The sequence below is a fragment of the Cygnus olor genome, chromosome 6 (assembly GCF_009769625.2).
Source record: "Cygnus olor isolate bCygOlo1 chromosome 6, bCygOlo1.pri.v2, whole genome shotgun sequence".
NCBI lineage: Eukaryota > Metazoa > Chordata > Aves > Anseriformes > Anatidae > Cygnus > Cygnus olor.
In genome coordinates, this window is record NC_049174.1 from 31,227,485 (window position 1) to 31,288,192 (window position 60,708).

The window sequence follows — 60,708 nt, forward strand, 5'->3', positions numbered from 1 at the left end:
GAACAAGGCAGCAATTTGTCTGTAGGAGGAAGGTTGCTCTTTTCTGCGCACCCCGTTTACAGCATCATTTATCATGGCTGAGAATCGCCTGGAGGCAGCAGAACAATGCTTTGCTGAAGTCACACGAGGCCAGCTGCCTTCTTACGGGCTCCTGTCCTGTTAGCAGCCCAGCCCTAAGACTTTCCCAGGGCAAAGGCCTCTAAAGTGATGCCAAATCAGTCAGCCCAAGTAGGCCTACAGGACTTTTTAAACTCTTGGCCACTGCCATAGCAAAGAGTGGTCTTTTTCAGGCTACCTCTGTGACAGTGCTTTGTTCAGAGACCTATTGTACTTGCAGATTGAAGACAGATCTATTTGGTAATAACAAAATAAGGAAGAAAAAGAAAAAAAAAGAAAAAAAAAAAAAAGAAAAAGAAACCCAAAGCTAAACCCTACAAACAAATTATTTCCTAGCAAAGAAACTTTCCTGATCCTATGAAATGTAGCTACACTTTGGCATCTTTTCCCAAACACGGCATGCAAAAGTTGTAATATTTTATGTTGTGATTATAGGACACTGTGGGCTGCAGCCATCTGCTAAGGGAGGGACATTCTGCTCCCTGAACATCCTGGCTGTAATCTGCACAGTATTTGAGTTTCTGAGTTACCACAAGCTCTGGTATGGTGTGGTTGCCCATCAGCACCAACAGCACATAAAACATGGGAGAGCTGACTCGGGACTGACAGCAAATTTTGGCACCTTCAGATTTTTCCCTAGGCAGTGGAAAATGTTCCAGCATGAAATAAACATGTAAAAAGATTTCCCCAAAGCACGTGCTGCCCCTGTGGCAAACAGAAAGCACAGAGATGTCTCATGCAGTCACACTATTTCCTTTTTTTCAGAGTTACAGTTGGGTTCAATTTTCTATTATGACCGAGGTTTTGGGTGGGATTTTTTTGAAGCATTGAAGACTTGGCCTAAATCCTCTCCTGTTGGGAACAATGAGCCCCCCTCTCCCCCACAGCTTTAATGGCAGAAGAGCGAAGCCAACACGGAGCGCTTCAGGAAATCCCTGCCCTCGCGCCGCATCCTTCACAGTGGGTCAAACCTTTCATCTGCGTGTGAAGTCTGAATGAGCAGCATTGCACAAGGAGCTGTGGTGGGGAGCTGAAGGCGCTCTGCCAAGGGCCGGCGCAACCGCTGCGACCTCTTGGTGTTAGCTGTGGCAGCTTGTGGACCGGCATAATTTTTGGGAACGTTGCTACCCTCCTGGGGGAGCCTGGACCCTACAGGTGGTCATTTGACCAATGTCCACAAAGCTCTACAAGAGTAGGCTTGTGGGACGGGTATCTCCAGGACATGGTTCATACTTCTGTCCCCTCATACAGCCGACACAGACCCTCACTTCTGAATTTCAGGGCTGTGGAGATGGGAAAAACCAAACTATTTTACAGTGAATTTTGGTCACCTCATTGCAAATTTTGATGTAAGGTAGTATGTTTGAAAATCAACACATTGCATTCATTAATGGAAATAGCCACAAATTGTTACCTATGACCTTCAGAAGGAGAGGAATCTACTGCTGGTTGGAAATAGCTGTCACTACCTGCTATCACTCAAATATTAATTTAGTTAATATTGTTAATAGCTGTTATCACTCAAAGACAAACTATATTTGGAGATAAGGCTGTGGTGAAAGGGATGTCTATTTGCCATGTCAGCCACACCTAGCAATTTTTTGTCAAAAAATGTCTGGGAGCCAGCTTGATCTCAGCCAGGTATCAAAGGCAATCTGTGCTGAAAGACCTGCAAAAATCACACATTTTTCTCCTTTGACTCACAAACAGGACAAAGATTGTAGATGGCAACTTGCATTCCCACTGCTTCCTCACCCATTGGCTACCTCCCAGGAAAAGTAAATATGGGCTTGATACCCTTGAGCCTATTCCTATAGCACCCCAGCTAGAGAACTAACCTTGTGTTGGGTGAAGAGTATTAATTTGCTGCTAATACTCACTTTTACATAATTATTCTTACTTATCTGGGATGTTTCTGGTGTGGTTCATCAATATTTTGCACAAAATCTCAGGCTGTGTTGCTGTAGGCCAAAAGGAATAAACAGATTTTTCTTCCACATTAGTTAAACAAGCACAGTAAATGGACTCTCCCATTTTACGCTGGTTGAGGATCTGTCACATCACCTTCAATGCCAAGATATCCAGGCACATCTTATCATCCTTCTATTGAGATGACTGCAGCAAAAGCATAAAAAGCTTTCTTCAGGCAGGCCTGTGAATATTGTGCTCATTTAAGATATAAGTAAAGAAGACCACCGCTGGATACATGTCCTCTGGTAGCAATCAATGCACAGCATACACTTTTGATGAGGTTAGATAACAAGCCTCACATGGAGAGAGGAGTACCATGCACACACACCCTTCTGAATATGTCAGCAATAAAATGAGAACTACAAAGGCAAGCAGTAGCTGCCCACTGTAGGATGTCTCATCCAGCTCAAGTTCAGCTGTGCAGTACAAGTCTAGCTCTCTGTAGTTTGATTTAAAAAAGGCTATTACAGAAATCCACCATCTAGTGCTCCAAAGGATCAGCACGAGGATATATCTTTGTTCACAGAGACCTTTTTATTTCTGAAAAAGGAGTTTCTTATATCAAAAATAGAGAATTCTTTCATGTTACTGTCAGCTCTGTAGCCCACCTAACATTGTATTATTACCACTGACAGAAAGACAGGTGTTAACAGCTGGAGAGAAAACAAATATAGAGAGCAGTGGCAAAATCTGAGGAGAACCAGATGTGTGAGCAACTTCGCCTTTGATATTTATTTTAATAGCGCTTCTCAAATGCATTTAATATTTATGTGGCTATCGTCTCAGCTTTCAGTGGCATACTGCAGCCAGCATAATGCACTGCTCACCTCTGCCACCACTTCTTTTTTTCTTTTCCTCCTTTCTTGCTGCCATAAAACAGCATCTGTTAACCTCTCAGGAAATGCCAGTTTATTCCTCTCCCCTCCCCCAGTATGAAATGGATAGAGTTTTTTAGCAGTGGGAGCTCAGTGTGATTAGTATGCTAATATAGGAGAGAGAAAAGGAAATGGAGATGAGAGATATGGTCCTTTAGCGAAGAAAAGCAGGAACAACTGAAAGGAGGATCTCTGCTAATCAATTAACCTACAATGGACCTAATGCCATAAGAAGCTATTGTGCATAAAGGGACGAAATTCTCTGTGACAGATGGCACTTGGGCGCATGATATTGCAGGGTTCCTGCTCCAGAGCTTGTTTACCTCCCATACAGGGGTAAGCAATAAAGCAATAAAATTGCTTATTTATTTTAAAGAGAGAAGTTGAAATGCTTATTTACCAAATCAATCAAGGTTTACTAAGGCAGAACAGCCACAGTCCTCATGGCCCTAAAATGCTGGATACTTCACTGATTTCAAATAGCAATTATCTATTGCAGTTTCTTGAACCTGCTCTGACTGCAAAGAGACATTTAATTTGCAAATTTTGATGAAAATTGTCATTTTTTTTAATTGCCTATTTCACCAATTTGAATTTTAAAACAAACGATTAACTAGAATCTCATTTTTTACTTGCCTTGGGCAAGCCAGGAAAATATTTGTCAAGACCCAAGTCTGTCTGCTTAACATTTGAGTTGAGAAATGCACAACTGCCTTCAAGTCAACATTAGCTATGACAGAAGCAAGACTATTATTTAACAGTAGCTGGAAATGTCAAAAACAAGCAGCGCCTGGCATTTTGACAAGGCAGCATTGAAAAGAAACCACTTTTTTTCACCACTCGGTTAACTGTAAAGCAAAACTGTACAATTATCGTGCGGCTCAGAGCGAGGCTCTGGAGGTGCCCTTTGAAGTGGCGGGGATGAAGTTCAGGTGGGTCCGTCCCCATCTCCTCCTGCCCACGGCAGCCTTTGCGACCCAACCACGGCCAGACCTCAGCATCAGTTTCTTCTCTCCCAGCAGCACGATGCCATCCTCCCGCCAACGCAGCCAGCGTCATCTAATGACTTGTGTCAGGCCCCGGGCTCATCGGCTCGATGAAGACATCCCGAGAGCTAAGGACGTATGTAAATGTTTGGAGGTGTACGTGTTAGATGTTGGCTGGCTGGCAGGGTGAAATGCAGGCGCTTTGAGAAGCAGGTAATGCGTCTGGGCGTCAGTCAGCGTGTTTTACATCAGAATTGACAAAAGAAAAAAAAGGGTTGGCAGATTTAATTGGAAGTAGTATTGTGATGAAGAGAAGCCTAATACTGAAGTAGTATGGGAAAACAGGTACCTAAACCACTTTCCTCCCCTGGGAAGATTAAGTTGGAAGTTACCATTTTAGTCAACTGTAAGATGTGAGTGTTTATGACAAACAGTATTGAGAACCATCTCAGGGAACAGTGCAACAGGTGCTAAGATGTTGTTCTTGAAAATTTTAGATAGCAGAACAAATAGGCCTTAATCATCTAAGTGATGCTAAAGTGATGAATATAGGTCAATCTTCATTGCAGACACCAGATTCTCAGTACTACTTATCTCTACTTATCTGAGTAGAAACGTTTTTAGCATTTTTTTCTTACCCGTTAAGTCCCTTTAGCATCAGAGAGCATCAGGTAGGGTATCAAGTCCCATAACTGTTCATCTGTACAAGCGTCAGTTGTCTCTTTGTTTCCTCCTGCAGTGAAGTCTCTGTGTGCACCTCACAGCAGCTGTGCAAGAGACATCAGGGGATGCGTACACGATCCCTTTTCCAGCTCGCATCTCTGATATTCTGACATGTAGCAGCCACACCACCCACTTCACCCCATCTCTCTGGGTTTCGTTAGTTACCACCACCTTAGAAATCACAGACTATCAAAGTCTGACAGTATTCCACCAAAAGCTGATTTAGATGAAATCCCACCAGAAAGCACATGTCCCCCGTGGCTTTGAAACTTCCCCAGTGAGATTGCGTGGGGTTTTCTGGCAGCAAATGGTTTCCTTCCTGATTGCACAGCTTCTCTGGTACCTTGCTTTTATGGCAGGACACACCAATACTGCACTGACAAGCACCCTTTGCACTGACAAGCGCATTGGTGCTGCTATAGGCAGGAGGAGACCGTGGAACTGCTCCTGCTTAAACTTCATCATTTTTATTTGCTTGGAGCCAGCTTTCCACGTGCCCCCTCTGCCCACTACCCTTTGCTGCTGCAGCAGTGCCACAGCCAAAGCCAAGTAAATCTGAGCAAATTCCCCAGCAATGCGTGCATACCTCTTTCTACCAGCTTCACGGTTTCTTACACTACACTTCTACATTTATTACGTACATAATACTACATTTCTATCATCTCTTGTACTACTTATCACTACAGTGGATACATCACTACATTGATTCACGTCCTTGAAACATCAGTCTTCAGGAGCTTCCAATTTATCTTCCTTAAGCCACTTCTCCCGTTGCATTTTTGCTTGTTACGCTGGTTTGAGGAAACTGGTTGGTACAAGGGGCCTGAAACCCCACAAAGCAGGATTATTTCACTCTCTGCAGTTTAATCAGAACAGGCACGGGTCCAAAACTAATCATCAGCTGAATTTCCTACAAGTGAAATACTGGACACAACACACAGGATTGTGGCAAGCCTTTATGACAACAAGCCCATCAGTGGCCAACATTTTGCATTTGCATCATTATTAATCTGATCTGCCAGATCTGATTTTTGTAAGTCTGTCCCCCTGAAGAGCAGATATAGCATATAAAAGGCACACAGTGTAAATCACAGAAAATGACACTTTTCATCAGCAGTGAAAGAAAAGAGGGACAGGCAGATTCTGCTGTGCGCTCGTACTTGCTGCACAATGCAAGACTTTTTTTTTTTTTTTTTTGACCTGTGGCACATTAAAGAAAGGAGCTCAAAACAATTTCATCCCTTTCAAACACAGTGGACCAAATTCCTGGCTAGCACGAAACACCACATACCCACTGAAATCGGTGGAGCTCCGCCAGTTCAGCTGAGAACTTGGCTTTGCTTGTCAGTTCATTCAGCAGTGATTGCACTTGACGTGCAGCGCAGAACAAGCATTTGTTTTTAAAAGAAAACAGTGGAGTCTTTCAGTGCTAACCCAGCCTATAAATAGTCCCGATTCCAAGAACGGGATTAACTGTCCTTAACTCAGACTTCTATGCATTAGTGCAAAGGGAGAGGAGGAGGAGGAAAAGAAAGCGTATTCTTCCGTCCTTGGCACAATGACGGCAGATCTCAGCACTCCAGACAAGAAATGACAGTCTGTAGAGCAAGGTAACTTTGCTTTTTGTTAGAACATATAATTGAATCTACGCCCTTAATGCCCTTACAGGGATTTTCAGACCCCCTGAGCTCCATGTAGTCCCATTCCCTTAGCTGTAATTCATCTTTACCAACCGAAGCGCCCAGGGCCACTTCACTGGTTTCTCACAGAGCCCGAAAGGACTGCGCCAATCTCAGCTAGACCTTCCTAAAAACATTTCTTATGCAGTGGCCGGTGGCACAGCCAGGCTCACGCTGGGGTTTGGGATTGTTTTCTAGACACTGAGCCAAAAACTGGCATAGCTGGGATAGAAGAAAACAGACAAGCCAAAACATGGCCCAGTGGCCGTGGCCAGCAACGCAATGCCTTTGGACAGCAGTTGAAGATCAGAACAAGTCAGTACAAATGCACTGCATCTGTAAAGCTCCCCTTCCCCTCTTGTTTTGAAACGCAGCATGGAAAATTGAAATGATCGCTTATTGTCCTTTTCTTTCCTGCAACATTATGCCAAGTGTCGGAGCTACCCCTTGCATAAGTTTTAGCCTGCAAGTTAAGCTGCAGCACTTTTCCTCCCAGCTTTTTCAGTTCATACATGTTTACCGTAATTGGATGAAGCAAATCTTGTTTGAGATTCGATTGAAAAAAAAAAAAATATATATATATAGGTGAAATTTAGGTTTATCACATAATGCAAGCCACACATTGAACTAATCAGAAGAAACAGAACTACGTTCATTGTGAATTCCAACATTTATAAATAGATTTATTTTCAATGAATATTTTGCCATACTTGCTTAAAAGGTACAATTTCAGGATTTCTATCAACAAATTCATAAAAAGCAGACCCTATGGCTATTCCCCTGAACTTTGCAATTGAGAATACCGGACAATGTGTGTGAATATCCCTGCATAACCACATTACATCAGGTTACTCCCCACACACAGGTTTTTAAGTGCAAAAGTCCAGGCAGACCTGCTGCCAGTACAGAAACTAATCCCATGCACGTGAATCCGGGAATGCTGCAGGTCGTGAGTCAGACACTGACATGCACGGCGTGCTGTACGCTGAGCTCCCAGGTCACTTACCTGGGGGAAAGCATAATAAAAGCCCTTTTCCATTATAATCTTTCCTGTATATTTAGTTTCCTACATGTTGTAGTGCTAGGCAGGGCAAAAAAGTATGACAGTGCAGAAGGAGCTGCGAAACCTTGGCACTTCAAGAAGGAAGAGCAAGAAAGGAAAGCCTCAAAAAAATGCAAAACTACCCTTAAACCTGGATTTTGGCTCCAGTCTGATTGAGAAATGCCCCCTACCTCTTCCTCGGAGCGGCTTTTAAGCATTCAAAGCCCAACCCCCTAGTATGCTGCCTGAAAAGCCCCGGTTTAGCCTTTAAGTTGAGGCTTTGTCATTTGACTGGGGGGAAAGTAATCAGGACGAGGCTTTGGACCACGCTGCTCAAAACATGACACCAGACACACCAAAAGTCCAGGCTTATTGTATGAAGCAATTAAGGCAGTGTTTACTATTCCCTGACAGTTAACATGTTGGACTGACCTTTCATTTACTGCTTAGTACTGAACATTAAGCCGCAAAATTACTTATGCTTTGCATTTAGTACTGGCATCAAAACTAACAGCATTAGATAGCTATTCCCCCTGCGAGACACACGCTCCCTCCACCAGCTGTGCCTGTACTTTTATAAGCATTGTTTTTCACATTTAACCTCAATTCCATAGGTTGCATTCATCCCTTAACATCACCATTAGGAATTACTGGTAACACTGCTCCAAAATGTAAAAAAAAAATACGCAAAATGTCCAGGGTGGTGCCGTTGGTAAAATGACATCCCTTCCTTACACGGTGGGAGAGATGAAAAGGCTGGCATGCCCACAGCTCCCCGCAGCAGATCCCAGCCAGATGGCAGAAGGGAAGTACAGGAGCTACGGAGGAAAACTTCGTTTACTCTCCTCCTAGCTACTCGCATCAGCCCCGTCATAAAAAGAGGCACAGGATGCCTTTCAGGAGAGCCTGGCAGCCGTGCGGCTGGAATATTCTTTCTGAAATGGGCAAGTTCTCATTCACAGCTGCAGGCTGAAGGCAGGCAGGGAGGACCTACATTTCCCATTCCCCAGGGCAGTGCTCTCACAGGGCAGGGAGAGGTAAACACGCCAGCAAAGCAGCTTTGCCAACGTGCTTCTGAATGAACGTAGTGCTCCAACTGTGTAAAATTAGTTATCTTTGCCTGCAATTTGGTCAGACACTTGGCATGCCCATGACTCTCTGCTTTTTGACAACAAACTTAGGTTTTTGGGTCACAGCTTGCCTCGTCCAACACAAACCTGGGGCTTTTCCATTTGCCTCTGTGTTCTCTCCAGCTTTCAGTCATAGTGCAGTCCTGCTCCGAGACAGCTGTGGGATGTACACCTCAAATACTGATGAACCTCCCTCCCCACCCTTCCATCAGATCTGCCCTGAGTTTTCTTCATCACACATTTTTAAACCTCTACTTGTCACATCTTTTTTGAGACAGTGATGGACACTGTCAATAGGCAGTCAGTGCAGTCAGAGCATTCAGCTCGTATCCAGACCAGAACATTAATAAATACAAATCTCATTATGGGATTTCCTGTCATCATTTTTTTTTCCCCATATTCTCAAGGACTATTTAAATCTAAATCTCTATACTTTGTATTGCAACTGAAGTTATCTAGTTTATTTTCCCCCAGCTCAAATACTTCCACTGCAGATTCAAAAGGGCACATTTTCAAAGGCAGCTCAGCATGCTAACTGTGATAAAATCACTGCTGATTTGATTGTGCCTTTTTTTTCTTTTTTTTTTTTTTTTTTTAACTATTTCCAGAGAGGTGTTTTGTGCAACCAATATGCCAGCTCAAAGTTATTATCAGACTGCTGATGGAAGACAATTCACTGTATTAAAAAAAAAAATCAATATTATTTCTTAAAAAAAAAAAAGAGAAGAAACCTTTCAAACAAGGTTGCAATTGTATTTAATGCACATTTTGCTTTTAACAGCAATTTGCCAGTTTAAACAGCATAGAGCTTACAATGCTTAATTAGTGAAGAGGTTATAGTGCTTATAAAGTTGTATCTAAAATATACCTTATTCATTCTCTATTGAACAACATTTTTAAGACAGTCTAATGGTATAATTACATGCTATACAGTAGCAGCATGTTCACACCACTACAGTTAAGGCCGTGTCAGCATTCTTGTGAACCTTTGTCAGGATTTGAACACATCAGCCACAAAATTACAATGCAGTTTGAAAAAAATGAGACATCCAAGATCTCATTCTTGTAAGAACTTCAGTCAAATAAGAATAAAAAAGTAAAACACATGTAATAAAGGACTCCACCCAAATTTATTTTGGATGATTGCTGCCTTTGCAAGACGTGCTCAAAATTTCCAAAAAGAAATTTAAAAGAAGTTAGTTGACAGCGCAGTCTAATCAGGTTTAGATGAATCTGAGTGCAAACTGCTGTAAAGTGGGTGCCACGAACGCACAATAACCACTTCTCACATACTGCACACATTTTCACATACACAAGGCTGCTTCTGTGTAAATATTTAGACTGGCAGGTAAAAGCAGTTCCACCACCAAGTGAATAATAAGAACTATTCATCTCGAGTTGTACACACTTACTGGTCACAATGAAAGTAAATTGTTTGCCAAGTCAGCACGCTGGCTACTGAGGTACCATGTTATTTCCTACAGTCAGGATAAGAAACACCAACATCTGAATTTTTATGCCATTCATGCCTTGATAATTCAAGAGGGACTCTTCATTCAGCCCACCAAGCTGAAACCATTTGTTGATGTAGAGAAGGCAGATCAGGCCAAATACTGTACAGAAAGCACAACAGTTTCTTTCGTGGGATGCCACAGCCTGCCTAAGGAAACTCACCCTTAGTTCATGCCCAAATGGTCTCCTGGCGTTACGAATTAAAAGCTTTATATTGCCACATGATTTGATTAAAAGAAATCTCTAGTCAGGGATCTACTTAAACATGGTCTACCTCAGTTTAGAAGACCATGGTAAAAAACATCTGCAAATGCTTTCTTGAAACATTACCAAATGAAAGTGTGCTTTAGGTGCTGAATTGCCATAGAACTGTAATAAGCTAATGAAACTGCGGAGCTGCAGAACCAAGCTCTTTACACATCACTCGCTTATTTATTGTTTTTACACTTTCCCATTCAAGAAATTTTCCATCTTGTGACCATCATTTTTGGAAGCACTCCATTGCATACTTTTCAGACTTAGATACAAGTATATAAGACTGAAAAAGAGTTGCCTATTTCAAGCTTCATGTACAATGCATGTACACATTAATAAAAACTTGTCTAAACATCTATTTGTTCTTTGGACCAACTCCAGTCTCCTTAGGTGACTGTAACATTTCTTATAAACCTTTCATGGAAGATTTAAAAAGTACTTCAAGACAAACAAACAAAGAGAATACAACAATTAACATCAGCACAGAAATAGAAAGAGGAAAACAAAGTAGAGTCATTCCACACCAAATTCACTGCTGGCACAGGCTGGCAGAGTCCTCTTCAAGTCTGCTTTCTGCCTTCTTGCACAGTTTCCTTTGTCTCGTGCTCTTAAAAGGGAGCTGCAAAGCCAACATAAGGGAATTCCATGTATGCCCATGAACATGGGTCACACCAAAATTCTCCTTCTTAAGAAGGGAACCGATTAATATATGGCCTATTTCAGTTCTGTCCTATCAGACTTTCTGTGCACAGGCACCTGTAAAACAAGGATAACAGGACTTCTCTACTTCAGAAAGTTGCGATGAGAAGAAATGCATTTATGAGTGCCTGGACCAAGGTCACAGAAATAAGGGCTACATCAGTACCTAAAATACAGCCTTGCCTTCTCCTGCCAATCCCTGCAAACACAACAGGGAGAAGACAAAAACAATCACGAGTAACATCGGTAATGGAGGTCTTTCTGACACTATATGGTAGTGGCTGATTTAGTTCAGCAGAATTAAATTTCATTAAAAAAAAACAAAAAAACCCACCTTTTTAAAAGGGATCAACACAAGTCAGCTTAAGGAATTGTACAAGAATGACCCGAATTGTATCCTGGTACTCAATACAAGATGTTTCAGAATTTGTCCACATCTAATGACTGTCCACATAAATCCATATCTAAGCATGTATATTGGTTGTACAAGGGGGGAAAACGGTGAAGCCTCAGTTTCCATTTTCCTCAGTTTCCATTTCTACGTTCTGAATACGAGAAACTGGGCATGGATCACAGACAAATGAAATGATACAGCAATAACCCACGCAATCCATACTAAGTTTCCTCACCTGCAATGAGGAATGATACAACATGTTAATAGGCAGAAATCAGTTACTTATTGCATCAAGGCTCACCTGTAATCCATGAATTTCTTAAAGGTATTACTAGCTATCATCATGTAAAGAGATCTTCATTCCTAACTTTGAATCCCTTGTCTTTCACTGAGCTATTAAGAACAAATTCCTTAAAACTTTCAAGATAAAGTGAAGCAGAAGTTTCAGCTACAGAAATGTAGTGCAAAAGGTTCAGTTTGGCACTGCAACATTATGGACAGACAACAATTTATGGTAAACTCGGTTTAGATTTGGAAAAAAAAAGAATCCTATATTTGAACCAATATTATCAAATGTATTGCATACTATTGTAACTTCACAGTAATCAAAAATCAGACATCAAGGTTTCTATAGAAGCAGCAATCACAGATTGCAGTAAAGTATACCACTGAAGGGAAAAAAATTGCATTTTGGCAATTTCATAGTCAAGTGTTCCTTATGCTCCTCCGACAGTCATTTGTCAGATATTTTCCTGTTTAAAAGGTGCATCTTGTTTCTCCTCAGTCCTCGTGAGACTTCTCTGCAATGACTTTGCATTCATACTGAAACACAGAAGTTGACAAAAACAACAACAGTAATTTACATAAATAATGAAAAAGAATATGAAGGAGAATTTTCTACAAAATGAGTGGTAAGATAGCTCATTTTACACTTCACCCAGATAAGTTTAGTCTCCCTAGGTTCTGTGCACATGCTGCTGGCTGGAATTTCTGCTTCTGTGAGCAGCAGACTTAGGGGATGGCTCGACTTCTCCCCATACCTGGTGTTCTTATTTAGCTCCTAGTCTTGAGATAACTAAAAGAATGCAACTGACTGTACTGAGCAAAACCATGGACTGACTAACAGTGCTAATGGCTCACTAACTAGATCAAAAAACAAAGATTACCAGTTACTACCTTACTCCACCTCCTCAATTCAAATAACTGATTGGTATCTCTGAAGGAAACGATGACATGGATTACATCTACTACTAGAAGGCAGTCAATCCTCCCCTCCAAACTTACCATTGCCAGCTGCCTGCCAATATTGCCCATAGTTATTCCACCAGCAAAAAATATACATGGCAACCAGGAACGAACATAAAGGAAATCTGGAGATGTGTATCTGGAAAAAATACATTTTTTTAGCTCAATCTTGTGCAATACGTAGAGACCTCCAAACACAGGAGACAAATCCACAGATTTAAATAACAGGACACTTCAACTCAAAAAGCTACTATTATAGAAACTTAATTGCTTACAGCAAGTAACAAATCAGGCTTCTTACTGATTATAATCCCATTTGTTAAACTAAAAAAAAAAAAAAAGTGCATTGTTGGTAACAGCAGCAATTTTATTGAAATAAACAACTCCCAACTAAAAAACTCACCTGCAAACACAAAGCTTTCGCAAATGTATTTTATGCTTCAAATTAAGTGCTGGCAGCTTTGGAAGTCGTGACAAATTCTGCCCCTTCAGGTATTCCGATTTTATTGTATAGCTTCAGGATACTATAATTTAGCCTTAAAGAATTAGAATACTTACTGATAAACTCCATTGTAGACCAGAAACTGTGACACCAATGTGGCCAGGAAAGCAATTCCTACTCCAAGACCAAAGCCACTTCGTGATCTATCAAATGTCCACCACAGTCCAATTGATAGGGCTGCTAATGTCAGAGACAACTGGATATTGTTGGCAAAATCCACTTTCTAGGTTAATTGTTAAGGAGAAGTTTGGAAATGTCAAATGCAAATGTAAAGTTTTCTTAATTTCTTTTATCATATTTTGGCACAACAGATAGCGCTTTATTTTTTTATTGTGAGACAAACTAACTGTATTCGCGACCATACTGCTATCAGGTATAAAGAAAAAAGTTATTTGTCACTTTTACTTCAGTTGCAATTATGTTTAATTTACACGCTAGTTTACATTCAGCAAAACATTAAAAAATAATGCTTTCTATAAAACAAAACGTAAATAATATTAATGTGAAAGTATTCAACACTTAAATTCAGTTTTCATCAAACCTGCAATAAAATTGTGAGTTGCTTGAGATATCGTTGCAGTATCTCACCTTCTTCAAAATGTTTTGGAAATACTAACTCATCCTCACTAGTCCTTTCCAAAATAGATTATTAAAAAGGAGACTGTCAAGTTTCATAAGCCTTAAAGAAAATTTATGGGATGACAACGTAAAACCACTGTCCTATTTTCTCACACAGGCCTGGAGAGAGACCTACAGGAAATTAGAAAAGTTCAACTAGCAAATAAATTAATTAATTACAGGATAAAAATCAATAGCATCAGAAAAAAATGTCAAACGAACAAAACCCACACCAAATATGGCAATGTGCAGAACGAGTAATAAACTGAAAAGAAAGCTGTCTGGAGAGCTGTCAAGGAAGAAACACAGACAGTACATTAATGATATTCTGGAATATGTGTAACAGCTGTTAGAAAACTGCAAGATGGTTTGCTGCAAATAATCTGACCCATGCAGAGAGAAGCTGTCAACTCTCTTGCATTCTTAAAAGCAGCAAAGTTGCATGTGCTTACATATCAGGTATGGTCCAAGGCTGGTGAGAACCACAGGACCACAGTAATTAATCTTTGACAAAAAAAGCAAGTTTTGTCTGGGACAGCGAGAGTGACTTTGAATCTCGACAACTCCAGCTCATCTGGACATACTGCATAGGATTGCTTGCAGGAAGAAAACCATAAAATAAAAACCGTTTAAGGGCCAAGTCACCTCAGAATTCAGCCAGCCCTTACATTGCTCACTTAACTTGTGCTCTTCTCTTGGAAATGAGGAGATTCAGTAGCACAAAATCAGAAACTTCTTAGCGCTCACCCCACAGATTTCTGGTAAGAGCTGGAGCTGACACTGAAAGAAATGAGAGTTCCAGAGATGATAAATTTTCTTTCTGACCATTTCATAAGAACCCCATTTTTACAGACAGAGGAGTCACTGGATATGACTACACAAAACCACTGGGACCATGCTGCCAGTAAGGTGCACCAATCCACATGACAAACGCCCTGTTGTGATCCAGCATGCCCCCAGCACTACCAGCTGCTTCAGAGGGGAGGAATGCCGGTTTCCAGCACACTTGTGCAAGGCTGCACATGAACAGCTACACAAATAGGAGGAAGATAATGTAGTGTAACACACTGAGTGACTTCTAATTGCTCTTAGTGAATGGCCATAGGAATGGTAACTACCATCGCAGCATCAAGGCCATGTTTGTAGAATGGGGTAACAACAGTAGCCTTGGAAAATGCTGTGTGAAGTCACTGGTATTACCTGGTCCCCACTTTTCCCCATTCTCTGCAAAGTGCATGTGCTTTCACACACACCCTGTAAGTATTTGTTGCTTCCTGGGCTGCATCAACAGAGGAGTGGAGAGCAGGGAGGGAAGGGATTGTCCTCCTCTGCTCTGCCCCTGTGAGGCCCCACCTGGAGTCCTGTGTCCAGCTCTGGGGCCCCCAGCACGAGAAAGATGTAGATCTGTTAGAGCAGGTCCTGAGGAGGTCCACAAAGTTGATCAGAGGGCTGGAACACCTCTCCTATGAAAAAAGGCTGAGAGAGCTGGGGATCTTCAGCCTGGAGAAGAGAAGGCTCCGGGGAGACGTCACTGCGGCCTTTCAGTACTTAAAAGGGGCTTACAAAAAGATGGAGAGCAACTCTGCTCAGTCAGATAATGACAGGACAACGGGGAATGGTTTTAAACTGAAAGAGGGGGAGATTTAGATTAGATGTTAGGAGGAAATTCTTCACTCAGAGGGTGGTGAGGCACTGGAACAGGCTGCCCAGAGAAGCTGTGGGTGCCTCATCCGTGGAGGTGCGTGTGTGGGGGTTGGAACTAGATGATCTTTACGGTCCCTTCCAACCCAAGCTGTTCTACGGTTCTATGATTTCCCCACACTTAATTTTTCAGAGATAATAAAGACTAAAAGACTAAGCCCAATACTGAGGCATTTCTAACGAAAAGCTTTTTCAGAACCAAAAAACGCGAGACTTAACCACCTCCAACAATCCTATCCCAGTTTAACAGTAAGACATATTCAGCATTTCCTTTGCAAACATGCTGCATGTTATATTTTTAACAACAATTCACCATGACTATGTAAGCTTTGTTTTACTGGAAACCTATTTGTTATCGCCAACTTCATCAGAATATAGGATACAGCGCTGGCATGATTTATTCCCACAAAGACTGCTACACATCGCATCACACTGGACCATTCTCTCTTAAATTTATGTGGCTCTCCCAGATGTCTGTCCATGCATGGGTACAGTAACCCAATCACAGCTGTGGAAACATGAAAGAAAAAAGGCCCAAAAGTTAAAGTACTGGCAATATTTAACTAAAACAAAGACTACCTAGACAATTATTGTAACAAAAACAAATATTTTAGGCATACATGGTACAAAACACACATTGCAACAAAACAGAATTTCAAACAATTTCATTATTTAAAAAGCCCTGTAGAATTGTTCAGCAGCACTGTCAACTACAGCAGCAGTGATATAGCAGAAGTAGTAAAACTGAGCTGATTTGAACTAAGGGCTGAGGCTTAAAGCACTCTGCACCCTACCAGAATCTGCACTCTCACAGCATAGTTCTAGAAGAGCAGTAATAGCTTGCAGGCTGGCACTTCTGAAAATCCCACGTATCAAACATGCACGTTAAAATAACTACAAAACAAACACACCACAGTAAGGGCAAACCGTTCTCTATAATGTCAATATTTTCTGTCTTCTTGTGTTGTTGTTACAAGCCGTCTTTGTTTGGATAATGTTTTTATTTTCTTCAGTGCTACTATAAAGGCTCGCACAGAAGAAGGAAAGCCAAGAACCTGCAGTAGCTGTTGAATACTAAAAGCAAACAGGACTTTCAACCCCAGGGAACTGCTATGCTCTTTGAACACTTCTTCATAAATTTATTCTGTACTGCAGTTGCAGTGAAAAAGACTGTTACCAACACAGCTGAGGATTAACACTGCTGCTTAAAGTTAAACTGGTGCTGCAGGAGGGAGGCAGAGGCTGAGTAATTGGCATGGACTGTAGTACCCTCAGTCTGGCATGCTGCTGGAGGTATGTTATGGCAAATGCTCTTTACTCAGACAGATAGGAACCTGATCTCCATGATTCAGGAAAATAAATCACCAGTAAGGCTAGAGAGGAAAAAAATCTTCCACGAACAATTTTCTTGCCAAAGGCATTGGGCCAAACTGATGACTAATAACAGGGATGGATGAGAGGACTTCTCTGAAAGCAACCTCGATTACCACCGGTTATAAATATGCAAAACACCTTTATTCTGTTCATAATAATAAACCATACTGCAAAGAAATGTTTGTGTCAGTTCCAGGAAGGCTGTACAAGTATAAATGGTAAGAAAATGGGTGAATTATCAGCATGTACCATAGAGATTGCCTGTCTGTATGCTAGCAGAGGGGATAAGGAAGGTACATGGAAAAGACTGATAATAAAAGAGAAAGAACTCAAACTTTAGCAGGTGTCACTCCTGCTGGGAAAAGCCAATTAAGTAATATCTTTAAATCAGGTGGTTTAAAAGCAAGTGGTGCAAATATCTAACAGATGACTGTGTTTTACAAACAATATCCAGTCTTTCCATCAAAACCACTGAGACATGAGAAGCCTTTTGACTTCCCTGTACACAGCTGCAGATGGTGTTCTCAAACAAACCAAGAGTGCCTAGGGTACAACCTGATGCAAACAGTTCACAGTTCAAACTTTACGGTGAACTTTACGTGTTGCTGCTGCAAGATGGGATTCTGTCGGTTTTAACCCCCAGAGAAACCCTGAATGACAAATAGAAAGTAGTACTGCTAAAACAGTGTGTGAACATGGTTTTAATAGAACACAAAGCGTACTATTGGTCCTTCAGTCTTTTCAACCATGTCACCCTTCTCACATTGTAAGCCTCACAGACATGGGACATCCATTTTCCAAGTAATAATTACAGACAGCTACATCCCAATGCTAAGAACCACAACACCCTAAATCATTCCTACACAGAAAGCCATAGAAAAACTGTTGACTAGCTGAACTCTGTCACAACTACGACAGCATTCAAACCAAACTTCTCCATACATAAAAGACCATTTCTTTACCAGATGTGTTTGTCTAGACAACCAATTTAAAGTTTAAAAGAAAAATGCAGAATACAATCCAAAAAACTAATCCACAATCACAGTAAGACAAGGGAAAGAGGAGTAAGACAACCAGCAGATAAAGTAGGTATGTAACTTCGGCCATAATATGCCAAATGCATTTCCACGGTAGAACAAAACTGATGGATTCAGAGAGCTATTTCAACAAGCTATCAAAAGGAAAGCAATTAGATAAGCAAAAAAGAAAAAAAAGACTTAAATATTATCAGCAGCACAACAGTAGTATCAACTCAAAAACTCATTCATTGACTTTCTTCATCTCCATGCCCATGGCTGGGGGTTGATGATCTTTAAGCTCCCTTTGAACCCAAACCATTCTATGGTGCTATGATTAATCCCCAGAAAAGTGAGCTTCTCAATCTTATTTAAACTATCTCTGAGAAGATGCTGCACTTACTGTGAAGGTTCATTAAATCAGAACTCCTCCAGACCTCGCTGCTAAGGATATTCCCTTAGTGAAGTGTAAAATCGACCCATGTGATCAACAATCTTCAAAGCCAAGTAGAAAGCCTAACTCCATCAGATTTGTACTTGATACTTGAAGATGAAAGAAATGGAAAAAGGGATATTTCTTACTACCTACAGTAGACATCTCACTTAAACTAGTTCCCAAATCACACAAAAAAGCTTCAACTCCCTACGTGGTTATGGGAGAAACGAAGCATGTACACATCATCCGACTTGATATATGAATCTAACTGAGGTGCTCTGTTCTGTAACGGGCTTCTACAACTGAAAACTGCGTATCTGGCCTTAACTCCCCGAGACACAGTCAGGTTTCTGAACTTTACACAGCTAAAGCAATACCTCAAACTGGACTGAGGAACAAATGGAAAGTTGGACCACAAACGGAGCATTACTGGGGTTGTTCACCGTGCTTAAAAACAAGCTGCAGTGTGCAGCAACATCTGACGCTTCCAGCCTGTTTCCATGGGCTGCCTGTAGAGCATATTCCTGTAACCAGCCCCAAAGTTACAAGTGGCACCACCTTCCCAGAAGAAAACGCAAAGGTTATACTCTGCTAACAATATTACAGTGTAGTGAGTTAGCAGAACAATAATTTTTGGACACATGCACGCTATTTGTGAATACCCAGTGAGATCTGGATAGCAATAGCTTAGAAAAGGCAATGTGACTGAAATTTTTATTTTCCACACCTTTCAAATGAAGATTTTTGCAACTATAACTACCTATCCAACCTCTCATCTCCATGCCAGGCATAAATACACAACTGAACTTACCTGACGCCGTGCCACAGCAAGGTGGCACCCACCAAGCTGAGGAGAAGATGCTTGTGATCACATCAGGGGGGAAGAGAGTAACGTTTCTCTGGATCTGAAGCAAGTTTAATACTAATGCAAGAAATACGCCAATAAAAAACAGCACTATACCACGAATTACCAAATTCATGCCACGACTGGTTACAGATGAAATGTATGGACCACACTTTTTTGGTAAGGTTGGCATTGCATCATTTTCCGCCATGACTTCTTATGCTCTCAGAGGCATCCGACAGACTGGCTGAGGAGGATTCACTCGTAGTCAGTATTTTGACTCTCCTCAATTAGGAGATACCCAAACCCTGAAAAATAACAAAACGATGGTGAAAAATTCAGATGTGAAAAACATTATACATAGTTCTCCTAAATAAATCAGAAATTGGGTTTTATATTTTTTTCTGAATTTTCTGAAGAGGCAATTTGTCTTTTGAGACCAGAACCAACCACAGCTGCAAAAACGCCTTACAAAGAAAACAAGTTTTACAAATAGCTTTATCTACTAGGAGACAAGGAAGAAAATGTGGGCTAGGACAGCTAGGAATGCAAAACCACAGCAATGAGAAAAATAAAACTGATATCAGATGGAAGAAAGGCTTGCTTCACAGTAACAGTAAATTTTGTCTTAATTCCCTCCTTTAAACAACTGGAGATTATGTAATTCAGAAGTAAGACAGCCCTTGGTTTCAAGTTAGCCACAGGGGTTCACAGATCTTTCTTCTTGAAGAGAAGCCAGAAAACATTTCTCAACTGGAAAGTGAAATCTGAGAAATATTTTTCAGGATGGAGACAAAATTTCAGCAATCCCAGAGTACACCAATTTGCGTAATCCCAGATAAAGAGCAAATAACTTGCTGAACCAGAAAAGTAACCCCGGTACAGAGAAAATGTTTACCAAAGGAACATTTTGTCAAAGCTACCATCCATTATTATAAACTATAATTGTGGACAGGCAGAAAAGAATCTGAGTGGGAAGGGAAAAAGGAGCTCTACCTGCACGTGCCCTGGATGGCTTCCTACATGAATAACTCTGCCATTCACGTAGTGCCTGCAGAGTTCCCATCCCAATCACTCTTTTTAAAAAACAAAACTGTCAGTCAAGAGTCTTGTTATACACGGATTCGGTGCCACATTCGTGTATAACAACAGTTTTGATCGGCAGCTTAGCCACCTGGAACTCAATAAAAAAGAAAAAGAAAAAGCCCTGACATTGTTTTTAAATTTGAAACTGCCAGCTGGTGGCAGCTTCTGTTAACTCTTACTTATGGCCACGGGGACGGAAGGGGAGCCAAAACAGCGGGTGCATCCTTCCCCTTCCGCTCAGGTTCAGCAGATCCAGAGAAGGCTCTCTGCAGACGTAAGGGCAGAGCGGAGGCACCTGCCTTCCCTTTTGCTGACCGAATGCCAAGAGACAAGTGAAATGCATCCAGGCTAGCTAAGACACTGTGGATACCTCCAGCAACAACACGATGCCATGCTGAGGTATCCTCCAGCACTGCAAAGAAGTTCCAAGAGGCAAAACAAAAGGATAAGATTAACAAAAAATGTTCTTATCACACCTAACTTCCCGCTGGCAGTTAGGGGAGGCAGCAGAGCCCTCCCAAGAACACAGGATCTCTTCTACGCAGCTGCTTTTGAGCAATATTTGTAATCAGGAACCCGTCTTGGGGAGGCGGAGGGCGAAGACAGCAACCATGGTGTGTCTGGCTTCTTACTCAGCACCCTGACTCACACCGAGCATTGAGATGTCTGCATCAACGCTGGCACTGCAACACTTCCCTCCAGCAAAAGGGAGGCGCTCCAGATTTTTCTTCCCTCCTCTGGATGGCATGGCAGTAGAGCTTGGATAATACATTTAGCCTCCAGGAAAGAAAGCAGGGAATCACAAATAAATCACAACTTGAGTTGAGAAACTCCTCTGCAGGCTGTGCCCACCTGGCGATGGCAGGAATATTCACAGTCTACAGGGGAGGTCTTAAACGGCACCAGAAACCGTAGGTCCCAACTACAAAAAAAGAACTCAGTGGGAATACTGTACCTAATGGGGGAGGGAGGGGTGTTAAACCATTAGGTCGCTTCTTAGTTTTAGTTTTCCCAGGAAAACACATTAAACTCTGGACTCTCTACTTACTTCATCATCCCAACAGCTCTTGGCACTTCCTTTCTTTTTTTTTTTTTTTTTTTTAATGTGACCAGAGCTGACATGAAAATTTCCAGATTTGGCTCTCCTTGTACAACAAAGTTCCTACTTTTGTGTGCCTATTTAGCTGAGTTCTTCTGGGGCACTCCACATTTGCTTTTTTTCCACCACCACAAAGCAGTTGCTCACATCCTGTGATCTGTTACTACATTCACGTCTTTCTTCTCTCCTGTTAGCAAACTCCTGTTTCTCAGTACCAGCTCCAAACCTTGCATGCCAGATGTTATCCCACATGTATCACTCTGACACTCGATGCCATTCAATTCTTCCTGCAGGATACCTTTGTCCTCTTTGACCCTGCAAACATTGCCCAACTTTGGGTCACCAGTAAACACCATTACTACAATTCTGTTTTGTGCACCAAGCTCATCAATTAAAATATTAAGCAAGACCAACCCGACTCCCAATCTTTGAATAAATCTATTAATAATTTCCCTGCAGCCATTATTTCCCCATGTTATACCATCTCTTGATATCTTCCTCTAACAAGACTCTGCTTCTTGTAATTCTTTGAATACAATAATCTCCAACTTAATTAAGAAGCATCAGCTGTCCCACTGGGCACTACGTAAAACGTTTTACAGACGTAAAAACCGACCAGATCTTACTCTTTTTTTTAAAAAACTACAAATGTTGGTGATCAAGTTAAAGTCCATTTTACTCTGGCATAAACCAGTTTCAGAAAATGAAAACCGTATTTACCTGATTTCGCACTGAATACACCCTTTGGCAAATACATGATACTTAATTGTTAAGGCTTATCAAAACATAACAAGACTTTTCTATGCTAGGGAATTGCTTGCTGCTTTTAGACAAGCCCTGCAGCTGCAAGTCATTCAAGGCACTGCAGATTCCAGCAATGTTTTTACTACAAGGCAAACAGCCTTACCAGCACAAGGACACTTTCAGTGGGTATATGTCAATGAATGTCTTTATAGCAAGCAATACCAGATCTCAAATTAGTATGACGCAGTGGTTTCTGTCCTGGTTTCCCACCCTACACAGGCTGTTCCCATTTATTTTATTACAGTTCCCAAATTCTATCTGCTGCCTGGCTGCTGGCATGCCAGAAAAATGGCAGAGCAGAGCAAGGTAGCCGACCAAAACTAACATCAGGACTCTTCAGTGTCTCTGACAGCCTGGGTTTAAGGTTCCCAGGCAAGACACGCTAACTGCATATCAAAGGTATTTACTACTGCTTCCTTTAATGAAAATGGACATTAAGATTTCCAAAGAAGACATCAACTCTTTCTCCTAGACTGGGAAGCTGGTGTACATGCAGATGATTGAGACAGCCTGCCTCCTTTCAAGCCCTGTATTTTATATGTACGGTTTCCCTTCAGATGGAATAGTTCACACATTGAACCAACACAACTTCTATGCCTTCGTCTTTTGGGAACGAACACTCAAAGCTGCGAAAACATACAGAAAGCTGCAGGCTTGGCACTGTTACAGAGTCACAACTTCACTTTCCCTCTTCAGTGGCACAAGGCCTCAGCCCGAGCTTTTTAACATACCAAATGTACCATGTGAGAGAACCAGATACGATTCGCAAGGCAACCACGCGATGCCTGGCCTTACGCAAAGAAGTTAACAAGCAAATTATCACTCCTGACATTTTCAAAACACTTAACTGTCTTTTAATTAGAAGATCCATCCCACCACTGCTCCCCAGCGCTCCCCAAGCTAATGAAGAGCTCTGCTGTGCGAATTTCACCAAACTTCTCACATAATAAGATGTATTATGAACAATGCTGCATGTGGGGGGGCAAGAAAGAAGAGATTTATTTCAGTAAGACCAAGAAGGAGCGGAACGCAACGGCAAAACGAAGGGAAACCACGGGCGGGGAACCCCACAACACCGAGCCCTGATCTCCCCACTTCGGCGGGCAGGAACTGGGCACCTCTGCGGCTCAGCAGCCGCCGGCCTGGGCACTGCCACCGCCGGGACACCGCCTGCGGCCACCTTGATGCCACCGAGGCTCGGTACGGGGCGACCGCGGACAGCGGGCCCTGCCCCGCCGGCGGCGCCCTCCGGGGGCAGGGACAGCGTCTCCCCGCGGCAGGTTCAGCCCTGCCCGGCGGCACCGAGCCCCGGAGAGCGGTGCCCGAGCCGCAGCCGGCAGGTCAGGGCAAGGCAAGGCAGGGCTGGCAGCCGGTACCAGCGGGGCCGTCCCTCCTGCCTGCCTGCGCGGCGCCGGAGCCCCGGGCACCCCGGCCGCGGCGGGGGCTCTGCGCCATCCCCGCCCCGAGGCCCCAAGCCGGGGCTCCGCACGACGCCTCGCCCGTCTGGCTCGGCTCGGCCTGACCCGGCTCGGCTCACCCCGGCCTGGCCCGGCCCAGCCGCCCCCCTCCGCCCGGCAGCCGCCGCCGCCCCTGGACTCACTCGGCCTCCGCCATCTTCTCCCTCCCGCGCCAGTCCCCGCCTCGCGCAGCCGCCGCAGCGCCCCGCCGGGCCGCTGGCAGGGGAGGGCCGCGGACGGTCGCGCCGGCTGCTCCGGGGGACGGGGACAGGGACGGGGAAAGGAACGGGGACAGGGACAGGCCTCTCCCTACGGAGCGCCCGGCCTCGCCCTGCCCGGCCCGCCAGGCGGAGGGGCAGCGAGCGTCCCTGAAGCACCAGCGCCCTGCCCTCGAAGCACGGAGTTTGGCTGCTAAAACGCCAACGAATTAAAGACCGTTTTCATGTCTAAGTGTGTAATTCTTGTATTCTTCACTCTCTGCTTGTTGTCTCTTCAGGCCTGACAGAGTGTGCACGGGTGCGTTAGGTTCAGCTGGACTTCAACAAAGCTGAGCTGCTGGCCATGCCGGCAGGATTGGGGGCTGAGATTTGGGGGGAAAAGGAGAGAAAAGGGGAAAGAAGGGGTCACAGCGCCCTGTCCGCCGGGCCACGATTCACAGAACACAGGGAAACAGCCGCCACTTCCTCTGCGAGTTTCAAAGAAAAAGGAGAAGTGAAAAGGTGAACGTTGTAAAATTAGAATTTACACATGCTGGCCAAAAGCAACATGTGTACTGAACAAATGAAGGAGTAACTAGTACAAAAATCAGTAGGATGCTGTTTAAACTGTACAACACAGCTCTGGAAATGGGGTTTGTTACCAAAATAAAAGGGTATAGGCAGCTAGGCTTTTTGTAACATGCTCATGCTTCCAGCTTAGGTGGTTTTAGCCATGTACAGAGTGCAATATCATTGGCAAATTTCAGTAACAGAAACGCAGAAGATGAAACACTTGTTTCTCAGCTAAAACTGCTCACCTGAGTCCAGCTGTCTCGAGCACCAGATTCTGCAGAGACTTTCACATGTGCTTAACTTTATTGATTAGGGCAAAAATGACACAGCTCCTTACTCCAGAAACCACATTTTCATCACCAATTTGTGGCCTTTCAGGAAGAAAGTACGATGCGAAGCAGAAAACAATTTGCTTTAACCTTTCTTTACAAGTAGTACAGGCATAACAGTATTTACTACAACAAGTAGTAAAGGCTGCTATACGCATTATTAAATTAATTTCTATGTCATATAAATATTCACTATATCATTGTGTTATTATTCCTCAGTGAACTTTTTCTATTCTCATTGCACTGATATTTAATACAATTTATTAAACAATGCTTGTGCATTGCATTTATCCAAACTTAGTATTTCAGTTCAAACACTTTGCTGAGCTATCCATATTCAAAGGCCCATTCGCAGCAATTCGCTGCAGTGCAGTTCCTTTTACAAGTCCCAGGATAATGACTGGATAGGATGAAATCTGTTACTCTATTTACTACAGCAGTATCTTTAGTGATAACTTTGGTTTCTTTGTGCTGATACGGATATATTATGAAAAACACTTTTACCAAACATATATAAACTCAAAGGAGAGTGTAATAGATGTATTAAGAATGGTAAAGAAAGAGATTTACAGCAACAGAAACCCATTGTGGTTTATATGAGCAATGCAAGAATTTTCAAATCATTCAGCTTTGGTTTTCTTCGCACAGAAACAAAATCTTGTTTTCTCAGTAACCCCTAGCGAGCTACTTGTTTGTGATTTAGATAGTTACTTTTCTGTACTTTAACTCCAAGTTTGGGATCCAGAAAGACAAACAAGGGCATTTTAATCAAATAAAATGGTCTTCCCCAATGTCAGATAAATTCCTTTGGACAGCCACATGCCCAAGGCAGAGCAAAGCAGACCAGAATTGTCAGTCCTTATGGGAAAGCCTGAAAACAGAAACTTTGTGTACATAAAGTGTGAGCATTAGAGGGGAAATGTGGCATAAGTGAATGGTGACTGCAAATGATTGCTGGATCTTTCTTTCTTTAGACACATATATAGTCAGGTGATGATTTGTCTGTCAATAAAGTCAGGTTACTTATAGTCACGTCTATAAAATTAGAATTCCTATAAAAAATAAGCTGATCATATCAGAAATACTAGCTATATTAGTATAAGGGTATTAAAACCAATATGTGAGAAAGTAAATAACCCGGGTTGGTATAAATCAGTGCCACTCCGAGAACCTTATTGGCATTGACAATTTACACCAGTTAAAGACTCAGTCCTTATAGCCATCTGGTTACATTGGAGGATACAATGTCTGATGGCACAAAAGTGGGATGAGCATGAGAGGAAAGCACAGGAAAAAGCCTGAGATGGAAATTGCCAAAATAAATACATCAACAAATAGTTTTGCAAACAAAGGAGATAAACATATGACCTGCAGAAAAATGTCATTTGTCCTGACTTTGACTGCAATTGCTATGAAACATCATAGGAAAAGTATCTTTTCTGTAAAGGAACACAGAGTTGTTTCATTATGCTTGCTGCAGAACAAGACAATACAGAACATTCTGGATTTAGTTTGGGGAAATAAATATTTCTGTGGATATGATACATCTGAGAATGAAAATCTCAGCAAAGCTTATACAAAGCAGAGGAGCCTAGAGCAGCCACTTACCTACAGAAAAAGTGGAATTGTTCTAGCATCCGCAAGAGCCACTTTTAAGAACTGGTGTTTGTCAAGGGCATGGTAGCTGCCTGACCCACTGGTTGTGTGAGCCAAGGCCAGCCTGCCTACCTGAGGGTGTGTGCACAGCAGGGCAATAAATGAAAGGAGACAAGACAATGGGTGAGTAGACCGAGAAAAAAAGTTAGAGAGACAATGGGAGAATAATAGGTAGAGCTCTACAAGTACAGCCTGCAGATCCTGAATATTTCTGGCAATCCTTTGAGCATTTTTCAAGAAGCCTGCATGGGAACTGCGCTGAAGGATGGCTGATGAGCAACTGCAGTTTCACAACATGCAAAACTTGTCCCCTCCTCATTCCAAGTTCCAGACAACTACATCAATACTGCTGTACTTGGGGCCTTTAGCTATCATTGGAAAAGGAGGAAAAAAAGAAAAAAAAGTAAATTACAGATTTGTTATTTACCAAAATATTCTTCAGGAATATAAATCTCCTTCAAAGCCTTCCTGGAAGTTCTCCATGCATACAGAAGGCTTCTGGAAGGCCTTCAGAAATGAAGGATTATAGAACTGGGCACATTTTCCAGCAATGCCTTTTAATTCACCAGCTGAGGCTGCTGTCTTGTCTCTTTTATTATCTGCAAAAGAAGGCGTAGTAGCCATCCTCGTTAGCACACAGCTGGGTCACAGGCGAAGATGAGAATGGCTGACAAGTCCTGCAACATATGGGAGGCTCGTTAGGCACAAAGGGACAGTGTACTGTGAATGAGTCTGGGGTCTTGGCATGAGCTGCAGATAAGTTCTATAAAATTGATTTTCCAATAGGGTTGGCATTTTAGAGAGGGAAGGAAAAAGAGACAGCAGCAATGTGAAACCGTCAGATCACATGCATTCTTACATATGAAAAAGGCTTGTGCTTATCTCAGGTTAGCAACAGGATGCACAATTCTAGGGCTGATATCAAAGGCATTTTTTGTTTGCTTTATTTATTTAGCCACTTGCAAAAGGTGCTGGGCTGTTAGCTCCAGAGGCTAAAGTCCTTTATTTATTTACTGAAAGGTGCTGCATGGATAAATGCAGCACGAGTTTCCCTATATCAGTGTGCCAGTGTGGCTCAGCCCTGATCTGGTTTCCACACTCATTCAGTACTTGCTAAAATAGTTACCTAGGGAGTAAACGCTGCCAGCCACGGCCGTGGTTTCTGTGATATGGAGCCCAGCCCAGTCAGAAGTTTACCAAGATAACCTCATTGCATCCCATGCCAAAGAGCCACAAACAGCTGTAGTACTGAAGGAGTATGGCATTTAAATAAAATACTGAAAATGCGAGGTAACTGTTATCATGTTAGAATACATCCAACTGTGAGATTTAGAAATTAAAGACCTCCTATCATATTATTCTAGTGCCATACAACATCTTGTTCAATAGACAGATTAAACAAAACTGAATAGCCAGGACACTGAACTTCATTAGGACATAGTTTTTTTTCAGAGAAGAATTCTGGTGGGAAGAAGAACAGTAAAGAAACTGAAGATACAGAGAATATATATGGATGCACTCCAGCTCTAGGTGTGTGCATATGTGTCAGAAGCGTGTCACTTGCTAAGAGTGAAAATAAGGTCAGTGCAGATGAATTAGTATATGGGAAAAGGGCAAGAAGGAAATTCATGTCAAATCAAGCTAAAAATAGATGGCTGAGTGGATGAGAAGAATGGCATAAGAAATGCAAACAGGAAAGCTGCAGTGTATGAGAATGAAAGCAGTCTTGCACAGGAAGTTAAAATGTTTTGTGAAAATATTTTAAATATACGTGGCATTGAAGGTAGAAAAAAATGTTTTCCCTATTAATATATTTAAGGTTTGGGGGTTCACAATTTCTCTGCAGCTGTGAATTACAGATCCTCTTCCTTTTTCTCTGTCCCTTTTCTCTCTTCTTTCTTTCTTTATTTTATTTTTTCCTCTCCCTCTCTTGTTCTGTTTGTGGCATCTCAGATCCACAAGGAAGCTAAAGACTCCAGAAACTGTATTTGGAAAGCTCCTACCAAATACCACAAGTCGTGCTATGTCATTAGCAAGAAATTGCAATGGCAACTGCATCGGGTAATACTGAACTTATTTCAATCTGCATTAGATTTGTAGAGATACAGACCTTACATTTATGTCTAAAAAAAAAAAAAAAAAAAGTGGCAACAACTCATTTTAACTTATTTTGAGATATGGCAATAGTATACACCCCTATTTTGCTATTCACTGTACAAATACATAAAGAGAACTGGTCTACCCTTGTGGACTTAAGGGACCTTAAGTAGGTTCCTCTGCAGCTGGTAGAGAGAAATAGCACATACTGAGTGACTCTTCCTGCTCATTTGGTGCATCTATTTTAAGTTAAAAAAATTATCTGCTGGAGAAGGCTGCTTCTTTCCTTCACCTGTTGCTGATGGAAATTATCATACAATCATGCCAAACTTCATATAGGCGTGTAACTTTTACGCCTCAGAATAAGGGGATAATGATGTTATCCTGTGTAATTTGTTCAACAGCACAGGTTATCTGGGTCAGCGCTGAGGAATGTTTGTATTGCAACCGCTCTCAGACATGGCTGCGTTGGACAGCAATCATTGCTGGCATTGACACTGCCGGGAAGGACACATTACAGAGCAGTTTGAAAAGTGTCTGTTTCTCTTAGTCAACAGAAATCTGTCCATTTACAGTGACAATTCAAATACTGAAAGATTTTTTGTTTCCAACAAATATTTCCATTTTGTGGCAATCCACCTTCCTCTGAAGTTGACCTTTCCCTCAGAAAGTACCCAGTGCAAGATGCAAAACCAAGCAAACCAAGAGCTCACTTAGAAACACCATTTTCTATTAAAAGTAGTTTTAATGAAATATATCCTGTCAGCCTTAGCTGCTTTTGACTGTAAGTGATACAGGTGGTTAAGCATAGGATTCAGGCTCTGTTCTAAAAACACGTGAAGTTGTCCAGGACACCCGCGTGGAGCTGGGATGTGCAGGGCCATCACCTTCCTGAGGTGCAGCTGCAGTTGGGGAGGCACGCTGAGGTGTCTGGAATCATAAAATCATAGAATCATTACAGAATAGGCCTCACTCAGGCTGTTAGTCTGAATCTCTGCAGAGCTACACGGTTTCATACAATCAAGCATCCCATCTGCTATTGTTATTAAAGGGCTCTCAGTCTGACAAAGGGGAGAGGCCCGTGCCGTAGCACGTTCAAGTCTCATCCCACACTCTTGACATCGCTTTGGCCCCTCCCGGTTACGTTACCACTGGAGCATCCAGAAATTCACAAGCGAGCAGCTCCGTGCCAGGATCTCCACCAAGTGCAGGGCATTGTGTACTTGGCTCACCCACCGCCTGCAGTGCCAGGTCCTGAGGCAAGAGGCAGGTTGTGCTCCAGACACCAGCAGCAAGGCACCTCCATGCTCTCCTGGGAGCTCTCCTAGCACATGACACGGAGCCTCACCAGCTTGGCCAGAAAAAAAAAAATATAATAATTAGGCAAGGAAACTGGGATAAGTGGAGCTGTAGCTAGCAAGCAACCCCATGTAACTCCCCTGAAGCTATAAAAAGACAAGAAAGATTAATAGTTGTATGACTCAGCATTACAGGGTTTTTTGAGTCACAGGATCAGAGGCAACACTAGGAAACCATGTGCTGGAGAAGGAAAGAGACAGAATAACGCAATACAAAGTAATGTAAATGGAATTTGTATTCCAGAGTTCTCTGGCCTGAAAAATGGAAACCCCTTTTTTTACCATTTTGGCTATAATCTTTGTGGAGAAAGAAAGAAAGAAAAAGAAAGAAAGAAAGAAAGAAAGAAAGAAAGAAAGAAAGAAAGAAAGAAAGAAAGAAAGAAAGAAAGAAAGGAAGGAAGAAAAAGAAAAAGAAAGAAAGAAAGAAAGAATTGTCTCTTCAATAGAGAACCACCAGTTATTGTCAGCAATGTTTTGTTAGGCTGTCCTATATTTCTGGGCTCTCTCTGTTCCTGCTTCAACTTGTCCTCTTCTGATGATCACTGGGAATTAGCCGTGTTGTTTAAGATCTGATGTTGCAACCAGAACATGAGGTATGAACCTTCTTAACTTGGATTTGAATGTGACAGCAAATGCATCTGATAAGAAAATGAGCTGTACTTTCTTCTGCATATTTTTTTAAAGTGGATGATGATCTAATGGTTTACTTTAAAGGTTGAATGAGCAAGGTTTAAGAAGGCTTAATGAGGAAGATTTTTTTACTTTGTTTTTGTAGAAATCTTACACACAAGGTGAACACGTAACTTGTCCTACATAGGACTTTACATGTGCTTAAAGAAACGTATATACTAAGCTACCTTGCTAATGCGGGTCACTGAACCATGACCAGCCTAAACCATATCTTGAAATTTGTCTTATTCCTTTACTACAAATTTTTGACTCAATTTATGCTGGCTTTGTAAATTTACCCCAGTGGAGAATTTGGCCTTCGCATTACAGAGACATAAATAAAATCTCAGGATTGTGTTTGTGTTTGGATTGTTCCTTGTGGTTTTTTTAGTCTCTTTTTTAAAAACAAACGAACAAACAAAAACTTTTGTTAAAAAAAGTTTAAAAAATGTCCTTTTGTTAAAAAATAATAATAATATATATATTTTTTTCTTTTCTTTTTGCTCTAGTGATTCATTTATGAAAAAAGTTGATGAGATTCAGGCTTCTAATGGTATTTCCATTAACCAAGAATTGAAGTACTCTTAACAGGCCAGGACTTGAGTAAAGATAAACACAGATACTCAAAGTGAACACAAATACTTTAAACACAGAAAAGAATTAGAACTTGTGTCCCATGCTACTTACCCAGAAGACCTTCTGATGTGGATTTATGGCTGTGGTCACAATACTTTCTTCTCTGTTTTTTCTCAAAAGAAAGATTTTTCAAGAACTAAATGAATTAAAATCATAGGGAGTGTTGAAATGAAAATATTGTCCATACATCTAGATGCAAATACATCTTATATAGTATCTGATAGTTCTTACAGAGGTCTGATCTAATTCCATCAGATTAGGTTATCTGATGTTTAGTTTGTCTTGAGTTTGGATCTCCAGGGTAGATTCTGGGCTCCAAATAACATAATTAGCTTGCAAAAGAGCACCAGCTTCTCAGCAGTTCACTGTCATTTTCTGAAATGTGTTTCCTGAGAGTCTTATGAAGATCTTTGACTCCCAATAAATTCAAAGCTGTGTGTCAGTTGCCAAATATATTGTAAAAAGATGGGAATTTCATGCATCAGTCTTTTTGAGAGTAATCTACTTCTACAATTTCTTGACTCTTATCTCAGTATTTCTAACATTTTTGGTCCAACAGAATAAAGATCATATTTTATTCTGGTTGCTAAATTTTGGCTATATATTATTAGACAGTTCAGTAGTAATTTGACATGCTTGTAACCAGAACATGGGCCAAAATGAGTAATGTTTTGTCATCAGAGAATTTCTGCTGCTTCAGAAGAAGTGATCTCACCTTCATAGTTAGCAATGATCTTATATCTTATGTCTTCAGACAAAACTTGGTCTCTTCTGGTCACGCTAAAGGAGTGGCACATTTACTATTTGCTCCTTAAGCAGAATCTCAGTTGCCCTGGCTTTCTCTTTTGCTGCATAATAAAGAAGGACTGCATTCAAATTTTATTTTTCCTCTTCATAAATAAGAAATCTCACTCTCATTTGGTGTAGAGACACTTCAGATGCTTTACTAACATTTTATTGTCTGCTTCAGTAACAAATATGCTGTCTATTCAGAAATACCGTGGCTTCCATTAGACCGTCCTATTCATTTGACTCAAGTGGACAATGAAACATGCTGAATGACAGTGTCACTGATGACTACAGAGCTTTAAAGAAAGAAACCATTCTGCCTTCTGCCTCTTCATTGGTTTTCCTATATCTGAGTCTACCCCCCACTATTGTATTTTAATGGAGGCATGGACCTTTTGATATGTTTCTATTAGTTTTTAGTGATTAGCTCAGTGTAAAGCCTTGTCAGATAAATCTGATTACATTATTTTTCCAAGGGGAAATGTGGGTGCCAAGATCTCAAGAATTAGAACCCCGCTGTTGGAAAATGTTGGTGAAATTTATTTTTGGTAAATTACTCTGCTGCGTTTGAAAAGCATTGGAAAACTGCGTGAGGTCTTTAAACAAAGATATTCTGCTCTTGGCATAGACGGAAGAGGTGACTGCGAATGAGCGTTGAGTGCTAAATCTGTGACTCAGATTAGGGGTATAAATTGGTGGGATGATGCAACTGGTATGGTAACAAAAGACATTGCTTCCTCTCAGATTGGAGTTTGCCATGTTGCAGCAGTCTGGTACAAAGGTACCATTACTTACAATCCCCTTTTTACTTACACAGTGCATAGGCCTCATATGCTGCACAGGGATGAGGTTTTATTTGAATTCATTTTTTTTTTTCTGTCCTCCCAGTCATGCAGAAGTTTAAGCAACTGTGATCCCTCTCTAGTAACTAGACTTGGCACTTCAGCAGCTCCTGCCTGGCTTACATCTGGTTTTCTGGAATCCATCAGGGGCCCCTTAACCTGAGGGATCTCTGGGGCTTCAGTTGCCTTTCAGATATTAGGTATCGATTTGTGATTTTCACGGAGATACAGGAAATATTTTTGTTTCTGAGATGCAAATATTTATTTTTTTTTCCCTCACTTATCACATATTTCTACTAAGAGGAAGGAATCAAATTCCAAGTGTATTGAAAATACTCCCTCCCTTTCTCAATACTTACTTTTTGTTCCTTACTAAGAGAGTCAGCATGTGGCTAGAGACTGTAGCTTGGATGCACTGGCCTCCTTTTCAGAAATTGGTTCATGAAGAGCTGGCCACAAGCAGTTTGTTAAGGAGGTTTTCATGTGAGTGTTTTTAAGATGGAAGACCTCGCACAACATTATTACAGAAACATAGAGTGCTCCAGTGAGCACATCCCTCACATTCTCAGTGACGTCTACCTTGTGTTCAGCTGCGCCGACCACAGCCTCTACCTCGAGCAGGTAAGATCTATGAGAGAGTAAGCTTTTTGGGAGAGGCAGCATCTTTCTGCTAAGTGTGAGTGCAAGACATAGCATAATCGTGACATCTAGAAGCAACATTTCAAGAACCCATCTGTGAATCTCTTAACTGTTGTAATAAGCCATTGCTTACCCAAATGACCCCTTTGAAAATGACATTTGCAATACAGACCACAATAAACAATGACAGAAATAGAAACAACAATGCATTTCTGTGGCTGCCTCCCTTTTCTCTTACACAGGAGACATTCAGGTACTACAAGATGGATACGGCATATAATACCGTAATGTAAATGTATTGTGTTTGGAAGTGGTAATAATGGCAGCACACACAAGGTAACTTAAGTGAACCATCCTGCAGAGTGATGGTAGCGTGTGCTCAGAATGTTACATCTCCACCTTCGAAAATTACACAGACTATTTACAACACCTCTTGGTCAAGTAGGGATTTATTTATGTTGCTACATGTCCAGCTAAATGTTAAATATGACGTCACACCATACTGCTCCATCTCTGCTTGAAGTTACGAGTGGCAAGACATACAGAACTTTCTTTTGTGACATTCCCATCTACTGATACGTGCGAATTGATAGAAATAACCTTTTGTAATACCCACAATTTTCTGTAGTTCTAATTTTTATTGTGCCTGCTGCCTGAAAGATGATAAGACTTATTCATAGAATTCACACTCCAGTGGTTTGATAAATATATAACGGTCTGAAAAGGAGTTTCTTGGTGCAGTGCATGTTATTCATCAGGTCTTAGTTTTCCTCAGGTTTGGTTCTAAGGTTTATTCTTTTATTATTTTTATTTTTTTATTTGACATTTTTGTCTGACTTTTCTGATCCTCTCCCTACCAGTATCTACAAGGAAAAATAGCACTTGGGACTACTAAAACTAAATACGGCGTGACAAAAAATATGTTTATATACCTTTATTATATTATCTCTTATTCTCTATCTGACAAATGAGGAGAAGAGAATATTGTAAAGTGATATTCTATAGCAGGCACAACGCTTATCAGTTATTTTCCTTTGACCTTCTGCCTTAGAAAATTAATTCACTTGAGCTGTTCGTACGCTAGAACATTAGGGAAAAAATAATGTTAGCACTAGTGAATATAATCTCTGCAGGAAAGCTGGGCAATTATTCAATGGTCTAATCTTATCTCTTGTTTCATTTTTATATGGCAAGCCTACATTTAAAGTATTAGATATACTGTGCTTCTGCTCAGTACCTTCAAACCACAGTAAATAAACGCCGCTAAGTGCCACCATGAGTGAAAGAGCTTATAATGAGAAGTGTGAGTAGACATGTGCACCATTCATCATCCTGCTCAGTCCGATATTGGGGCTCTTTTTATCAGCAGTATTCCTAGCAGTGTCATCACCTCTGGTATAAATCTTCTGTCAGTGTCTGTCGTCCCCGCGCCCTATTAAACTCATGCTCTCACATAATCACTGGACGACCTTTGGATGTCTTTCATTAACCTCTGACCTGAACCCTGCTGGCTTCTTGTTGGTAGGTAAATCTATAACATGACTTTTGCTTATGACCCAACCTTTATCCTTGCTTAATAGTCGTGCCTTTCAATTTTTTTGTTGTTGTTGTTCTGGAGCAAAAAGATAGTTATAATCTTAAACCACAGCTTGGGTTTCAAAGGTGGGAACACAATGTTCACCTCGGTGTCTGCTAATAGACTTTCTCTTATTTTCCACTGCTGCTTATTGACATTTATTAGTTGTCAATTGATGCAAGATGTTAGCCTTGAAAATAATATATATGTATGTATGTAGACATATCTGGCAGAGCTTTGTTTTCTCTCAGATATTTTCTTCTTGCCATGTTTCCCTAATCAGGGATTAGGGATTGATTAATTAAAATTAAATTGCACAGCTGTGCCACAGCGCAGCCTCAAATTCCTGATGCCAGCAATGATGGTAACTTTTTCACAGCAACAATAATAATAATAACAAAAATGTGGGATTTTGTTCTCGTGAAGATCAATATGGACTGGAACGGAGTTGCTCCAGAGCTCTGTGTTGGCAATGTCTTACTGCAGAGCCTTGGTCAAGATACTTGCTTTTTCTAAGACTCATTCACCTCAGTTGTAAAGTGGGTCTTGGTAAAACTCCACTCTGCAGAGTGAAACATGAAAAATGGCTTCTATTTACCTAGCTATCGCCTCTTGTGTGCTTGGGAATCACACTGATACTCTTATTAACCCTGCTCAGCTAGGTGTGTGTACAGAGTTAAGAGTGGGCTGAATTATATTTCCCTTCCTTCATCCCCACCTCCCCCTGTGAATGTGGCCCTAATTACAGTTAACTATAATTAGTTCCAATTAACTGAAATTCCTGCAAAGCCATTGATGAAACCGTTGTCAACAGGAGCAAATGGTTATGGTCTGGAAGCGGGGGGATCATGGAAATGGATATGGGAGCAGGGAGACCAGGGGATGTGATGCAGGTATTGCCTGGGAGGGGTGCTGTGGGGGACATAACAGGAAGGATCATTTCGAATAGGGGCTGTCTGCGAGGTGCTGCTGTCCTAATCCAGTCTTTTGGTTGACCATGGAACAGAAAGGACCACAGACAAAAAAATAATGTAAAAGTTGGAATGAAAGTATATAGGACAGCTTTTGCATTTTCTGCTAAAGTGCTGTAAATCGTCCTTCGGCAATGTTAAAATAAGAGATGACATTATCTTCTCCACAACTTTAAATATACCTTCCATAAGGTTGTTTGAGAAAACTCGTGGATGTATAATTAATTCAACTAATGTGTGTAATGGCAACAATGTTTCTTAACCATATAATGCACACACATTCACAAAATCTGTGTCTTGATGATTACGCCATCTAGAAAGCTAAAGCAAAATGCCAATAGCTTTTTCCTGAGTTTTTCTCTCTCCATTTCTTTTTACTGTTTTCAAGTATGGCAAGTAAATTATGCTTCTATTTTCTGCTACAGTCAGAGGCTGTCTCCTCACAGCTGGAGAGCCCATCTCCTCTCAGCTCGTGACCAAGCACTATCAAAATGGGGAAATTTTCAGGGAATTGGGAATGAACGGATAAGAAGTTTGTCTCTTCTTTAATTTACTGCATTTGATATTTGATATAGCATTTACTTGTTTTTGCTTGTGTTGTCCTCCATTCTCCTTTCTCTCTGGCTTCGTTTTCTTCTATGCTTGGATATGGACTTCCTTTAAGATAGTGTTTTGAACTCCTTGCTCATTTCTTCCAAGACGGAGAACTGGGGCACAGCGATTATTAGTTATTGCTGTTGGTTTGTATGGCTGGTTCCACCAAGCCGGTGCAAAGGAAAGTGTGCAGAATCCCCACCATGAAATGGCTGGTAAGTAGGTGTACAAAGTGAGATGAATAAAGTCACAAAAACATGGGAGTAGAACGGGACATAAAGGATTGGAAAAGGTTTTCAGGGTGGAATTTGGCTAAATGTAGTTGAGAACCTTGAGGAAAAAAGTGGATTTTGAGAAAAAAACCTATAGAGTGAAAACTCTGTCCCTTTGGTGGCTTAGTCCCACAGACCTGAGTAGGCTTTTGATCTGGCTGGGGAGGAGCAGAAGTTTTTTGATGATGACAACTGAGAGAACTTGGGATAGCAGCAAGGAAACACAAATGGGTGGTTAATTGTGTGACCTACGGGGAGCACTGCAAGACATTAATGGGTATAAAGAGGCCATATTTCCATAAATGACCATTAGTCTTCTGCAAATGTTCCTTGAAATGTAAAGGAATGATTTTCTCTCTCCAATTAATCATCCTGGAAATTCTCCTTCGTGTAATCTTGAAAACACCGGAGAGGACTTAGTATCAGCAAATGTTGCCAGATGTACAAAATGGCAGAGTAATGTGTTGTATAAAATGATTTTGGGTGGCAGAAACTGGATAGCAAGCCAAGAATATTGCACCAACATCTGAGCTTTTCTATGAGAGGCGTTGCCAGCCTCAGTAGGGAGAAATGGATAATTTATAGGTTAACATTTTCTTTTTATGTGAATAGCATTTTTTCTCATTTATAGTTAATTAGGTTAAGCATGCATGGGGAGCGAGGGAGGAAAGACTTTCAGAGAGAATCTAAATGATTAGTAATTTGAATGAAGTAAAAGAATCTGCTAAAAGATGTAGTTCTGGAATTAAATATGTTGCTATAACAAGTGTAAGTATCAGATAGGAATTTTAAAGGTTCTTAGATTAATTATAGCAGCAGCATAAAAAGAGGTAGAGCGTATTTACAGATTTGGCATGTGGATTCTTTTCACAAGCAGCTGCTGCTTTGTTTTACTAGAGGAGTAGAAGTTATTTGTCCCACCATTTCACGGATGTTTGCATCTTTTGCACACATTTCTTACCTCAGAGATTTCGGCTCACTTATGGGATCAGTCAAGGTAAGCTACAATGTAAAGGGAACATTGACTTAACCACTACATTTCTTTGAATCTTTGCTCTGGATAAGATTCTCTTGATGCTTCCTGGTTAGCTGAACATTTTTATTTATTTATTTATTTATTTTGTCCATCTATTTACAGCGAGCAGCACAGTTTATGTTCCTCCTTGGCAGCACTGAACCATGGGCTCTGTCCTATCCTGTGGCCTCATGTGTCAGGCACAGCATGTGATCCAGCTATCCCCTTCCAGCACATCCATGATAACTGAGACAAAATTTTACAACACAAAGGATGTTTCTGAAAAATTAGCTAAAAATACATTTCCAGCTGGAATGCCTTCTACTGTACAATTTTTTGAAAGCTCTCAGAACAGTTTTTAACTAATTTTTACTTTCCTTTGCAGATTACCGTTAAGCACTGAGTGCAGTTTTCTGAAGTATGTAAGTCCAAATTTGCTCTCTTTATCTGAGGGGGCTGTTGTACAAGGTCTCCCAGCTGAAGAGTATGCAATGCTTCAGAAAATCAGGCAGAACTTGGAGTTAGATACTAAATATAGATTTAACAGTTTATCCCTTGACACCCAAATAATTCAAGAAGTGAACGATTTATGATCTCAAGAATTGAATGATTATTTATACTGGAAAACACTTCCATTTTTATTGCACAAGCAGTTCCACATGGAGAGTTATTCAAAGTAGTCAAATGTTTGTGCTATGCCCATAGAAGTCAGTTTCTTTTTCTAGACATGGATCTTTAAAATAGCCTAAAGGAATTGAATGCTGAGCACCAGAGAAAGTCAGGCGGAGATAAGCACCTAATTCCCTTACTCCTTTCAGAAAATCCCAATGTTTATTGGCTTACCCCAGCTGCAAGTTAAACCCAAGTGAGGCTGAGGGTTGTGCAACGGCGGCACAATCTGCAGCCATCTCTGCTGGGTGGCTCAAAGGAAGACTTCCTGGTTTGTTCAGATTTACTCTGTCCACATGCTTTTGTATTTTAAAAATAAAAGAAAATAGAGTGGGTGCAGACTGTGTGTGGCTACTTGGATGTGGTCAGGGAGAAGCTGACCCCAGCACAGGAGCAGAGCCAAGCTGAGCCCATTACCAAACCCAAGCCACAGGACCTGGATCCGGAGAGAGCAGAGCAAACAAGCGCAGCCCCAAATTGCACTATGGTGACACAACAGCCTCGCAGGAGCTCTTCCAGGTTCCTCTGCCATGACACGTGTGGTGCAACAAGTTTAAATGCCTGGCCTAAGGTCATGCAGGAGCAGAGGCGGTGTGAGGGCAGAGGCATCTGACTCAGAGCCCAGCCGCCTTCTGAACCACAGCCCTGCTGCTACAGGCCGAGGGGGTGCTTTCACACATGCAGGGAGACAAGTCAGAGAAAATAAGTTTATCCAAGCTCTTATAGTGAGCTCAGATAAATATGTTTTTATCTGAGCCATGTTTATATATATGTTTTTATATGCAGCCAGAGTTGAGGACTGGAGCCCAGAACTTGGAACTGTTCACAATGAACTGCACCCATGCCTCTGGTGGCTCCTGCAAGGCCTTCTCATCCCCAGCAGCCTGCAAAGCAGAAACGACCTACGGAGTGACTGTCAAAATTAGCTAATTAACACTTGGCTGCCTTCAGTGGAACAGAAGCGAAGTCTGCTCTGTCCAGGGGTTATAGACTGCTCTTGCAGGGTAGGATTTAATTGTACAAGGCCTCGCCTCTTGCTGATGTGATCACTGGGGGAAATTTTGACCCACCCTATAGCATATGTATTTGCCTCAGCAGCCCCACTGAGCAAAGATTTGACTGGTGCAGCGAGAGGTGAGTTCAGGCATTTTGGGCATCATCCAGCTCCCACAGAGCAGCTCAAAGAAGGATCTATGCAGAGCTGTGCTGAAACACCAAGGGAGGTCATTGCTGCCTGCAGGGCAGCCATGGAAGACCTGGACGAGCAGCGTGAGCTTGGCTGTGGCTAATTGCTGCACCTCCAGAGCATGTCCACAGCTCTCCATGAAGTCATTCCAGCACAGCTAGGAAGCTGATATGACCTGTCCCTCTGAACACGTGCTGGTTCCCATGCATGCATGGCAGGAAAGGCCACAGCAGGAGGATCCAGGCAGAGAGCCACGAGACTATTAATTTCCTAATATCCCTTTGGTTCAGGGAGCTGGGCTCGTTCACAGGGGGGCAGCTGTGGTCTCTGTTCCTTTCAAGACCAGAAACATGCCATTATCATGTGAAACACTTCTCCTTGGGCCAGCTGGTTTTCCCATCTCTGGGAAGGGCTCCTTCCTTTGCAGCACCTCCTCACCACCCCTGTAGGTGACTGTCAGCTGGTGGGAGGTGCTGGGCCACAGAACCGTCCTGCCTGGAAAGCTGCGTAGCTCTGCACAGCTTCTACTGTGTCCTGGTGGCATCAGTCCTGGAGTCTGTGCTAATGGAAGCACCAAGGCTTGGCTCATAGCAATGTTCCTCCAGAAATAGTGGTTTCTCTGGAAGAAAGTGATAATGTTTTAAAAATGTAAGAAGGACAGCATTTTTGATGCAAACACTTGCTGTCAAGATGGATAACGAGCTATCTGCTGTTCATTTCCTTCTTTTTTGGGTGGGAGGCAAAGAAGGAGAATTGGACTTTATGCCGAACGGGTGGCTGTGGGCAGCGGGTGCTATTCAGTCATTTGCGAGCAGCTTGCAGACATTGGGAGTAAAGGTTCGTTACATCTCTAATTTTTTTCTTCCTTTGGGCAGGTGGCCTAACAGCCCAGCAGCTGATCCTACTTTTTAAATTTAATTTTAATTGAATGCACTGCTAGAGATGCCTTAAATTGACTCTTTTTGTTTAAATTTCCTAAGGGAGTTTGCCCCAAGACCTCTATCCCAGTGATAACTTATTCTGGCCAATGGACCAGTGTGTATTTATTGTATATCTCTCTGTCCCTTCTCTGGCTTCTGCTACCGTGAACACTGCAGTTGCTGATGACTAGAAAATTACTCAAGTGTGAACTGTTTCACTGTCTCTTTCCTCATTAGGCTAGTGAGAAAATGTATCTACGACTCTGTCACACACAGCCCTCATTAGGTGTGCAGCACATTGAGATCATTGCCTTTTTTAAAGATGGCTGCAGGAAAATGGCTGTGTAGTTTGATGCTACTCAGTAATAAGTGGAAGTAGCAAAACTAGGGCTCACTGCACTCTCCTCAGAAATAATTGCATTGTTTGCAGAGCCTGATCAATGGAATGAGCTGCTGCTGCTGCTGGGGAAGTCGGCTGGCAGTATGCAATCCCATTTCTCACTAAGCAGAGGGGGCAGAAGATGCTCAGGGTAAGAGTAACTCACTGTGCAAAAGAGATTTAGGACAAGAACACTACCCATTTTTGGCATCCGCTTTTCCTTTTGCCTGTTAAACTGGCAAAGGCAGTGTATTTTCTTTTGTGTGTCAGTAACAGCAAATTCAGGTCTATAAGGTGTAGCTGTAGCTGGTGGCAATGAGGGACCGGTGTGTTGTAAGCCTAGTTCCTACCTCGGAGCCATTAGCCAAAGGAGCACTAATCAATATGCACCTGTTTTAGCCATTGCCAGAAGGCTGACTTTAGACAGTATCACTGCCAAATGTTCATGCTGAGTTTCTGCTAGAAAAGATGTGCTAAATGGCTGCATGCCCTCTAACTAGTGCTTTCTTTTTAGCTTACTTTTCCTAAGCAAAGTGAATAGTGCCACAACCTTCCACTTTATCTCCCTTGAAATCAGTCCATTAACTCCTATATGCTCTAGAAGGATAGGTAACTTTTCACTCCAGGATTTCTTTATTTGAAAAGGAAAAAAAAAAAAGAGCAGCAGTAGCTACTGATGAACTGCAACATGCATCAACCACCAGAGCAGCTACATAATCCTGTGTGCAATAGGGCTAAAGTGTTGGATGGGACCAATGTGTTGGCAGGAACTGCTGCTCGCTTCACATGGAAGTGTACTCCTGAAAATTAGAGTGCAGCTGAACGATTTATAAATAGATTAAAAATACATTTATAATGTGTTTTTACTGTGATCCCGAAGACCTGAAAGGCAATTTGCACAAAACCTTCTGTACTGAATCTTGGTAGCAATGTGTAGGGCAGTGTTTGGTTGCCACCTGCACTCCCCAGGGTGATGATCCACCTCTGTCCTGCCATGTCAATGTTTGTTCATTAGCATTGGTGTAGAGGACCAGTGACGTACTGGAGTTGATTAGGTTCATAGCAGGTGTACATCCCCCGAGGAAAGATGATGAAAAAACATAGGCCCTTTTTGCTTGTTTAAAGTTGATATCAAACTCCACATTAAATTGGATATCAAGTACTTGGCTTGCTCTGCATATATTCTCTTCAATTCCATATACATATGAGTCTTCTCATTATCTACGCTTACAAAGTCAAAGGCAATTAGCCCAGAAATTGCTAGACATGCAGAGAAAGTAATGTTTAAATTTTCATTTCCCATAAAGTTCCTATTTCCTATCTTCATTTAAGTGGAACTGTAATTTCTTTTGAAGAAGACAAATGTAAAAAAAAAGTCCCTCATGGGACTGGAGGCTGAGGAGGACCATTATCATGAAACAGAGTATTTCCTTCCTAGGCTGGTGATTCAGACATTGTTTGAGAGGCTGAGTCCATACAGGCAGGTAGAAAGTGGGCCCTGACCTGCAGCCCCTGGGTCGGGACTGCCAGGCTGGTGTGGCCTAGCTCAGGTATTTTTGTTCTTTCTTTTCCCTGGGCAGCTCAAGCTTGGGCTGTGGGCAGCACTGGGTATTTCTATGAGGGAGCCTGGCTTGTCTGCTCAATTATCAGCCTGCAATGTCTCTACAGAGCACTGACAAACCGTGCCCGGCGTGGCTCTGCAGCAGGCTAGCATGAAGTGGTGCTACAGACAGCAAGGTAGGTGTAGGAGCTAAAATTTTCCTCCAAGCCTAGCTTTGGAGCTACCTATCCATGAGCACCTGTGTTCAGCAAGGTGCTGAATGGATGCTAAGGAACACGTGAGCTCAAGAAAAGGTTCCAACTTGTGTTTAAAATGTGATCCAGGTGTAGCCTATGTGAAATGAGCCATTCCAGTGCCAAAGGAATAGGTGTCCTCACACGAAGAGTTGGAAGACCAAGAAGGGTTGGCCCTCAACATCCAATGACCAAGCAGCCGTAGGATAGGAGCCAATGTCTTTGTCCCTTTCTGTCAGATACAAACCTTTCTGTTCAATATGAGAGCTGGAGTTGTGACTGCAGTGACTGGTAAGGGGGACAGCTCTGGGCACCTCTCTCCAGCTCTCATCTCCATCCCTGAAGACCAGACCTATACGCTACACCTCAAACCTGACAGTGCTCCACAGGGCTCGTCCCAGTTTACCAGTCTGAATAACAGGTTCCCCCTCTGTGTTAACTTCATAATTGCCTTCAATTTTATGTTAGCAATTAGTTTGCCTTTCCACACATAACTCAGCTTCAGACACACCAACTTTTCAGGAAAAAAAAAATCATTTACAGCAATATTACTTAGTTCATCCAGCTTGCTGGTTGTGTCTTATTAATGCCTAGGTACAAAAGACTGTTTTTTTCCTTCATTCTGACAGGGATTCTTGGAGTCTCAATGAGCAATTAGTATAAAATAGCTGTCCTGGGGAGACAGAATTAATAAAATAAAAATCCAAGCCCAAACTTGTGAATCTTCAATGTCTGGAATTTTGCATATTTTTTTATTCAATAAAAGATACATTAGTAACTAACAATCTTCCCCAAAATACGTCAGCTATTAAATAAAAGACTAATAGCTTTTCCTTAAAGGTTTCACAAGTTAATTTTAATGATTTTTTCAAGTAGAAGAATAATGTCATATTCCAGGAGATCAAAGGCTATCCTGTTTCACATACGATGCTTCAATATTTGATTCTTCTCCTTTCTCCCGATCCCCCCCTTATTTATTTATTTATTTATTTATTTGTAGGACAGCATTTTCATAAAGAGGTACCATTTTTGAGAGCATAATTATCACTGGAGTTCCCATATGGACCTTCAAAAGACTGTTGGCAGCATCATTTCATCTTCTTTTTGTTGGAGCTTGTGTAACGTGAAAAGTATGCAATACGTTCTGCAGTAGGAAAAAAAGTAATAAGAGAATGCATGAAGACATTACATGTAACGTGGCCCAAACTGGTATTTCACTAATGTGTGTATAACCTACTTTATAGAACCATATCTTAACCAGGCTTAATTGTTATTGATTAGTTCTGCCCACTGTTCCAATATCAGTCGTTATTGAAATAATCTCCATATCCCTCATTAAACGTGCATCTGTTTCCATGGGAATGCATTTTTAAATAAGAAATGCTATTTGAATATTATTGGTTTTACTGGTTGTTCAGGCACTTGGTACTGTGGTCGCCCAATCTGTCATAGTTAATCAACTCTCATCTCTTAACACTGGCTGCAGTTATCAATGAGTTGAGGATTAATATTCTGGGCGAAGCAGATGATAAATCATTTGTATATAATTAGTGTACAGCAAGGTTACAGCTGACATGAATTTTTATCTTAATTATGAGAGAAATTTGTTCCATTAATTTAATTTAGTTTGCATGAGTGGCTAGACACCTAACAAAGTTAATCTTACACCTGTCATTACAACATTAAGGAGAGTCTCATTTTCAAGCTGTAGACACAGATACTCTGGCATATAAGGATAATGTTGCTCATTCTGATGTGAAAATAGATGATCGTAGACAGAAGATATAGAGCCTACTCTTTTTAAAGTCTTCCCAGAGGATTTATGTGAGAATATTACAGAGATTCAAATCCTGTTGCCACTGTACTGAGTAGACTAATTTTTCTTCAGTCTCCCTTCTGTACTTCCTCATGAAAAAAGCGTGCAGTACTTACAAACAAAGGAAGACATTTTTGTCTTATTTTTATAGATATGTATTTTAATTACTTTGACTATGTACATACAGTTAACAGAAGGCATGTGACAATGCCATACACTTGTATGACATGATATCTGCATTAATAGCAACGGATGAGGAAATATGCGCTGCCTGCAATCCAGCCTTCATATTTATGTGAAAAAGAATTATTCATAACTTCATCTTCTACACAAATGGCAATTATGCAGGCATTTCTGAGGTTTCAGCACATTGAGTAAACCTAAATTCTGTGTTAATTATCCAAGCAATTATCAAGTCTGATAAATCATACATGATTGATAGATAAGGTGGGGCTGTTTGGGTAACAGGATATGGTGTTAGTTATTTTGCTGATAATTAACCAAGCACCTAAATGAAAGAAGACCATTTGTGGCATCCCTTATAAAAATGTTTATCTGTATAGATTTGTTGATTATAGTTATTTTATTCTGGTAGGATGACTTTGGAAAAAGAAAAGCCAATACCTGAGTCTTTTTACAGCTAATGAGATGAGACTGAATACAGTGGAGACAGAAATATAACTGAAAATTGCATTCTGTGCTAGCTCAAGTCCAAATACATATTTGTAATACAAGCCAGTCTCCTTCACATTTGCAGCATAAAAATAACCCTTGAACAGAAACATTAATTGAACAGTAACTCAGATTAATGTTTTGTAATATTAGTTCACAATTATTACTCCCAGCTAGGGTCAAGAAGTATATAGTTGGATATTCACAAAGAAATGACTGATTTAAAAACAAAGAGCTCTAATGGAATTCAATAGTGCTTTTCAGTCATTCCAGTTGGCATCTCTATTACCTGAAATGATTCACAGTCCATTATGGGAGCTTCCATGCTAATAGAATGTCTATCTTCTGTAATACAGACACATCAGGGCACTAACTGAGAATCTGTCACAATGAATTTCATCTAGATTTCACTTCATCTCTTCATGGACTGTAAAATTTGCTCTTGTACAATGCCTAAATTTACTGTGGGTAATTGAGAGAGATCTATAGATGCAGCACATGGTAAAAAGAGGCTTTCCAAAGATCTATTGTAAATTGTGCAGATTTGGTTCAGTTGGGCAAAGATTATGAAGTGCTGAACATCAGTCTTTGCTAATTAAATGTTTTTGGTGAGCTGTGAAAATATTGTGAATGGATCACAGTGAATAGGAAAGTGGAAAAAGGCAGTCTGCTTAAAATGTCTCTCTTGCAGCTGGAACAGCAATGAAAAAGCTTTTGAAATATAAGAAACCCAAAAAAGAGGAAGGCAAATGAGTAAAAGTAGGCCCCATTACCCCTCGCAAGACTTATGGATCATATCAAGTAGAGCTATGATATTTTTTATCTGCCTTGTGTTTACATAGTGTAAAGTGGGATATTACCCACTTAATCTGACTTCCTCTAGTCCTTTAGAAAATCATCCTTAAACAGTGCAGGTAACTCCATTTTATTTTTGTAACCGAGATTACTCATCTTAACTAAAAATGTTGCTGTTAAGTTCTATGCATGGACCGTTGATAAAAAATTAAAATAACATTTAATGCGTGGATCATTTTTTTTCCCAGCTGAATACTTACTGCTCTGCTCATGAAACAGATATACTGGGCATTTTCAACCTTTTTTTTAAAAAAAAAATTTTACTTGTTCTCATTAAAAGCTAAATGAAATTATTGGTCTCCTTACCAATCACAGACTTTAATATTTGTTGGCCAATTACAATTGTGATATATTCTATAGCTTTTTTCCTAAGCCACAAACTGAATAATAGCATCATGCTCCACTGCAACTGAAGTGATCTCAGCCTTTACATTAGGAGAAAATCAGAATGGTATGACTGCAGTTCATTACTGAAATAGGTAACTGATGAACTGAAAAGACAAAGGGCATTGTTAAATGAAATGTCATTATTAGAGCTGCTCATGTTTAACAAATGTACTGTAAGTTAATTCAGTGGTGTTTTCTCCAAAGTTCTCTGGAGGAGGTTCACTATTCATGCTTATGTTCTTTACACGTTCAACATATTTTTATTTTCCTCAAGGAAACAGTGCTAACTAAGCCTTAAATAAACACCAGTTAAACTGTTGGAAAAAAAAAAAAAGTTAATCAACTTTTATCTCCATCAAGTTTTACCTCCAGAGCTCACCGAGTGATATCTGAAAGACAAGACTTTTAAAATGTTTTTAAACGTTTATTGATATCTTGTTTGAATAAATGCCTTGTTTTCCTTGAAGGATATTGGAAGGTAAATTCTAAGTTTCATGAGAAAAAGGTTTAGCCTTTAGGCTCCAATTCAGCAAATGACTATGCAATAAAGCACTTTGGCACGTGTTTAATGTCAGGACCTGAAGTATCTGTTTTAATATGTTGCTGAATTGGGGCTTTAAAACAAAAGCAGAATCTTGGACCTCATATTTTAAGAGCTGTGTAAAAGTGGTGTTCTGATATTAAAGAAAAAACATATCATACTTTCAGCATCTGTGGGAAACTGTTTGCATTGCCCCAGAGGTGATAAAAATAATTTATAGACCCCAGTATTTTTCACAACAAGGAAATGACCTCAGCTTTGGCAATCTGAGGTAGTTAGTGAAGCTTTTCTGCTACATTTATGGATATACTTGAGCTACATATTCTTTGACCTGTATTTTAGATTTATTGGCAGATACATAAGTCACAGTAAATAACCTAAAAAGCAATTGATGCTCTGTGCGTTTTGTGCATAGACTGATTGACAGATTAAGAATGCTGCTGCTTCTCAAGTGATTGAAACTTGTGCCCTTGCTTGCTATAAATTTGTCTACTGGGGTGTTATGCACATTTTTTTTTAAACAAAAATTCTAATATAACTGGAAGATTAAAAGCATATTCAGACTATGGTATGTGTAAATATGAACTTGAAAAGAAAATATGTAGTTATGCATGCTACGATAAGGGCAATCAAACTCTGAGAGCAGCCCTGAAGCCCTCTCTTCTCCAAGCAGTCCCACTGGCTTGATTTCCTCTCTTAGGAACAGTGCTACAGAGTCCTGCTCTGTGTTGCAGAGCATTAATGGCCCGAAAGAGGGGCACAAGAAGGGATCCTCTCCTGCTACCACGGCATTTATGTACAGCTCATCACTGTCAATAGCTGAGGACTTCAGCCAAAACTTGTTAATGTCTCAAACAGGTTTTGAAACGAAGATCTGGGCCTTGACTGCCCTATCCTCCTTGAGCATCTTGCATAACCGTATAGGGCTGTGTAATCCCCGTGGTGTGGGATGGAGGAAGCGTCGTGTTGGGTTTCCCTAAGTGGATCAAGCAATGAGCAGTAAGTAAGGGAGAAAAATATTGCATATGATGGTCTAGCATCTTCTTGGAAAGCACAAACCCTGCAAGCATGGTCTTTCATGATATCGCTATGGAGCTAACACATTAAAGGCATTAAGTAGACATCCCTAGTATCTGTCCATCCCTTTTTCACTTTAGGCAAGGAATTTAAAAGTTGCAGTCAAGCATCTCTCCTGACATCTCCATCGTTTGCCTGCTGGAAGCTGGAAAACAAACATCCCCTTCTACCATCCTTCTGCCAGAAGTGAGATTAATTGAAAGTGTGAAGCAGGGCTGAAAAAGTTTTTATCTTAATCATTTTGTTGTTGGGGTTTTAAACCAAGTTATTATTAACCCTTTCATGCAGCTTTCGTGTTGTGAAAAAAAATGGCATTATAAAAGTTGTAAAGCAACCCATGGTGATATATCCTCATTCCCTCAAATGCAGCACAAGATACTAAATAAATGATAATAAAGAATAAAAGTTTACTCACTTGCAATTGAGCTTCATCCTCATCTGTGCAGATATACATAGATTTTAAATACAGATTTAAGAAAGTAAAGATAGCAGAGTCTGTATGTTCTACTGTTTCTCTGACCAAAACCATCACAAACATAATAAATATGACTTGGATTACGAACAGCAATGAATGAATTAATATTTTCTGCTACCTCGATGTACCTAAGTCATCCCACGGGTGATCTGTGCACTGGAAATGAACCTTGCAGGCTCTGACTACGCACGGAGCTCTCATCTCTCTGCAGCAATACAAGCCTGCAGGAAAAGCACAGGGGCTCGGTCACTGCCACCCATTTGTTGAACTTCGCTGCCATCTGCTGGTTCACAGGGTAACCTGTCCCAGGGCCGGGAAATGGCCGAGGTGGTGCCACATCACCGCCAAGGCTTCAGTGCCCTGCAAAGGACATGAGGGTAGTATTTGCCCATATGGTTTATGACCCATGGGACGCCAGGCTACTGCTACCGCTCTCAGGAGGTCTTCTGACAGACCAGGAGATGCTGTGTGCCCACTGAAGTGTTAAAATGGGCAGTGAAGATTAAATCAGAAACAATCCTGGTACAGACTACTGCGTGATGCCATCCTCTGCACGCTCGTACCCCACCCAGGGCAGCTTTTCACCCCAGCCACGTCTTGTCAAGGTTCCAGCAACACCAGGCTAAGTAATGGCATTGCTCCCTCTGCTCACTTCCTCTTCTCCATTTTCCTCCCACAAGGGGAAACCTTCCTCAGTGTCCTTTTCCATTGCCCTATCTGCCCTCAAATAGATCCTGAAAATCCCATCTTTTCCAACTAAAAAGAACCTAGAAGAAGAGCTTGAAAAGTAACCAGTAACTCTAATGTCTCTCATTGTGTGCAATGGAAACATGGCCAGTTTATCAGGCAGAGAGGACCAGCCCAGATGGATCATCAACTCATGTCATTGAGTGTGTCAAGTAGTTCCTTCCAGCCCAATTATCACCTGATGCTGGCATTTTCGCTGTATTTATCAAACAGAAGTATCCTCAGGGATAACTGGGTGCATTCAGAAATAAAATAAGTTTAAAAAGAAAAAGAAAAAGAAAAAGAAAAAGAAAAAGAAAAAGAAAAAGAAAAAGAAAAAGAAAGAGGACTGCATGCAAAGACTATGAATTCATACAATAGAGATGTATTACGGAAAACATATGAAGAGTACAAAATATTTTATCACTGCTGAGTGCAGTTAGAGATAGGAGGAGATCTGTAAAAGCAAATGACAATTCTTTGGCTTGATTCAGTACAAAGCAACAGAAACCTTTACTTTGACCTCAGCAGGCTTTGCATGAGACTGTCAATAAAACTGCTGTGCAAGCTAAAGAGATTCTTGAAGACTAACCTAAATATTGTGTTTAGATAGTTAATCTGATGGCCTTGAAAGTTAAATGATGATATTACATTTACTACAAATAGCTTAGTTTTCCTCTGCAGTGTCAGGGATATGCTCTTGTCAGAAGCAGGTTACTCGTCTAGTATTAACTCTTTCCCCATGGCAACACCTCCAACTCCTTGCTTTTTCTGATTTTTTTTTTTTAATTACTATAAAGCTTGATAATCAATACAGCTGCAGAAAAAGCAAGATACAGTCTATCTCCCCTTATGTCTTAGCAATAAAATTGCAGTTCCATCCTGATCTCAGAATATCAGTTGCTATCAGAGCTAAGTTATGAACTACAAGGCATTAAAAAAATGTAGCTCGATTTTCAGATACTCTGTTAAGTGCAGAGCTGGCAGTTAGAGAAATCTTATTTTGCCTCATAAATGGGGTGAATTTGATAGGGGATTCAGTGAAAAAGCATCGGAAAGAACAGCAGCACAACAGTTTCCAAGTGCAACAACAACCTTTGGGGCGACCAGACTTGCATGAGAGTTCTCCAACGCTGGGTTACCTCTAGCACCAGCGGGTGTTCTGGTGGACAGACTCAGGTCCCCAGCCCTTCTTAAAAAGCTCTGGATGAGGCATGGAACAAAATACTCATCTTCCACCTCTTAAATGAAAATTAAATGAAAAACTTTATAAAGAACGTGGTCTAGAGCTGAACAAAGTCACAGGCTAGAGATTCTTTCTTTCTTTCTTACTTCTCCATAAAGTGTTTGAAATAATAGTTCTGACTCTAACCCTTTCACAACTCATTTATTTCTCCTTCTCTATGGCTTCTCCTACATGAACAGCCAAGCTTTTGCACAGCGAACCAGCATATATGCAGGCAGCCTTTCCCTCTTCCAGAAGCTCTTCAGAACTGTCTTAACACTGGAAATTCTGCCTCTGCTGGCAAGTCCATGGCTCATCACTGGCATTTCTGACACTGCACAGCATGACAGCCCCTGTTTGCCGTCTTATTTTGGAACCCCATTTCACTTCTTACCAAAAGCAGAGTTGTTTGTTCTCTCTCTTACAGCTCAGCACAAACCTGTTTTCTGTGAGCATCTCAACACTCTGACCCTCGCTAAGAACAGCTGCAACTTTTCTCCTGCTTGTGCTGACTTCACCTCTCGCCGCTCTACAGCATGCTGCCTCACTTCATATACACCTCCAGAAATAAAGGCAGGCGAGTCTTGATGTGATGTTCTGATACAGCATATGCAGCTCATTTCAGCCTACTTTCCGAATAAAATAAATAAATAAATAAATAAATAAAGCAGGTTATTTTCTGCTATACAAAGGGAGACTATAGCAGAAGGACTGACTACAAGGGAGAAAGCTATAGAAGAGATTGACAATAAAGAAAATGCATTGCCAGATTTTTCTTTAAATCTGAAGTAGAAAGGGAGCTAGGAGAGAACCTAGCCAGAAGAGATGAAGACAGCAGTGTCCTTAAGCTCAGTAGAACAATTTAACAAATTTAAAATTTTATCAAATTTTAACAAAATTTTAACTAAAGAACAAACTAAGACAGTCACTTCTGCTCCATGCTGACCGTGCTGAACTGCTAGCTTGCAGCAAGGCTCGGTGCTGCCTGCTCAGCTTCCCACCAGCCCCAGGCTTCCCACAGTGAAAGGAAATAATTCCTGCTGGATCCATCTGCAGGAACGGGTGGCTTCTTAGGATGGGATTCTACTTTACAGAAGGTCTGAAAAACAGCATCACTGTGTCTCTGCAGTTACAGTAGTACTGGCCAGGAGCACGCAAAAGGAGCATGACTAAGCTCTACGAGCAGCTCCAAGAGACAGAAAGCTGGAAGAGGTGATTATATTCCCTACACAGAGGCTGATTTAGGAGGTAAGAGGTAGTTGCACATCTACTTCTTATACTAAGCAAAAGTAGCATGGATCCTAAGTAAGAGGGCAGCAGTAACGGGAAGCAGAGCTTGCTGGAGGCAGCTTTTAATGCTCGCTTTGTGAATGAGCCATGTTTTGAATTGCCATTTGGACCAGACTAGACTGGACAGCCTCCAACATAGCCCAACTGTTAGTGTGTCTGTAGGAATGTTTTTCCGAGTTGCAAAGTCACGGAAGTTACAAGGCATCCCCTTCCATCTGTTTCTAGGAGTAGTCACTGATAAGAGGGCATGCTTTGGGGATGCACAGTATAACTCCAAACATATTACCTCCAGCTTTTCAAACTCACAAGAATATGAACTGCTGGAGACAGCAGAGAAATTGCTAGGAGAATTCTACAACAAAAAAGACCTCATTAACTTTGAACTACAAAAAAAAAAAAAAAAAAAAGAAAAATCTAACACATTCACTGGAGTCAACCAACTTGCTGCTTATGAGTTGACTGATAAGAAAAACGCTAACAATCTTAGAGGTAAATCTTTGTCCTAAGTGGCCTGCTTAAAAGATGTGAGGCTGTGTAATAAGGCATTGCCAGTTCTCCCTGTTTTTGTTATGGGCTCTGCAATATTCAGTGTTTGTCTAAAGCCTGGAATCAAGAGATTAGGTGAACGTCTCTGTTTTAATTAAGAAACAAACACGAAAGGTTTTCTTCATTTTGTCATTGCTGGAAAAAAAAAAAAGGGGGGGGGGGGGGAGAAATATAAGAAAGAAAAAAAAAGCTCTCCAAGGGCTCAAAAGCCAAAAAGCAGGCAGAAGAACCTTCATATTGATATATAATTTAGATATATTAAATCACCTGATTAAAGTCAGTTACGTTATTTATGAGATTGAATTTAAGTCAATTACATTATTTATGGAGATTGAATTTTTAATGTTCGTTGTTTAGTAACACTGACGATGCCATATCCATGAGGCATCAGGTTTCTTTATTAAAAAACCCATCCTTTAATCAGCAGCAAAACAGCTTCAGAGAGATCCACGCTCAAGCCAGCTGATTCCTTTCTGATATCACCAGTGAAGGAAAAATAGCAGGTAGCACCGATAGCTGCTGCTACCTGTATGCCTGCGCCTAAGCAGGAGAGAATAAGGAGCATGCATCCACGGCTGTTTCCAAATCGACCTGCCACATGACTGCCATTAGATGCACAGCAGGATGGCAATGCTGCCCTGTGGCACGTAGAAAAGGAAATAACCTTGTGTGGAAACTTGCAGAGCTGTTGAAGAGGGATCTTCCCCTTCTGGCATGTGACCGTTGGTGAGACTGAATCACAAATATCTGAGCTAAAAGGAAGAACTTCTGCTGAAGCTGACCCTCAGTTGCAAGCAGTGCGTGCCTTTCTGGCTGCAGTACGCACGTGGTCTTGCCATTAGGTGGGACTGTGAATGAGCGTAGGCTGCTTATTCTCTCTGCATGAGACAGCTTCTTCCAAGCTTCAGAGACAGCTGAATGTAATGAACTTTCACGGTTAATGGAACCCTACTAGGTGGGTTTTTAGCAACTGAGCTAGAACCTGGGTCTTCTGGGCTCGGCGCTCTCTTGCTTTCTATTTTTGAATTTTGTCCTGTAACAAGTCTTAGAGCCCTTGTATGAATTGGCAACTAAGGCTTTTGGAGCTGTAATGTTTTTCTTCCCCACCCTTTTGGAAACTGATGGACCTGATCTCTAACTTGTTTTTTAATAAAGTGATTTTTCTCCAACTCATCGACTGCTCCAGCCTTCTTCAGTATTCCTCCCTGCACAAAACAGTAGGCTTACCAGTTGGGTGTCTCTGCCACAGCCTGATCAACACCGAAACAAGGTTGATATTTCTAGGAGTCATCACAGGCGGGAGATTCATCATCCCACTGATGTGAGGTGGTGGGAGGAAGCAAGGTGTATCACTTCTCTTTCAGGATAACCGCCATATGCTATACACAGACTTCCTCAGACATGCGGCACAGTTTTATGCCAGGTGACATTCTGATGATAATCTTTACACTTTGGAGAGGATAATGCTTTACCATCTTATTAAGTGAATGATTAGATTAATATTATGTGGATCAGGATTATGTGATAAATTAAAAAATAACTTGGTAATTATGTGAGCATGAATTTTTCATGAATTATATGCTTAGCACTCCTGCGTAACAGTTAAGAATTTCCATGGTTTCCACATTCTTGACTTTTATCTAATTTTTGGCAAGATTCCCTGATCTTTAGGGGTTTTGTACAGTTTTGAAGTATGAGAGAGTTAGGCTGCACAAACCAAAGACTTATAAAACCAGTTCTTTGCAGACTAAAATTCCAGAAGGTGTTTTCTAAGCTTAGCATAATTACTAATTGCTTTTATTGATTTCTAACTAAATTCACTTTAATTTGCCCTTGAACTTAAAGGAAATGGGGGTGATCATCCCTGTGAAAAAGAATCTATTTAGAAAAAAAAAATTATTTGTTAACTTTCAGGTTCAGTTTGTGCTGAAATTAGCTATGATTTGCAAATGATAGTCAGGTTACGATCCATGCTTTTTCCCTACCTCTGGATATCTAGAATGACAAAAGTTAATTCATTTTTCATAATAATCACTTCTGTGGAAACAGAAAATCTTTGTAAAGACAGTTAAGCCAAGCTTCTTGAATACTGAAGGAAAAAAAAAAGCTTGGATCACACACAGAAAATCCTTGAAATGTCTGGTGCAATAAAACTTGGTACCGCATTTCATGGGGCCTATAAAATCTGCTCCAAAGCCACCTAAAAAATGGCTCAGAACAACTCAGAGAACGCTTGATTTAAATTATGAGAACTTCTTGTGATTTAATGGACAGAAGAGATACAGTCACCATCAGCTTAGATTTTTTTTAGCACACTCAATCTTGTACTCCTTATGCATAACTGAATAATGTACTAAAGCATATTAAAGCACAGCGAGACAGGCTTTCCAAAATACAGACTCTAACCGAACACCACAAATATTTCCCAATAGCAGAAGAACATGGTGTTGTGCCTGGTGTCACCAGATGGTGCTCTTCCACCATTTGTCAAAGTGTTGCCTTCGCGTAAGCAAGTTTCGACTCTTAAAAATATGTTGTTCTAATGTCAGTTTTGGATTGTGCCAGAATCTGCTTGAAAGTAGTTGGAAGACGGAGGCAATGGAGTCAAGGTAGCCAAGTTTGCTTTTCATTTAGGGCTTAGTTGCTGTCAGCATAAAATTCCTAAAAGATATTAAAAATGTCTTTTAGGCTAAAATTCCTAATGTTAGGAATTCCTAAATTTAGGAATAAAATTCCTAAAATTCAGGCTAAAATTCCTAAAAGACATTAGACTATTAGTGTCGCAATGAGGTAATAGTATCAGAAGATGGAAGATTTGTTAACATTTTTGATCCATTTTTTTTCACCAGAAAAGGTTGTTTTCAAAGTCAATAAATTGAAGTAATTCTCAATACAATGATTGTAGTTCACATCAAAGGAAAAGTCCTATTTACTTGAATAAAGCAGGAATCAGGTAAGAAGTGGGACTGTCTTTGGCACCTCACAAGCCCTTCCGCTCAGCCTTCAGCCTATTTTCGTTTTTGCTTAACTCTGTTCAAGGCTGCACTTCAAGTGCTTGCCTTGCATCTCTACTTTTCTGTCTTTTCTACTGCTACATCACTGATATTTTCTCTTGCTCCGCTTACTACTTCTCCATTTTCAATTGTCTTTCACGAAAACTGACGTGGAAAAAGAAAAGCTGGAGAAACTCCTCCACCTTAGTCTTTCTCTTGGCAGAGATGTGCACCTGTGAGGTCTGTTACTGTTCCAGATTATCTGTCTGCACAGGGGAACTTAATTGCTCATTCTTATAACTATTTTAAGGGAAGGATGTGCCATACTATCATGACACATAGAAGGTAAAGTCTAAATCCACATATTTTGCCTAAAAAAAAGCAAAGGTGAAAATACACAACTCTCTGCCCCTTTGTAAAGATTTGTCCAAGACAGTCTGTGATCCAACAACCTCTGTTCTTTTGTTTGAACAACAAATAAATCTTAAGGCTTGATTCTATTTGGAAAAGTTTTACCTGTTAAAAGCATAATATAAGTTCATGCTTTTTCTTTTCCAACAATTCCAAATCAGATTTGCTCAGTCTAAATATAAAAATGAAACAAAACATTTCTCCCTGGTGCTAGCTTCACAGACACAGCTGTGATCTGACTGAAATTTAATATCCTGGCCCAAATCGAGGGCTGCGTGACGCATTTACAGTGCAATTGTTCTCATTTGCTTTGTACTTTCTCAGGTAAGGACTCCATGACTCAGACTTAATTAGCTGTTCCGTGGATGATACACGAGTCAGAAAAAGCCCACTGCATTCTCCCATAGATGCATTTCTCCCAACAGTAACAGCTACAGACGTCCTGAGACTTTCAAAAGAGATGTGTAACAGCATTGTCCTGAACAGGCATGGATAATTGCTCCGTGTTGGTCTGCACTGTGCCTCTCCTTGCCTGGACTTTGCAATTTGTACCCATGTAGAAACAGAGCTGTCCCCGTGGTACCCATCCTCCCCATGAGCCAGAAAAGCCCCTGTGCCATCACAGCTCTGGAGAGCAGGGCAGAGAGGAAGGTGAAAGGTTGAAACCAGATGATTTGCTGCTTTTCAGTGCAGCTTTTCTGCCCGTCTGCATGTGTTCTGGGCTTCTAGCAGGAAACTCCATAAATATCAATTGTTAACTCCAATTTCTTCTTGGCAGCTCCTACTCCACAGTCAAAAATGTCCCAGATGAGAACCACAATTGTTGTTTGAAGGATGTTGTACTGACAGTTTTTAGGTCCTTATTATAAATAATGCCAGCCTAATTAACATTAGAGGAAAGAGATTATTAAGGCCAGAAGAGGCTTCTGAGTACGTTTCTCTCCCTTGTGCCACTATGAAAACTATGCCTCTATTTACCAGTTATGAAAACAAAGTACTTTGGTCTCCATGAGGATGTTGTCCATGGAAGAGGACTCCTTGGTAGCCTGATATTCAAAGTGGGCCCAGTAGGCACTCTCAAAATGAAGTTTCTTATCAAGTTTCTCCAAAATCGAAGAACCCAAAATGACCAGTCATTCGAATATTCTGACCATAGCCTTTGAGTGGTGTGACCAAAATCATGTTACTGCAAAAGAGAAGTCTGGTAAAAACTTTCCTATTAATCAGGTCTTCATGCTATTATCTTATTCTCCAGCCAGACCACTATGAGAGAGGTTTCACAGATGAAACTGTAAAGAGCATCAGCCATCAATTTTGCCAACTGTAGCCTACATAGACCTTGAAGGAGCTGTTTTTTTTTTGTTTTTTTTTTCTTATCAGAACATCAAGATTTTCACCATTGGACTGTTTTGACCTCTACAAATTCCGCAGGCCATAAAGTTTTTCCTGTTCCACCTACTTAAAAACCAAACTGTTGCATGGCCCTTTGCTAACTACTGTCACCAAGAAGACAACTGTGAATGGGAGCTTCTTCCGTTTTCTCATCCATTACTTTCATCCTTTTTTTTTTTGCCTATATTTCCCTTGGATTTGCTTGGGATAAACGAGCAGCTTACTGAGATAAAAAATGGTCACGTTAATTTTGCCAATCTTAATGAAAGAGTATTAAAAATGACACACATCATTTTCAAGAAAAAATTCTTGCTGTTTCCCTCTATGTTTTAAACTATTAAATGCTGGGAATAGGAATTATTCAGAGGAGAGACTAAATAGGATCTTGGTTAAACTGCACCTTCTAAATGTCACCAACGGATGCGATAGTAGGCATGTTTAAAACATCACTATTTAATGTCAACTGTGATTGCTGAAAGGGCACCATACTTTACAAAACATATCAGCCTGTCTGATGGGATGCAACGGTCTGCTGCAGCTTCTAACGCAATGGCTACTGTAACAGGTCTGTGACTTTTTCATTTCACAGTGCACAGCATCTCACTGCCACAGATGATAATTGGGAATTTGCAGTTGCCTACCGAATGGCCCCTCATGCCTATTACACTTAAGCAATAGATGAAGGGGGACTGAACAACTAAAAGGAGTTGGGCTACAACCAAGACAACAAAGAAGAAAAAGACAGTAAATGCATATAGGGGAAGACACTGCTGCTGTGCCTGGCAGTCTTGCTAATTCCAGAAATCTAGATGAAAACCTTCATGGCATTAATCATTTCATTGTGGATTGGGATGAAGGTCATTGGTGTGCTGGAGCTGCCAGGCACCAACATGGGCTGCAAACAGAGCTCACCCAAGAACTGAGCCATAGAAAACAGGGCAAAAAATTGATACTGGCGTCAGAAGGCTTGGGTTCAGTCCCCCCCCAGTTGCCTTCAGCTTCTCCTGAAATTAGGTACACAACTGAGAAGATGCAATCATGATATTATTGAGGTCCATAGTCCAGGGAAATGACTTGGATCCTTTCTATTTACTCCAAGATATGTCCATGACAGTTTATTTATGTCAAATATAAAAGAACATATTACCCCATCCAAAGGACCCTATACCAAAGGACCATTATGCAGGGAGTTATACTTATTTTATCGTATTTTATCTATCATGCAGAACTTACAAAAAAAAAAAAAAAAGTCTTAGAGATCATTGGAAAATTATCTAAGCCTATCTGACTATTTATCTAACTTCACCTGCCTAAGGATGAGTGGAGCCCTTGCTGTCGCTGTCACTACTCCACCTCATCTTTTAATTCTTGCTATGACAAAAAGCAAATATGTGCTGAAAGATACAGTGAAACCTGATTGCTACATTCAGTGGTGACCAAGTCTGTTACTGTCAGAAGTCCAGGCTGAACAGCAAAATAAATTTTATAGTTATAAAAAGTGAGGAAACTCTGTAGTTCAGCTTCATGGGGTCAAGATGAATGAAACTGAAAAATCAAGGCAGTATTGTTCAAAGCAGCTGCACCAAGAGCCAGAATGTGGCTGACCTTCACAGATCAAAATAGAGCAGGGAAGGGGAAAACTACGACTACAACTGAACCTCCTACATATTTGCAAGTACAAAATCTAGAGATCTGAGGGAAGGGAGGTTTTCCTTTTTACATTGTATGCCTCTTGGGACTTTTTTAAGACCTAATTGGTATTTAGAAGATTGATTATCTGAATGTCATAGGGGACAATGACTCTGAATAATCGGGTGGATTTGCATCACAATTAGGTATCGGAAAGCAAAGCTTCTGTAGACTATTTTATTGAGTTTCAAGTAATCAAAGTTGAGTTGTAATGACAATGGAGATGCATTTTTGTATTTTCATGCCAAGCCATATATCAGGTGTAGGAAAATTTCAGCCTTCACTGCAAAGGTGAAAAATGTTTCCAGTCCTCATGATCACATAAACAAAGAGCAAATTAAAAGAAGTAAGTATATCATTTTAATCAGCTTTGTGATGTTGGGTATCAATGCATGAGTTTTAAAGTCTATAGGACTTAGTTAGCCATCTGCCTCCTTTTCTTTACTGTGCTTCAAAAAGCCAGCAAAACAGTAAGTTTTCCAGAGTAGGTTTGATTCCTCCCTTGTCTGATACGCAGTTAGTACTTAAGCCTCCAGTTCATACTGTCTTCTGGTTTTTATTTATCCTTTCCCTTTAATGTGCTTCTTTGGAAAGGAATTTTGTGACAGTACCATGGCACAGGAATCTTGTTTCTAAGTTGATGCTTCTTTTCAGTAGTTGTACTACAACCTGTGTAGGCCAATGCCTCCAAAGGTCCCATCCACCCCAAACACTGCTTCCGTTCAACTCTTCTTGTCCCTCTGCTTTGTTTCAATCTTTCTCTCCATGACAAGCAAATTAGAACCTTACAGTTCTCTGTGAGTAGAAAGCAGACAAAAAGCAGAAAGCTTGTATTGCTCTGGTGAGCACGTTAGCCGCTGGGGCTGCAAAACAGTTTTCTGCAACTCTAATTAAGACATGGCCTGTGGTTATACCAGGACGCAGACTGAGCCAGTCTGGCATATTTTCGCTTTTATTATTATTGTTTTGATCACTCTGTCACAGAAGCAGTCAGTACGGACTTGCTTGTGTATGCTCTGCTGCCCTCCAACGGATGGAAAAGATGCTCTCGCATGGCTTTTCTTGTTACTTCACCTCCCTGAGATGTCTCTAGTTGCAGCCTAATACATGGTTTATTTCTGATGATGCTCTGTGTATGGCAAAGAGCCTAGAAACTGAATGCCTGGGGTAAATTTGAAGAGAGATCGCCATCAGGTATTTCTGAAGCCGTAGTCAAGAAGAGAAGCTACCCTGCCTCCAAGCTGTGGATTAGTTTATTTCTGGGCTGTTATCACCCTGCAAATCCTTGTGTATCCACCTAACTTTACTCATGAGTCCAAAGTGCAGGCTGGGTGTTAGGAACTGGTGTCTGACGGTAGCTTTCCAGCCCCTGGCCCTGCCAATGCGCTTAGTGCCACCACTGGGCAACAGGAGGCCTGCCTTGGGCAGATATAGTGCTTGCAGATCCATTTGTGAGCTTGTGGTTTACGTCCACTGGATCTGCCAGTGGAATATGACAGAGGAATACGTATTCCAGTGGAATATCCAGCTGCCTTCCTAGTGGTCCGAACCCATGCGCGGGCCCCAGATGAGCCCCATGTTCTTTGGACAGTCGCTGCAGAGGCAGCACCAACCTAAGGAGGGTTTCTGAGGGGGAAGACCCATCTGCAGGCCAGAAAATATGTATTTATAACAGCCCGCCGCCGCTGTTACTTCACAGACCACCACCAGGCTACAAACGAGGGGTGGAACCGCCTAGCAGGGCACGAGGCGTCTCTCAGATCACACCTCTCAGGAAGCTGCCAGACCGCCTCCTTTCAAAAATAAGAATTAAGGGGGAAATACAAAATAAATAAATAAATAAAAAGAATAAATTCGATTCAAACAGCGGTGCCAGGGACGCGAGGG

At 41.1% G+C, this 60,708-nt stretch overlaps 1 protein-coding gene and 1 long non-coding RNA gene across 3 annotated transcripts; one reads left to right on the forward strand and one right to left on the reverse strand.

The window, feature by feature from the left end:
* Positions 1–9,262: 9,262 nt before the first annotated feature.
* INSIG2 (insulin induced gene 2) lies at positions 9,263–23,878 on the reverse strand. 2 transcript variants are annotated; one of them, XM_040562538.1, is made up of 6 exons: positions 23,709–23,878; positions 19,087–19,427; positions 15,833–15,957; positions 13,187–13,353; positions 12,668–12,767; positions 9,263–12,205 (listed from the first exon to the last, which is right to left on the reverse strand). In XM_040562538.1, exons 2-6 carry the CDS (start codon positions 19,328–19,330, stop codon positions 12,164–12,166), a joined length of 678 nt encoding a protein of 225 aa, XP_040418472.1. In that variant the 5' UTR covers positions 19,331–19,427; positions 23,709–23,878; the 3' UTR covers positions 9,263–12,163. The 2 variants fall into 2 exon arrangements, with proteins under 2 accessions (XP_040418472.1, XP_040418473.1); XM_040562539.1 differs by lacking the exon at positions 23,709–23,878 and having other exon boundaries at positions 19,247–19,409.
* A 5,455-nt stretch (positions 23,879–29,333) lies between these two features.
* LOC121072669 lies at positions 29,334–31,957 on the forward strand. Its single transcript, XR_005821361.1, has 2 exons — positions 29,334–30,368; positions 30,954–31,957. It is a non-coding gene; the product is annotated as an uncharacterized LOC121072669 (long non-coding RNA).
* The last annotated feature ends 28,751 nt before the right edge of the window (positions 31,958–60,708 follow it).

Bases quoted from the DNA above. Each gene is read 5' to 3' on its own strand.
- INSIG2 (XM_040562538.1), bottom strand. From the start codon at position 19,330: ATGGCGGAAAATGATGCAATGCCAACCTTACCAAAAAAGTGTGGTCCA. The intron at 13,354-15,832 runs GTATCCTATATT...CAATTAACCTAG, and splicing joins GAATAAATCATGCCAGCGCT to AAAGTGGATTTTGCCAACAA. The intron at 12,768-13,186 runs GTAAGTATTCTA...TATTTTTTCCAG, and splicing joins GTCTACAATGGAGTTTATCA to ATACACATCTCCAGATTTCC.